Source organism: Balaenoptera physalus (genome assembly GCF_965194825.1).
Source record: "Balaenoptera physalus genome assembly, chromosome: 7".
Lineage (NCBI taxonomy): Eukaryota > Metazoa > Chordata > Mammalia > Artiodactyla > Balaenopteridae > Balaenoptera > Balaenoptera physalus.
The window spans coordinates 19,732,417-19,787,773 of record NC_138886.1 but is presented as its reverse complement, the minus strand read 5'-3'; the positions used below and the strand labels follow the sequence as shown (position 1 = coordinate 19,787,773).

Below are 55,357 nucleotides of genomic sequence, written 5' to 3'. Positions count from 1 at the left end.
TAAAATGGGCGCACAGTGGGTCACTTAGCTCAAGGATTGGCATCTAGGAGGCGCTCAGTAAATGGCAGCTGTTGTTGCTGTTTGCTGCCAAAAGGAGCATTGGAAAGAGAGTCCAGGCTCGTGCTCTTGCAGACACCAATTTGCTGTGTGTCTCATAAAAGAGGCTTGGTCAGATGGCCTCTCCTCGCAGGCCCCTCCAGTGGAAAGCTTTATGGTTCTGAGGGGGAAAGTTGGAGAGACAGAAGGCACTGAAGGGAGGTAGGCAGGCAGAGTCTGGAAATGTGCACCCAACTGGTCCCTCGGGGGAGGGCTCCACTTGGCACCAAATCTTTCACCCCACAAACTTGACTTTAGAAACCACAAGTGGATGACACACACCACAGATGTGGGCGGCTCTGGGAATGTTTTTGGGTTTTTTTGGCTTTCATTTCTTAAGATCAATATTCACTCTTCTTTATTTGCTCTCATAACGAAAATAGATTTTTTTAATGTCCCAAATATACAAATATCACTGATGCACACACATTCCAGAAAAGCTGAAGTCTGAGCTGCTACAAGGTCAGGGAGCAGGAGATGGCCTGGCCTCATGGCCATAGACAAGGACCTGGCAGGAAGCTGGCCACTGGCTCAATTCCATGGGGGTCCCAGGGGAGAGCCGGGGGTCTCGGGATGAGGTACTGAGGGGGACCATGGTGGACGGCTTTCTGGGCCCTCCGTGGGGTGTCTCCATCCCAGCAGACCCATGGGAAAGGCCTCTCAACCATGGAGAAGCTGGGTGTGTGTCATCCTGAGATATCCCAATGGCCTCAAAGTGCCCCACTGACCACTAGTCACCAGGAGAAAGGTCCCCGCCATGTCCTTCCCAGAGACACCTACTCTGGAGTGGCTGGTCACAGGTGGTGGACAAGTTTTCGCCAGAGACCCTGGCCCTGTCCCTTCTTATCTGGCCTCCTAAGAAGGATCCAAGACCAGGAAAATGCTTCAGTTTGAAAAAAAGAAATCTGTCCATCCGTATATAAAATACATATTGTTAGCCGGAGACGGACAAATGCAGGACCAGGAGCCTCCCAGAGATGGCATCCGGACAGATGGTGGCCTCAGTCCCAGCACCTCCTTCAGGGCTGGTCCCTAGGAAGTGACTTCTCTGGAGGACCAGCTGATACCCTTTCCGTTTTGGAAACATGGAGGCTGAGCAGGCAGGGCCGGTGCGGAGGGAGCCCTCCTCACGAGGGTCTGTGGGGCCTCCAGGACGACAGGGGACTGCCCACCCCTGCCCGCCGTGCGTCTCTGAGCCTTGAGCGCGGTCAGAAGAGGCAGGAGCCCCGCAGGCCGCGGGCCTGGCGCAGGTCGGCCGACAGGGAGCGGCTCATGAGCTTGGTGGTGGAGCGGACGCTCTCAGCAGCCTGGACCGCTCGGCTCAGGGCCTTGTTGAGCTCCTCCAGGTCCTCCAGGTCCAGCTGGATGGAGTGCCGGGGTCTCCCGGCCGGCCGAGAGGAGACTGCGGGGGGCCACTCGGCAGCTGCTCGGGCCGAGGGGGCTGAGGTAGGTGCTGGAGGCGCGTAGTACCTGGGGAGAGAGGCAAGGGCGTTCACTGACCACGGAGAGGGCTGGGGGCTTCTCAGCCCCAGCTTGGCCCCTACATTCTGAGTCTCAGTTTCTTCACCTCTAAAATGGGAAGAATAACCCCCGCTGAGGGATGTGTTAGAGGGGTGAAGCAAGGTAAATGGGAGTGCCTGAACCAGAACAGTCCTCAAAAAATGGTCCGTTTCATCTACCCGTTCATTGAACAAATGCTTATGGAACATATATGTGCCAGCCTCAGTGCCTGAGGTTACCATGGTGAATGAACAACACGGACCGCGCCCACTGCCTTCTTGGAGCTTCTAGTCTGAGAGCCTGGTCTCCCTGAGAGAGGCTCTGGAGCAAACCCCCTTCATCAGAGACGTAATGTATGGAGCCCTATTTGTCAGGTGTGGAGTGCTGGAGAAACGTGATAATAATAATTAGGATTCTACAGGAGTGAGAGGGTCTGGCTCCACTCATCCCCCCAAGCCTGGTCCTGCAGGAATGTACGGTGTTGTTTAAAAGTTCTGGGGAAAACCGGCTGAGGAGCCATGAGCTGAAGCACAGATTTCTCCAAGAAGTGACTACTGCATTCCTCCAAGGATGCCAAGTTTAGGGTTCAGAGAAACCGATGCTGGGCAAGAAGAGGGTGTGGCACCTGTGTTGTAGAGTAAAGTGTGTAGGAAAGAGGGGGACAAAGAAGCACGTTGCCTAAATAGAGCAGGAATGGGTTTAGGAGAACTTGGCCGGAGACATTCACTGGTGTTTTGCTTGGCACGCTGTAAACTCTGGTCTTATTCCTGACCCTTCACTTTCTAATTTGCATTATTGCACAGTGTGAAAAAAGGGCTTCGCTAGGATCTGAACAGATGTCTCTCCAAACAAGATGTACAAATGGCCAACAAGCACACGAAAAGATGCTCAACATCATTAGCCAGCAGGGAAATGCAAATCAAAACTACATGAGATGCCACTTCACACACTCCCCACCCGCTGGTTGTCCTCAGAGACACTCATTGCTAAAAGCAAAAAGATAGCAATGAGTGTCTGTGAGGATGTGGGGAGATCGGAACCCTCAAACACTGCTGGTGGGAATGTAAAATGGTGCCACTACGTTGGAAAGCAGTTTGGCAGTTCCTCAGTTAAACACAGTGCCTAGCCCGGGGCTGGCATCCTCACCCTCAGGACCCATTTGCCAGGCTCTGAGATAAGTCCTTTACCAGCACTGTCTTGTTTATTCGGTAGGTACTTTTATGCTTATTTTACAGATGAGCAAAGTGAAGCTCGGAGAAGCTAAGTGATGCAGGAAGCTCCCCAAATCCTGGCCACCCGCACGACCGTGAACAAGCTACTTCATTTTCAAGGGGTCCGTTTCTCCATAGAAAACAGCCATATTTAGCTACCTCCCAGGGTAGATCCAATAGGAAAATTCAGGTTAAAAGCTCTGTATGCCCAGTGCTCTGTAAATGTCAGCTACTGAGGACTCCCCCAGAGTCAAAGAGCTGGAGGGAGCAGTACTGGATTTAAACCCAGAGCTAATTAGCTCCCAGGAGATGCTGATACGTATCATCTGAACTGAATGAATGGGCTTCTTGAATCCAGTTCCCTCCTTTAAGGACAGACTAGCTGGTGTAACTACTGGGTTCCCACACACCCCTGCCTTCTGATAATTCTGATGACCAGCTTGGCCTGAAAGTTACCCCAAACTCCCGCTAGGGCAGAAGCTACAAAACAGAACAAACAACAACCAAGAAACGCCCCCAAACCAAAAAACTGGCTAGAAAGCCTCTGGTGCAGAGGCTATAAGGTGGCTGGCCAGCAGGTGGCAGCACAGGCCCGTTCAGCTTTCTAAGGGCTTCCTGGCCTCAGCCACTGAGCATGCTCAGTCCTGCTGATGGGCAGCTGGAGAAACTTCAGGGTGGCATCAGCCACAATTCCAGTAGCATTAGAAGCACTATGGTTACTGGTCACCTTCTATGTACTATGGGCTTGCTGCGCATCAGTTCATTTAATCCTCACCACAACCCATTTCACAGAGGGAAAAACTGAGGCACAGGAGCAATGTGACCTACCCCAGGTTATCTAGTTACTGCTGGCCTGGTCTGTCGGGCACTAAACCTCAGGGTCTTTCCCCTTCCCCACGGCCTGTCCAGGCGTGAGGACACCAACCTGGTTAGTTCTGCCCACAGGTCTGAGCCTGGAAGGATCTGGAATGGCCTCAGAAGTAGAGACCCATGGCTACCGTGGACACTCAGAGGTTTCTCCTGGGCCACCAAATTCCAGGCAAACCCTTTCCTGTCCAACGAATCAGAGGCCTGAGCATGCAGTATGGCCTCTCTTAACTGCTGGAGCGGAGGGTTCCTTGACGACCCACCCGGTCTCAGCTGAGAGGAAAGCAAGAAACCGCGCTGTAGGCAGGACTCCTCATGGAGCTGGATGGTGCCTGGGCCTCTGCTCCTGCCAAGCGCCAGCCCTGATGGAAACTCTGGCCTCTTGCTGCTCACAGACACAGGCTTCTGACAACACACCACTGAAGAGGACCCCTGACCCAGTCATTTAACAGTGAGGGAAACTGAGGCATAGAACTAGCTGATGACAGTCAGGAGAAGAAGAAAGATCTCCTAATTCCAGGGTCCAGGCCTTTTTTATCCTGCACAATCCCGTCATGTTGAAGCCACCTTTCCTCATTTTTTCCTCTTACTAATGACAATATTAACAGCAGCAGCATTTGCTGTGATGACAAAAGCTGCTGTTTATTCAGCAAAGAGCATGTGCTAGCACTGCACTACGAACCCCACAAACAGCTTCTGGGGCTCTTGCCACCTGCCTCATTTAATCCTCATACAACTGTATGTGACTGAGACTCTGACCCCATTTAACAGATGGGGAAAGTGAGGCTCAGAGAGGAAGTAGCTTTACCAAGGCCACACCACTAATAAGCGGCAGACAGGACTCCAGTACAGCTCTGACTCTAAAACCTGGACCATTTCCGCCTCAACTGCTGTGCTTTTTCTGTCTTGACCGATGGTACATCCAAATCCATGTAAAAAGTGATTGCTCCTCTGGCCGTGGACCTGACCAGTATGCCTCTAAACTGTCAAGGCCAGTTTGGGAACAAGGAAAGTCTGAGAAACTTGGGAACAAGTTGTTCCTTGGGAACAAGGAAAGTCTGAGAAACTGTCTCAGCCAGGAGGAGCCTGGGAGATGTGACAACTAAATGCATGTGGAAACTTGTGGGGCGGCGGGGGAGAATCCTGGAACAGAAAAAGGACTTCAGGTAAAAACTAAGAAACCTGAATGAACTATGGACTTTAGTTAATAACAATGTATTAATAATGGTTCACTAACTGCACTATACCATATCAAGGTGAGATGTTTATAACAGAAGACACTATGTTTGGGGGGTTGTATAGGAGACCTCTCTGTGTTATCTGTTCCATTTCTCTATAAATCTAAAACTGTTCTAAAAATAAAGCCTAGTTTTTGAAAAAGTATTACTTGCTCCCTGAGAAGTCTCATAAGGAGATGGAAGATGGTTAAGGTCCTAGGTCCCCCTGAGGCTGTAAGAGGTCAGGGCCCTCTGCCAGCCTCCTTCACTGCTGGGTCCCCAGGGCCAAGCACTCTCACTGGTGCCCAGGGAGCATTCAGGGTTTGTTGAGTCACTACATGAGTGTTGGCGGGGGGGAAACACAGGACTACTCAGTGCCCGAGTTCTCAGCTACCCAACTCAGGTCTGCATGCTAATTATTAAGTGATTCAGACAGAAAGGCTAGGAGGGTTGGAACGGAAGGTTCTTACACAGTGGCTGATGGATAAGGCATGAGGGGAACCGAGGAGACGTAGGCAAAGGCAGGAGGGGCTGGTGCTGAGGGCGCGGCAGCCAGATACCACAGTGCAGGAGGCGGCCCGGGTGGCGACCCTGCCCGCTTGCTCCTTTGTTTGGGGCTGGAGGTAGAAGATGCGTTTCTCCTGGTGGCGGCCATTTCTGGTGCTGTCGGGGAGGGACACCAGAGAGACACAGTCTCACCACTTGGGAAGATCTAACAGAGAACAGAGGGTCCTCCCAGCCCCACCAGCCCCATTAGAGCTGGACACGGGACCGGCCATGCCGGGAGTGCCTCGTTTTGGGGAAGCCAACTCTCATCCAATTTGCTCCATCCCAGACTGCGCAAGCTGCCACCCCGGCTAAATGCCCCCTCCCAGGGGCCCACACAGGAATCCAGGGGAGCTGGGGGAAGAGACGGAGCATCTGTCCCTACCAGAGCTGGCTGAGTCTGGGCCCTCCCCCTTGGAGGAGGACCCAACTCGACCACACAGGGGACATCGCTGGGTCTCAGTGTGAGATGGTCCCAGTGGGTCCTTGGTGCCAGCATCACCTGGAAGAGGAGGCAGAGACGTCAGGAGAGGATTATGTCTAAGTCACTAGGCCCCCACAAGCCTACTGCAGCACTGAGCTTCCCTCAGGGACCACTGCATAGGAGACAAGCGGCCTCCACTGGGTGACAGCAATATTGATGGTAACCATGACATTGAGAGGCATCTCCTGAGCCAGGCCCTCTGCTCAGGGTCTTCATGCATTAGTTGATCAAATCCAACAAGCCACTGGTCTAGCTACCATCATCACTCTCCCATTTTACAGATGGGGAAACTGAGGCTCCAAAAGGTTGAATAATTTGCCAAGTCTCAGAGCTGGGAAGCAGTGGTCCTCTGTCTGATCTCAAGCCTGGTTCTCCCGACTGGAGCCCTTGTACCTATGGTCATCCTCCACAGTGACACAGGCCCATTCTCCAGGTGGGACCAGCCCACAACGGCCCCTGGGCACCAGGGCGAGTCAGTGGAGGCCTAGTGAGCAGGAGGAGAGTGGGCATCCTGGTTACTTCCTGTACAAAAGGATTACTTCCTGTACAAATCCTCAACACCACAACCGGGAGAATTCCAGGGTCCATCTGCTTCTCCTTCAGGCCTCAGCTCAGCATCACTCCCTCTGGGGAGTCCCACCACCCACCAGGCTGAGTTATGTGCTCCCTAGCCCCACCCTGTGCTCCCCCATCCCAGTTCTGACCATTCTGTTTTGTCTGCTTAGCTGAGAGTTTGTTAGGGACAAGGCCCAGGGCCCAGTATGGGAAGGTGCTGAATAAATGAATGAGTGGTAGGCTTGTTGGGACTCTAGCAAAGGCGCAGCAATATAGTGGTGAAGAGCCAGGGCTTTAGAGTCACAAAGACCTGGGTTCAAATCCTGGCTCTACCACTTGTAAGCTGTGTGTCCTTGGGCAAGTTACTTAACTTCTCTGAGCCTCAGTTTCTTCACTCATATAATGGACATAGTAATAAAATGTGCAAAACCTACTTCATAGGGTTGTGAGGATTACTGTTTGTACAACCCTTAGCATGTTGCCCTGTATATAGTAACGGCTTAATAAATGACAGCTCCATCATTATCATCATTATTGCTTGAAAGGGCCTCAGAGACCATCTCCAAACCTTTCATTATGGATGTGGAGCCTGAGGCTCAGAGATGTTAAGGAACTTGCCTAATGTCACATAGCGTGTCAGTGGCAGAACTGGGACTAGAACATGGTGTCCATATTCTCAGGCTACTTCTCTCCCCACTGCTCTTCCACTAAACTCTTGGGTTTGGGGGAAAGGGTGAGGAGTGGAGGGAGGACAGAGGGGAGATAAGACAATCAATGCTGCCAGCACCCCTGCTGCTTGCACCCCTCCCCGCATCAGGACCTTCCGGAATCACGTTCATGGCTTCTCTACGTCAAGGTGAAGGAGAGTGGCTTCAGGCAAAGCACCTGGAGGAATAGATGTGAGGGCAGGACTCCCTGGGAGGGCTAAAAAGACCAGAAAAAAAATCTCTTTCCCTTGTCTGTATCTTGACCCGCGCAGAGCTCAGGGTGGCCCATGTCTGGCCCAACTGCACCCCCAAGGCCAAAGGCAAGAAGCTGCAGCCTCATAGCCTTGGCCGCTTCTCCAGGTACCATCCCCTACCTGGATCCTCTGTCCTAGCGGGTCGGCAGTGGGGACAGGAGACTGGGCCACTGCTTCTTGGGACAGTCTTGGGGGTCAGAACATGATACTCCTGGCCTGGGGAAGAAACCAGAACAGTCAGTGTCAGCAGGGCGTGGATGCAGAATTGGGGACGATTTAGAATAAGGATATCTCTCCTCTTCCTCCAAATGGTTTAACAGTCTCCCTCTCAATCTTTTTCTCATGCACACACACACACGTGCACACACGTGATATATGTGCATAAATATGTAGCTATATAAGTGTGCATGTACATACACACATTTACATAAAAACACATTTATTTGTCTGTTTATTGTAAGCTCTCTCCAGACTCCTGTTTCATCTCAGATCCTATTTAGGGACCAGCTGCCTAGTTCTTGATATACAGAAGCAACCAACAAACGCAAGCTCAGTCAGGATTGGAAAGCAGGCCAGGAAGACATGATAAGCAATGACAAAGTGTGATGCTATACCCCCATACCCCGGCTTGCTGGTTAGGATTAGAATGGCTTGGGCATGGAGTCAGTGGTGTTTTCTCTGTGCTCCAAGCAGCTGGAAAATAGGCATAGTCATACTGTGGGTTTCATAGGCTTGTTGGGAGGACTGAATGGGGTCATATCTGTGGGGTATCCTGCCCCGTGCCTGGCAGATGTCAAGTGCTCAAGGTTATCGGAAGGTTGGGTCTTGGGTCTGCACCCAGCCCTGCCATCCTCTGCCTCGTCCATCCCTGAGTCTCAAATAAGACCTTCAGAATGTTGCCTGATTAATTACTTTTTCTGTCTCCTCTGCCGTGCAGGGTCCCCACTTTATACTCTGTGTGTGTTGCACTGGGGCCCCTGGACTCGCTGCTGCTTTCACTTCTAACCCTCGGCTTCTATCTGCTCTGTTGGGAGACATTTATCTCATTTCCTGCCTTCTCTGCATCACTCAGCCTTCCGTATCTGAGGTTAACAGCCCTCCCTCCCAGTGAGGTATGGGTGAGAGCCACGTCTATAATTTACTTACTATAATTCACACATTTACTATAATTGCTTATTTGTTACTGGTCTTCTCTGCTATGCAGTCAGATTCATGAAAGTAGGAGCCGTATCCGTATTTGTTTTAATGTTAAGCACTCTGAAATCCTACTATGTGTCACCTCAAGCCTTACTATGTGCCGGGTACCCAGTCCGTGAGACACGGGGCCCCCTGGGGAATCAGAACCTTAAGGCAGTCCAGGAGGGATTCCGTGTTCACCTTGTCACCCAGGTCCTGCAAACATCAAGCTCTCCCTAAACCGCTTCATGAATGACCAACTGAACGGGCTTCCCCAGAACCAAGCATGAGCCCTGACAAAGGGGAGGTCTCAGAAACTGTTGGCTGAATGAATGAATAAACAAACGCACCCAGATTCAAAGAGACAATACTCCCTGATGTTTTTGTATCACACAACTCATAAAAAAATGATAGTATTTCAATGGCCCACTGGCTAAATGGAAGAGCCTTCTCAGGACAGAGACCACCCTGGGGACCATACCCACCCAGCGCCCCCTCCTGGCCCACCTGTGTATTGGCCCCGGAAGGTGACCCTGTCTGGCCGACCGGTGCTACCCACTCCTCTCCTTCTATCCCGAGCTGCCTGTGGATTGTCCTCGGTGGTCTTGCCCCTCTCAGAGAACAGCCTGGGGGAGTTTGGCTCGGATTCGGAACCTGAGGTGGAAAGAGGGGCATCAGAGGGGGAGGGGGTGGGGGGGGTCACATAGTTTAGGGAGTGGGTAGATCACGAGCTCAGGCTCTGGGGCAGGCTTAGATTTTAAACCCAGCTCTGCCCCTTAGTAATCACAGCTGACACATCCGGATCCCTGACCTTGTGCTAAGTGCTTGGCGTGCTTCATGTCACGTACCCTCACGGCAACCCCAGGAGCAGACGCTATTATCACTGCAATGTTAGCTGTCCGTTTAACTGTGCAGGGCAGGTAAACAACCTGGCCAAGGCCACACAGCTAGAAAGGAGTGAGCTGGGGCCACCGATTCCAGAGCCATATTCCTTCAGGCAAGTCCCTTGTGCTTCCGGGCTTTGGTGTCCTGATCTGCAGAACGTAGATAATACGACCCATCTTGCAGTGAAGATTAAGCAAGATGATACACATACACAAAGCCCTTACGGAAACCGCAGCTCATAGTACGTGCATAGCATACTGTTCCTGTCATTAGAAGTACATGGTATTTCAGAGCACTACAACTACCTAAAAAAGACACCCGAAACCTTCTCCAAGTTTCCTCTAGGGCTGTTGCTGTGGTCCCTGACCACTTAGCCAGCATGCCCAGACTGTGGCCTCCAAAAATCAGTCCAGGCGGGTGGTCACTTACTCAGGGACAATCGAGGCACCTCCCGAGGCACCAAGGAGGACCTGGCTTGCCTCCTTCCTGTGGGGACTGCTTGCTCTGCACCCCCAGGCTCACCAGACAATCTCTCTGTGGATTTACTAGCAAAAGGGAGAGAGAGAGAGATGATGTCACTGGATGAGGTTTCATGCAGCCTTTAAAGATGATCAGTGAGAAGCCCAACCCAGAGAAACGCTTATAACATAAGGAAAGAGGAGAATACGAAAGTCAAAACCAAAGACTCTGGAGTCAGACTCATAGAAAATGGCTCTGAGCCTCTCCGCCCCTCAGTTTCCTCATCTGTCAAATGGGGATAATAGGAGCAATGACTTCAGAGGGTGGTTGGAAGGACTGATGAGACAACATCCATTAAAAGACGTTAACGTAGTGCCCTCCAATAGAAATACTTGGAAGTTAGTTAGTTGAAGATGATTTTATAAGTCATCATAAGTGAATAGCTGCTGAGTGAGTGGGTGAGAGGGTGAGCGTCCTGAAAATGTTCTAGCTCTTCACTTGGGTGGTGAGTTCAGGGATATTCACTGTATCATGCTTTATTATTAACACATATGTTTAATATATTCTTCTATGTATCAAATATCACATGGTTAAAAAAAAAATGTAAGAGTGAATGAATGAGTGAATAAGCGAGAGAGGGGTGTGGTTGTGCCTGAGTCCACATGTCTGGGGAGAGCCAGAGGTCGGCCAACTCTACCTTCTGCAGCTCCCACCAGGGCACAAGGGCGGGAGTTTGGGGTTCACCCACCTGCCATAATGGGAGCCCCAAGTGGCTGAGGAATCAGCTGGCTGGGCCCGGGCCCGGGCGGGGTGGTCGAAGTTGGACGCTGGGCGCTTCGGGCTGCCCTGGGGGTGCTGGTGCAGGCTGTCCTCCAGCCGGAGACGGAGCCGGGATACCTCTTCTTGCAGCTCACGGATGGCCTGGCTGGGGTCGGGGGGTGGGACAGGAGAAAGAACAGATGCACAGTGAACACAGCTGCAGCCGCCGCCAGAGTGCTGCCTGGATGTCAGGTCTTTGTCCTTTTCCAGCAGGCACCGTCCAACTCTGCTGTCAGTGGATTCTCGAACTTCCCCGTGTGTCCGCTTTTCTTGCTACATATCGTGACACCCCTCTGAGTTCATGTCCCTCCCTGCACATTTGGTGAGCAAAGCAGAACCTTCTTTGAGGTTTACCCAACCTAGCATGCAGGGCCTCTGAGTAACTATTCTGAAACACAGGTGACCAATTCTCAAGATAGAGATGAGGATGCAGAGTAGAGAGGGCATTGGCTCAAGGTGCAGGTTAAAATTTCAATTCTGACCTGCCTCAGCCCCCGGGCTGCCCTCCCCTTCCCCAACCTCAGTCTGTAGAAACCCTAACTATCTGTCCAGGCCTGGTTCCTTCCCGCCCTTGCTCAGCACTCCCTCCTGGGTTCCCCCAAACATTTCCTACGTTGTTCAAGCCCAGCTCCCTGCTCCTGGCGGAAGATGCTTGTTTATCTGTCTCCCCAACCAGACAGTGAGCCCCTGGCAGGCAAGGAGCGGGCTTGCCCATCTCACAACCCCTGAGGCCTCATAGATGCTCAGAGAATGTCACTGAGCTGGCCTCCAGGCTCCAAGAGGGAGCAGAGTAAAGGTGTGTGTGTGGAGAAGGGACAAAGAGACACACGGTGCTTCCCATCACCAACTGAACGTGAGCAGGCTGGAAGCTGCAGGGGTGCCACATGCAAGGCTGCTGTCATCCTGGGGAAGCCCCCAAACACAGCCCAACCTGTGACCGGCGAGGTATCTCATGAGCCACTAGCATCTTGGGAGTAAATCCTGTTTGCATTTCTCCCCGATCGGTCCCTGAATCTCTAGGGTCTCATTCTGAGGGTGTCGCTGGCACTGCAGCAGCCAACTCCACCCAGACACTGCTACACACAAACCCCCCTACACACGGGGCATCAGGGTGCGGGCTGGGCACGGCCGTCCTCCAGGCTGATGCAGGCTCTACATCTACTGTTCGGACCAGCGTCCGGGCTGAGGGCTCCCCTCAGGGTTAGTTCTTGCCTGGTGGCCCCTGGACTCTTGGGGGAGTGTCTCCTGGTGCCACCTTCAGCAGACATCAGCTCTCAGATGGGTGCACGGAGGAGGCGGGAGACCTCTCTCTGGCTATGGCCTGGCGCTGTGTGCGTCTAAGGGCAGTTGGTTCCCCTGGCAATTCCCAGGGCAACGCTTGTTGGGGTTTCCAAGGCAAACCATGAGGGTGGCGGCTGCAGGAGAGTGATAACTCCTGTCACCAGTTAACCCATGAAAGGCAGGGCGGAGGCCCCGTGCTGGGTGCAGGACTGGGGCGGCTCTGGCTCCCTGTCCAGGCCAAAGGCCGCTGAACGAGAGCCTGGGGTTTGGAATACCCCCTTAGGCGTCACTTGTCCTCTCTGGCTTGTTTCTATCAGGATCTCGGTCTTCCTGACCTAATCCTTTAGTGACTGAGTGCCAGCTGGCACTTAAAAGTCATCTTTCCCTGCAATTTTACTCCCCCTTCCTAGGTTCCCCACCTCCGCATCAGCATCCAACTGGTTGGCCAGCCAGCAATCTGAGTCATTCTAAACCTTTCTCTTTCCCTGAACACCCCAAAAGTTAACCAACTCCCAAGTCCTGTGGGCCCAATGGCTAATTATCTCTTTTCAAATGCACCTCCCTTCCCTCCCCGCTGGCCCCATAACCTCTCTCTTGGGTGCGGCAGCCTTTTCATCAATCCCCTGGCCTCTATTCTCACCCTCACAGTGGTCAGAGAATTCTTCCTAAACCGTAAACCCAACCACACCTCTCCCTGGCTTAAAGCCTCCCTCATTGTCCTTAGATGAGACTTTCTACATTCATGAATATTCAGTGAGCACCTTTTCTGAGCAGAGCCATCATCCAAACTTCTAACCAAGTGTGTTTGAGGCCCTCTGAGATCTCCCCCAGGTCTCCCTGTCTTCCTCTCTGCTTTTGTTGTTTAACACCCCACCTCATACTTGAGGATCTGGCTATAGTAAGCATTTGGTGCCTAAAAGGTGGCAGGCACTCTCTCACCTCTAGGCCTTTGCACATGTTGTTCCCTCTGCTGGGATATTCTGCCCTCTCTCTTCCTTCCGGTCTCAGCTGAGATACCACTTCCTCCAGGAAGCCCTCCCTGAAGCCTCTGACCGGGGTAGATGCCCCTTCTCTGTGCTCCCACAGTCCTTCAGCCCTGTGCCATCCCACTGGGGGTGCAACCACCTGCTTCTTGGTCCATCCTACAAGATGGTGAGCCTTACGAGCTCAAGGACTGTCTTGCCCATTATTGTATTCCCAGGGGCTGGCATACTGTAGGTAAATAAGCCTCTCATTCCCTTGCAGATATCAGAGGAGACTGCAGGAGTGAACTTACTAAACTCAGGCCTGGAAGCCAACACCCCAACCCAACAAAGGCCTGTGATTGATTATTGGCCAAAAGCTACTCAGAAGAGAAGTAAGAGGACTGACTAACCTCTTTTCCCATTTCTGTTTAATGAAGCGAGGAGAAAACTTTCTCAGTAGAAAAACTGCACTTGGATTAAAAAGAAAAAATTGAAAAAACTGTCCCTTCCCATTTCATACAATGAATGTGTAAACTGCAGAAAACACACCCCTGGGAAGTGCAGACCTGTCCTGGAAGGGAAATGTTGGGAGACAGGCAGAGGGGTCTTAGCACCAGCAAGGTGAACCTCTAGGTCATTTCCCACCGGCTGGAGAAGTGTCCTCAGAATCTAGATCAATGACGTCCCACAGGAGCAGCCCTGAGCTGGGAGGCAGGATGCCTGGGTCCGTCTGGCCTCAGCACAGCCGCCACTGGATGGAGACCCTAGAAAGCCCGTGCTTCCCGTGGGCACCACCCTCCTGTCTCTATGATGAGCTTGAATCCGCGGCGCCCAAGTATGCAACTTACTCTCGCCCCGTCCTGGTGCGGAGGAAGGTGGAGGTGGTCTCTGCGGGCCCATGGGGTGGAGCGGCTGCTGCAGGGGCCAGGGTCGGGGGTGGGCTGATTGTCGCGCCGTGGGGGAGCTGCTCAGAAAGCTGCTTTCGCCCCTTGAACTCTGAGCCAGGGACCACTAGGGAGGCAGAAAGGGGCCAGAGTGAGTTCACACAGACAGGACCCTTGAAGTGAGAACCTGTGCGGGTGGAAGGGTGGTGGGGGTGACGAGATGGGGCCCGGCTGAGGTCACGAATGAAGCTCCTCTTGAGGTCGATGACCCTCAAAACAGGAAGAAGGTGTGGTTTTTGCTGGGAGCAAAGCGGGCCTGCAGAGCTGTTTATAACTAGATTTCCCTCCGCCATCCACCATTTCGGCATCAGATCTAAGTCTCCAGGGCCTTCCCCCTGCAAAGAGCCCCCTGCTCCTCCACGAGGGCGCCCAGACCCTGTGCATCACCAGGTTGCTCTGGGACTGGCTTCGGAGGCTCCACCTCCCTCTGAAATTAGTCACACCTTTGCCTGTGTGCATGTTTCTTGGGGGAGCATTCAAAACTTTAACTAGCCTCTCAAAGGGATGGGTGACCAGAGGTTACAAACCACTCATCTGGCCCACGCATTAAAACAATGAGCCCTTGGAAGACTAATCTGCAATATATAAAGGAACAAACTATTGATTCATGGAACAATCTAGATGAATCTCCAGAAAAGTATGCTGAGTGAAAAAGAAGCCAATCCCAAAAGGCTACATATTATACGATTCCATTTCTATAACATTCTTGAAATGACAAAATTACAGAAATGGAGAACAGATTAGTGGTTACCAGGAGTTAAGGAGGGGGTGATTGTGTCTATAAAAGGGCAACATGAGGGACCCTGAGACGGTGGAAATGTTCTGTGTCTTGACTGAATCCATGTCAATATCTGGTTGTGACATTGCTCTATGGTTTTGCAAGATATTATTATTGGGAAAAACTGGGGGAAGGATCTCTGTGTATTATTTCCTACAACTGCATGTGACTCTTTAATTAATTAAACTTTTAACTAAAGTTTAATTTAAAAATTTTAAATGGTGAACCTTAAGAGGCAAAGCTAATCTGAGAACAGTGGTTACCTTTGGGAGGTGTGGGAGTGACTGGGGAGGGCTTGAGGGGGGTCTGGGCTTCTAATCGTGTTGAGTTTCTTGGTCTGTGGTCACTTCGGGAAAATTCATCAATTTATATTCTTTCCTGTATGTTTTATTTCAATAAAAAGTTCACATGCATTTTTTAAAGGTAAAAAATGAAATCACGGATTTTATAGACACAGTGTTCATGACACGGTGTTTAGTGAAAAAAAGGAGGTTATTGGGACTTCCCTGGTGGTCCAGTGGTAAAGAATCCACCTTCCAGTGCAGGGACGTGGGTTCGAGCCCTGGTTGGGGAACTAAGATCCCACATGCCACAGGGCAACTAAGCCTGCGCGCCACAACTACTGAGTTCGTGCGCCTCAATGAGACAGCCCGCGTGCCGCCAACTACAGAGCTCACGCACTCTGGAACCCGCGTGCCACAACTAGAGAGAGAAAACCCGCACGTCACAACTAGAGAGAAGCCTACGCCGCAATGAAGACGCTGTGTGCTGCAACTAAGATCCGATGCAGCCAAAAAGAAAAAAAAAAAAAGGAGGTTATTAAATATTCATGTATAATATCCCATTTCCGTTTTAAGTATTTATAAATAAACACACACACATTGACAAAGAAAACAGCTCACAGGTTCTACACCAAAATGTCAGCAGTGATGGTTTTTAGCTTATTATTTTTTCTTTTGTTCCCTTTTGTCCATCTTACCAGCAATTTCAAATTTTCCTACAATGAACCTGTATGATATTTTGCATCTAAAGGGTAATGCAAGTTTTCTTATTGATTTGATTTTTTTAACCCATGCAATCCAGCCACCCACAGGTTCTGGCCAACCCAGATGCATCCACTCACCCATCTCAGCCGCCAGTGCCCGCTCCAGGCAGAAGCTGGGTGCCCTCTGCCCGAGAGGACTGTCCTGGCCAGGTGGGGGCCTCTGGGCTCGGCTCCTGGGTATGATGGGCTCAGAGGCTCTTCTGGGTACCGGAAGACCCCTGGTCTGGCGGTGGGAGGTTGCATCTCGGGGCACAGACGGAGTGAAAGACTGGGCTAATGTCCCTCGGGTGCTGGGAGACCATGGAGGGAGAGACACGTTGAGGTCACACAGAAGGAGGCCACAGCCGCCAAGACCCTCCACATGCTAAACCGTGAACTCCTGACCTTTGGGACTTGGCACCCCTGGCAGTACAGTATTTCTGAGGATGCACCCCCATTATACGTGCATTTTCTTTATAAACTGCAGAACTGTACATCTGCCTACTCACACAAAATTGTAAAGCTCAACTTAGTTTTTAGATAATATACAAAGAAATAAAATTTGTAATCCTTCCTTCCCAGGCAGCCCTGGGTAGCCCGAGGGGCCTGCATCCAGCTTTGGAGACTATCACTCTATCTGGTGGCTCTGTCATGTCACCCTCCCTACAGACCTTATCCATTCACCATTTCATCATCCATTTGCTCAACAAATATTTATTTCCCAGTCTGTCGATGATTGGTGGAGTGACACTGGGCAAGTCACTTTCCCTTTCTGAACCTTAGTTCCCCTCTATCAATAAGATGGGGGAAATGAACCATCCTTGGGGGGATGAAGTGTGGGCTCTGAGAACGCCCAGGCCATCTGTCCCCGTTCTGAGCTCACAGGCACTTTGATTCTCAGGCTATCTCAGGTGTATGACACTGATGGGGTCCCGAGGATACCTGATCTGGCAGAGCCGGTGCTCTGGGGTCTGAGTGAGGGGCGACACTCTGCTGGTTTCTGAGCCCACAAAGCCACTGTCTGTCTCAGGGGATGCCATCCAGGGCTCCTGAAAGAAACAGTGTCCCTTTAAATCTGAGAAGTGTGCTTGAGGCACACTGGGAAACCCTTCCCAAGTCCTGGCCTGGGCCTTACATTCCAGAGGCTCACAGACAGGCAGGCTGGCCCAGCTCCCAACAGCCGGGCGCAGGGTGTGAGGGTCCTGCAGCACGACACCCAGCCAACCTCAGGGACTCCACGCCCTGAGAAGACCCTGAGCAAGTCCCGCTTCCCTGAGGAGTGGGAGCCAGGGCCCTTGGGAGAGATACTGAGAGATATCCTGAGTTGAGAATAGAAAGAGGAGGAGAAACGTCCCGTGGCGGGAATGGGATTCTCATGTCCACACGGCTTCCGGGCTGGGCCTGGAACACCATGGTCCTACCTGACTGCAGAAATGCCCGGGCCTGATGAATTGGGAAAATAAACTTGATCAAATATGCACACCTCCGACACACTGCATCTAATGCAAGGTGCAAACATGGCCAACAGAGAGACACGGGTGCCTGCCCTCAATGAGTTCATGGTCGAGTACAGACTCCTTACCATGGGCTCATTAGGACTACAGGGGTGTGTGTGTGTGTGTGTGTGTGTGTGTGTGTGTGTGTGCGCGCGCGCGCGCGCGCGTGTGCGTGTGTGTGTGCGCGCGCGCGTGTGTGTGCGTGCGTGTGTGTGCGTGCGCGTGTGTGTGTGCGTGCGGTGTGTGCGTGTGTGTGTGTGCGTGCGTGCGTGTGTGTGGTGTGTGTGTGCGTGTGTGTGTGCGTGCGTGCGTGTGTGTGTGTGTGCGTGCGTGTGTGTGCGCGCGCGCGCGTGTGTGCATGCGTGCGTGCGTGTGCGTGTGTGTGCGTGCGTGTGTGTGTGTGTGCGCGCGTGTGTGTGTGTGTGTGCGTGTGTGTGTGTGTGTGTGTACACATGCATACGTATGTGCTTTTCTATGGGAGGATCCACCACATAAGTCACATTCCACAGTGATCTGTGATTCCTGCAAATCACAAGCTCTCCGAGGAGAAAGAGGAGCTCCTGGCAGAGGGACGGGGGTGTGGGGAGCTACGGCATAAGCCCTGAATGGTGGGCAGGATTGTGAGTGGCAGGGGCGGGAGCAGCAGGCATTCTGAGCAAAGGCCTGGAGGCAGGAGGCTCCAGGAGATGCAGGGAATGGCCCTGAGGCTCTGAGCCCATGCCCCGTGCAGACGCATACCTCCAGGTGCGGCCCGCCAGCTTGGCACAGAGACTTCGGTGGAAGGCGCTCAGAGATGCCACTTCCCTCTAGGCTGGTCAGACTGCTCTGGTGGGACTCCGCAGACTTGGTGCCCTGAGTTGGGGGGGGCCTGCTTGGGCCTGAAGGAGCTGCCTCAGCTTTGTCCAGGCCCTGCAGGTGCCTGTCTCTGGCCACAGATGCGTGGAAGTCTGCTGGCTTCACAGATGCCATCTGCTCCACGGTTTCCCTGGCAGGGAAGGAGAGGCACACTGGCCCTGAGCCCTGGCATGGGCTGGGCAGCCCTGTCCCGGTAGCCACACAGTCTAGGGCACAAGCTCTGGAGTCAGGAACCCCTGTGTGCCCACCCTGGTTCTGCCACCCTCTCACTGTGTGACCTTGGGCAAGGCACCTCCCCTCTCTGAACCTCACTTTTCTCAACTGTAAAATGGGGATGCCTACAAAACCCACCCTATACACTGCAGCAGAAATAGTGTGGAAAGAGATGCGCTAAAGCATCCTTTCCCGGGCTTCTGGAATTGCCTTCCATCTTCGCTCTTCCAGCCATTTCAACTTCAATCTACTCAAAAAGACTTTATGTCACTGTTATAAACAGAAGACCAGTATTTCGTGTTACAAATAGAAACTAACTTTGCAAATAAATACAAGGAACATGAAAACAATATTATCATAGTCTAGATAGATCCTGTTGCTTAGTGAAGGCTCTGGGCCTGAGGCCTGCTTGTTTTCTCTCTCTCTTTCTTTTTAAAGGAAGATCAAGAGAGGCACTGAAGACATAATAGTCCTGAGATTTCTCCTTGATGTACATAGAATGTCTGAGACTGAGAAGGAGAGTAATGTTATTTAATGCTGCATCTGTCCTACCAGAAACCTTGTCCCACAACACCCAAAATCATTTCAAATGCTATCAATGGTATATGTTGCACGTTTTAGAGAGACACTGAGCTACATGTCAGGAAGGCCGTTTCTAAACTGTAAGGGGCTGTCTAGCTCACTATGACAATTTCCACCCCTGCGGTTTCTGAGCTGGTGTGGGACAAGCGGGGAAGGCTCACTGACATACTCGAGGGGGCCCCCGTGACTTCTCTCAGCCTGTGCTGGGGGCTGTCTGGTGGGGAGCCTGGTGGCCGCTGCTTTTCCTGGAGCTGAAGCCGGCCCCTCGACTTCCAGGGTGTGGCCCTGCCCCTTCCCCTCCTCCTCCTCCAGCCTCAGGGCTTCTGGGAGAGACTTCACACTGAGGTACCTGCAGAAGAACACAGAGGAGAGTGACTTCTGCCCAGCAGGGCCAGCAAGATCCCACCACTGGACCCACCACCCTGGCCTCACTGCTGGTGGGCACTCACCGCTCTAGGAGGCCGTGGAAATCCTGCTCCACCCGCAGCTCCTTGTGCCTGAGTGGGGTTGGGAGGCCCAGCGGCCTGTCCTCTACTTCATTGCCGGTAGCGCTCAGATCCAAGTTCACGTGCAATGGGTGGGGGCCAATGTTGATGGCGTCGAGCTGGGGCCAGAAGGGAGGAGGGGCAGAGATTCAGCAGACACCTAAGACCACTTTTTAAGGACCCACCTTATGCCAGGCTCATGCTGGGTGCCAAAGAGTAAGAAATAGGTTAGGTTCACTAACCTATCATCATCCTTTCATGTGTGCAAAAGTAGGGACTGGATCATGTGATCTTTGATACTGACTGCCATTGATTGAGCCCCTGCTACGTGCCAGGCACTGTACAGACATCACTTCACAACAATCCCACCAGTACCTAGGTTATTACAACCCATTTTACAGACAGGTAACTGAGGCTCAAATGATTTGCCTAAAGTCACACAGAAGTGAGGGACAGAGCCTAGATTTGAACCCAGATTTCCATTCCAACATGGACACCCAGACCCTCAAAACACCATCACCATGGGAGCAGGGGAGCCCCTCAAGATGATGCACTGGAGATGATTGTCTCTCATGGGGTTGTGACGTGGGCTAGAGAGAATTCTACAAAGCCCCTTCCGTGTACAGCCCTTCTCTAGTGTCGCCACCTCTGTGAATAGTCCCCAAATCCACCCAGGACTAAAAGCTAGAAGCCTGGAGGTCATCGTTTGCTCCTTTCCTCTCATCACCAATCCAAGTCCAGTCAAATCTACCTTCTAAACCTCTCTCAAGTCCATGCACGTCTCTCCATCTGCCCCGCCACCTCCCCGCTTCTGACCTACCTGCAAATCCTCTGGTATCTTCTCCTGCTGAAAAACCCAGCAGAGTTTAAGACCATCCCCTTGATGTGACCCACACACCTACATTCTGAGGCCCCTGCCTGCCTCCCCAGCCTCCTCCCCTCCCCTGCCTGTCTCCCCTGCCTCTTAGACAATTGCCCCCCTCAGGGTCCATACTCTAACCACAGGGCCTTTGCACAGGCTGTTTTTCCCTGCCAGATGGCTTTTCTGCACCTAGTAATTCCTACTCACCCTCAGATCTCATTTAAACATTACTTCCTCAAGGAAAGTTTCTCTGACCCCCTAAACTCAGATATGTTACCCTGTTATCTACTCTCGTAGAACCTCATAATTCTCCTTCAGAGCACTGATCAAAATTATAGTTAAGTAACTGGGTAACTAGTTCAACTAGACAGAAAATTCCATGAGGGTACAGGCCACCTATTATTTCAGTTGTTTTCTACTGAATTCCCACCATGTGTCATGAGTCTTGGCATACAAACTTCTCAGATATGTCATGAAGAAGTTAATGAATGGAGAAAACAGTGAATGAAGGAACAGTCCAATACGGCTGGGCAAATAGGTACCTCAGGGCAGAGGGTCTGGATGGCTGGCGTGGGGGCTTGTTCCAAAGGAGAGGGCAGGCCCGTTGGCTGGTTGGGGGAGGGCATGGCTGGGGAGCTGTCCAGAGCCGAGTCTGACCCGGCTGGCTCAGGCTCCTGCTGGCTCTGGTCTATGTGGCCCTTCAGCTCATCCAGGCGAACTCCCAGCTGGAATATCTCTGCCTCCAGCTCCCTGGAACGAGGAAACATCAGGCAGGTCTGGGAGGCTGTGCTTCAGAGCAGAGGCCCCAGAGGTGCCCATGGAGAGTGCATCTGACATCATAATTTAGATTATGTGGAGAGTAAAATCAACAAGGTGAAAGTGGACGCCACTGGGAATAAGGAGGCCTCAGCCTGAGTCCCCTTCTGCCTCCATCTGGCTGCAGGAGCTTGAGTAAATCCCTTCCCCCTCTGGCCTCAGTTTCCCCATTGTCCAATGAGGGGTTTTAACTATTATCTCCAAGGTCACTTCTCATTGAAGGGAGTTCAAAAAGGACACAAATCTCAGCCTTCAAGTATCCCCCATCTGGACATGTTGTTAATTGGGATAGGATTTCTCCCTGTTCCCCTAGTGTGTGAATTATGAGGACAAACTGTCCCCCTCCTGGTGGGAACCCAGGGCCTGACGCATCTGTCCTTGGAGGCCTCTCTCCCCAGCATGTACCTGCCGGGATCAAATCTCCCAGGCGTCCCCGTGGAGCCGGCAAGCTGCTGGGCCACGTGCTGCTCCCTGCAGGCCTTTAGATACTCCTCCTCCAGGGCCGCGTGGGCAGCCTTTAGCTGCTGGAAGACCTGAAACCAGACAGGCCAGGAAGACTTGAGTGCCCAGCCCCCGTGGGCTCCATCCTTGCAGACATAGTGGACGAGACAGCTCTTTGGGGGAGCAGAGGGGCATGGGACTCTGGGACTGTGGAGGCCTCCGGGCCCTGGAATATCTGGAAGGCTGGGGTTGGTACCCTCTGGAGCCTGCTCGCTCTGGTCAATCTCCCTGCCATCAGATTGGTATGGCAGAGGCACGGCTTAGAGCACTGGCACTGGCCCCAGAGGGTACCAGTCCTTCCTGGGTAGACCTACAAGAACCCAATGTTCCATGATGGTCATAGCGTCAAATATGCTATCACTATATCCCCATAAGGACCTAGTACTTGAGAGACCTTAGATCCTCATCCTTGATTCTCAAAACAGTAGATTTTGGAACATTAGTCATTCTTTTCCCAAATCCTTATAGACTATCACAACAGATGGTATTATCATCACCATCATACTGTTGATAATGGTAACTAACATTTATGGAGCATTGAGGCTCTGTCTAAAGCCCTTTGCATTATTCATTTAATCCTCAACATAACCCTAATGAGAGGGGCAATTTATCATCTTCATTTAAACAGGATGAAACTACGGCACAGAGAGATTACTTAAGTCAGTGAAGGTCACACAGTGAGTGAGCAAGTTGTAGAGTCGGGATATGAACCCAGGCCCTCTAGCTCCAGAGCTCATGGTCCCAACGATTATGCTAGGTCCCCACAGTAAACATGACAGTAGCTAACTCATGGGAGGTTAAAACTATGGGAGGTGGGCTCATTACCCCTCGCTTTTTATCATCCTCATCTCACTCATCCTATGCTGATGATAGACTGAGGCCAAGGACAACCTACAGTCTAGCCCGCAGTCAAGCTTTATCTTCCAACAGCTCTCAGTCTCCCTGCATATGGGGGAATCAGGAGATGGGGGAAGAAAAAGAATGGTTTTGATTTTCAAGGTCCTTGATCATCCACTCAGTGAGATAATACAATCCATATCACATTTTGTAATTGGAGAATGTGTGTAACATCTATATAATAACATAATACTTAGTAACATAATATTAACAGTAAAAACTATCAAACCAAGTGTGTTGCATTTGCCCTGCTCACCCTCCCTCAGCTCCTCTCCCCACCCTGCTCTGCGCCTTGAGCATCAGCTGGGCTCCTGACCTGCTGGTTTCCCCTGGGGCCTGTGTAGGGGAGGCATCTATTAGAGGTCACAGGGTGGGAGGAAAGAGACCTGGGAGGGAACTGCTCCGGGCAGGTGCTAGTCCCTGGGCTTCCCTGTCCCTGGTCGGGCTCCCTGAGGCTGCTGCCCACACCCCAGCCAATAGTCCCTTCACTGATCCCTAAACCCGCAGCTCTGAGAGCTCCATCTGTTCCTTCTTGGGACCCTGGCTGATGCATCAGAAATCTAAATTTTATATATGACCACAGTTATCTAGAAATACCAGAGCCCGGAAGGAAATAAGCCAATAATGGTTAGATTAGGGGTTTCTTTCCCTTTTCCCCCCAGTTTTCAAATTTTAGCAATTACTTTTATAATAAGGAAAATTATAAAAAGAAAAGGCCTTTTCCTGGTTGCCGACAGGCAATATAATCCGTGGGAAGCTGTGCAGGGCAACGATTAAGACCCTTGACTTGGGAATCAGACAGGCCTGGGTCTGGGCTGTGCCGTCTACTGGCTGTGTGGCCTTCCAGCTGCCCCTCTGGGCTTCAGTTCAGCCCAGTTAAATGGGGGTGATGACTGTAACTGCCTTGCCGGGTTTTTATGATGATAAAATGAAATAATGTTCATCAAGGGCTTACCACAGTGCCTGGCACACCAGCATCTTTGCTTAATAAATGGTGACTGTTGTGATATAATGATCATTATCATGGAAAGCTAATCAGGGGCTGTTTGTTCTAAAAGGAGACACAATGTCTGGGATTCTCTGGTCTGTCTTGCAGCAAACGAGGCTTCAGAGCCTGTGCCATGGGAGACAGAGCAGCTGTCTGGCAGCTCCAAGGGCATCTCTTGAAGTGGGCAGTACCTTGAGTTGGTCCTGGGGTGTCAGCTGTCCTGCTTGCAGCAGTTCTACAAAGGACTCCACCTGGGAATTGGAAAGGGAAGGAAACACGCTCCATTAATCCAGACTCAGAAGGTGAGTCCTACAGACTCCCACACTTAGCCACAGTCACACTTTGGTGCGGAGAGCTGGGTCCTGCCTTGGGATGTGGGTTTTCTGACAAGCACGGAGAAGCGGGTGCCAGAAAAGCTCCACCACTGGCCTTGGCCATGGCAGCCTTGGGAAAAATCAAAGTGGAACCTCCAGGAATTTATCGACAGCAAAGCGCACTTACTCCTGTGCATGAAACCTACGGCAGCATGGTGGGCGTGGGGCAACAGGAAACAGTCTGAATGCCTATCTGTGGCACGGTATGCAGCCATCCAGGAGATGAAGGCACATGTGTGTGTTCTCATGTGTAAATGCCTCCAAGACCTACTTTTCAGCATCAAATCAAGGTACAGGACAGTGCTTATGGTAGGCTACCATCTGTATAAGATACGGAGAGAACAAAGAAGGAAAAATACAAACACAGTTGCTTATGTATTATAAACTATCTCTAGAAGGTATATTATAAACTATCTCTAGAAGGATGCAAGAGACTAAAATATTAATTGCTTCTAGGGAGGAGAACTGGGTGGTGGGCGGGTACAAAGATGGGAGGAAGGTTTTCTACTATATGTATCCTCTGAACTTGGAACAAAGTGAATTTATTGCCTACCCAGAAATATTCAAATGTGGGACACTAAAAAAGTCAAGGTACATTATAGTGTACATACTCATGTGACCATTTCTATAAATGCATGTGTGTGCATTAAACATTTTGCATGAAGCAGAAGGGCAAGAGTGGAAGAAAAGATTTCACTGAATATATTCTTTGTCCTGTGTGAGGCTCTTTACCATGGGTATCTATTACTGTCACAAAAATTTTTTTAATTAGGAAAAAAAAGGCAAAGACAATTTGGAGATTTCTAGCAATTCTAGGAAAGCTCTAGATCAGTGCCAAAATATAATATAGAAATTTACCTAATATAATTACATTATATAATTTATATAACATAAAATAGAAATGTCATGCAAGCTGCATATGTAATTTAAAACTTTCCAGGAGCCATACTAAAAATGTGAAAAGGCACAAGTGAATTAATTTTAATAATACATTTTCTAAACCTAAAATATTATTTTGACATGTAATCAATGTAAAAAAATATATTGAAAATTTTATATTCTTTTTGTTGCACAAAGTCTTTGAAATCCAGTATGTGTTTTACACTTACAGAACGTCTCAATTTGGAGTGGCCACATGTCAAGTACTCACTAGCCACCTGACCAGCGGCTCCTGTATGGACAGGGCAGCCTGAATCATTAGGGGTCAGCTGGTGCCCCAGATTTTGCTCAGTGTGGTGACCTTGGCTCTGCTTTACTTTACAGCACACAGGACAAGGAGAAACATCTCTCCAGTTACAGGACCCAGAATGGCGGTGATAAAAAGGAATAAAGTTCATGCTGCTACAACATGGATGAGCCTTGAAAACATTATGCTAAGTGAAAGAAGCCAGACACGAAAGGACAAATGCTACATGAATCCAGTTATAGGAAATGTCCAAAATAGGTAAACCCAAAGAGACAGAAAGTAGATGAGCAGCTGCCAGGGGCTGGGGGGAAGGGGAATGGGGAGTGACTGCTTAATGCATACGCAGTTTCTTAGTGGGTGATGAAACTGTTCTAAAGTTGATTGTGTTGATGGCTGCACAACTGTGAATATGCTAAAAGCCACTGAAGCATTAACTTTAAATGACTGAATTGTATGTTATGTGAATTATGTCTCAATAAAGATGTTACAGAAAAGAAAGAAGGAAAGGAAGGAAGGAAGGGAAGAAAGAATGGTGGTGTTTCTTTGAAAGAATTTGTTTTATGGACATGGTGACGTAACTATCGCATTTCCCTTTCTGCATTGACAACTAGGAAGCTCAAAACCAAATGTGAATCTGATAAAGCATTCAGGGTCCAGCAGAACATTTTGTTTATTCACTTCTCCCTAAGTTCATTTTATTTTTTTCCTATCCTTACTTCCCCTTTGCCCCAGTTTCCTCACTTCCGTTTTCAGAATGTGGTTACAATGCATGTATTTTCTAAGCTGCTTTAAAGTACTTTTGGAATAAGGCCAAGTGTATAGTTATAAACAGACCTGCAAACAATTCATAGTTATTTGGATGAAAATATAAAGGCCCCTTGAGAAGTGACTGAGGATTGATTTCCATAACGAAAGGAACTAAGGAAGTGAGGTGATCTATGCTAAAGAGGAGAAGGTAGAGTAGAGGCTCCATAACCCTTCCAGAATCCTGAAAAAGCAGAGAGTCTCCCCCAGAAGTGAAACCGGAGATAGTTTCAAGCACAATTAGAGAGAGTTTGATGAAACACACTGGCAAAAAGGGTGTTAAATCTAGCACTGGGTGACAAGGAGGAGGCTGGAGCCAGGAGGTCTCTAAAACCAGGGTCAGGGGGGCTCTGTTTCCAAGTTAACTCCAGCAGGGGAATAATGAGCGAGCCTCGCAGATAGCCCCTCATCCAAGCGGGCAGAGGCTCTGCTTTCTCCAGGTGAGTTCCATCTCTCGTGGGCAAAGCTGTGGTTCCACTCACCTTGGCCAGGAACCGACTGGCCCGAGAAGTCAGCTCCTGGGCCTGCTCCGCTGAGGGCTGGTCCTGGGCGATGTCCGGGTTCTCCGGAAGCCACCCTAGGGCGGGTGTGCTGGGGGGCGAGGAGGGGTTCAGGTCTCCTTCAGCTGATGGCCATCCTGGAACATACAACCACTAAATGCTGGGGCCAAGAGCAGTCCTTCCTGGGGCTGAGAGACTGTTGCTGAACCTCAAATCCACCACCTCCATCCTCGAATGACAGCTCAGCCATCTCACAATCGTGCCGTCTTCACATCGACCTGAGGAAGGGGCCTGGGCAGTGCTGTCCCCATTTATAGGAGAGAACAAGGTGTGGATCAGCCCCGGATCACACAGCTAGAGCCAAGCCAGGCCTCTGGGTTTCCAGTCAATAGTGTGGGCTCCAACTCAGAAAGATGCGGGTTCAAATCCCGACCCTCCCCCATAGCAGTGTGACCTTCTACATGTCCTCACCTCTCTGAGCCTTGGTCTCCTTGACTGTCAGTGGGGTAACAACAGTGGGGACCTCACCAGGTGAGGGCTCTACAGGGACGATGCTCTTTGTCATACAACTCGTCCGAGATCACACAGCTGCTAGGTGGCAGAGCTAGGGCTTCGCCCAGGCTGCTCTGGCTCAAAGCAGACACTTTCTACATCTCCATTTGACCTCTTCAAGTCACAGGGCCTAGAGAGGGGCCTCACCTCCCTCCCTCCCCTGGCCTGAAGCCAGTGCCACCCCAGGGTGAACCAAGTGTCCCTAGAGTAGGGTCACAACAGAGGAGCCCTTCAGCCACATCTCCTCTCCCAGACTCACCTGAAGCCTCAGAGGCCTGCAGGCCCTTGGCGGGGCCCGGCCACCGCTCTACAGAGTGGGGCTGTGGGATGGTGAAGGACAAGACCTTGGTCCCCTGGGGCATCGTCCCCGTGTGGATGCTGTGGCTGGGCTGGGGCGGGTCCAAGTACAGGTTCACCTTTAAGGGAGGAGAGGCACAGCAGAGCCAAGGGTTGGGGCAAACCCACCCAAAAGGCCTCACCTTCATTCATGCCATCATTCAGGCGCTCAACAAACATGCCTTTGTATAATAAATAATACCTTTTAGTGGAACACTTGGGTGGGGGCCAAACACTGGGCCAAGGGCTTACATATCCTTTCATTCTCTCTTTATGGCAGTCCTGAGAGGAAGGGACCATATGCCCATCTTACAGAAGAGGGAACTGAGACTCAGAGAGGTTGAGTCACTTACTCAAAATCTCCAGCTGAAAAATCCTTGGGCTGGGATTATAACTTTGCTTTGACCCCAAAGTCTATGGTTTTCCATATTAATAATTTTATTAATAATATTTGTTATAATATATCATAATAATATTGTAATCAATATAATATTTAACATAGAACAAGTATAATTATATTATATTAATATAATAATTAATATTTGTTATTAATAAAAATATTTCCAATACTTTACATTGATAATAACAGCAATTAATGACTGTTTGAATGAATGAGTCAATCAACAAGTAAAGGAATTATCTCTCAGTTGTAGCAGATCTCCATCATTTGAGGATGGCTTTCATATGGTAAATAGTCTAGTGTTTGGGAGAGAAGTAGAGAGTCAGGGAGATGGCCAAGGAAGGCCTTCTGAAGTTAAAGACCCAAGCGGTTTAAAGCAGGGGTTGGCAACTATGGTCTGTTTTAGTGAACAAGGTTTTAGTGAACACAGCCATGCTCGCTTGCTTTTGTATCGTCTGTGGTTGCTTTCATCCTATAACAGCCGAGATGAGTTGTTACCATGGAGAATATATGGCCCGCAAAGCTGAAAATATTCACTATCTGGCCCTCTACAGACAAAGTTTGCTGATCTCTGGCTTAGCATGTGAGCCCTGCAGTGCCTGGGTTCACACTGAGGCTCTACCACCACCCTCCTCTGAGTGCTAGAGCAGCTGACTGAACTCACCTGTCTGTGCACAAAGTGAGTGCTCATTCAATAGCAGCCACCACCCTCACATTCATCACCGTCGATATTATAACTATTACCATCACCATCATCACCACTATCACCATCATCACCACCATCACCATCACCATCATCATCACCATTGTCATGTATGTGGCCATCACGGAGGCAGGTCCCTAAAAAAGCTACTCTCCTAGGGTCCCCTGGTCCTCATGACGTCAGGCAGCTTATCTTACTGCCCTCTGCTACCCTAAGGTCAGGAGTGGGCAGTTCAGGGTGGGCTCCCAGGCCCACAGAAGGCAGCCTCTCCCTGCTTAAGCTGCTCTTCACGTTCTGGCCGTGGCAGAAAAATCTACTCCAAAGTGAGGGACAATGGCTCAGCCGTGGCTGGGCCACCCTGCTGCCTCCCCCCTCTTTCAGGCCCAGCCTCTGATGAGAACAAAGCTGGATTTTAATAATCCCCTTGGCCATCTGCTCAGGCCCGCCTGTGGGGACTTGCCCACCAGCACCCCTCTCCTCCCAAGGTGACCCAAATCTGCGGGAGGCCCGGCCCTCCTGAGTTCCCCCCTGCCCCACCCCACCCATCGGCCAGCCTCAGCCCGGGCCCACCAAAGGCCCAACCTGGGGGAGCGACAGGAACAAACTGCTCTCAGCACCTCTGTTTGCACAGAGGGACCAAAGGCCCGCACAGAGGCCCGGGGAGCTGGGGTGAGTGTGGGTTTGCCGAGCTGCTCAGGCTTGTCCCTCCTGGACCCGTCTCTGGACACAGGCAGGACCCACCCCCAGGGCCCCTGTTTAAACCAGGGTGTCCCACGGTGCTCCCTGAGGCTGGATTGGCTCCCTCAGGGGCGTTAAGCAGGGAAGGGTGGACGAGTGCGGGAAACACTGGGTTAAATAACTGACTAATCTCAGCACAGATGGGTTCCTCACAGCCTTTAAAATGCTAATGGACTTTTATGAATGGGGCGGGGAGTGGAGAGACGAGGAAATGCTTCCGCAACTCCTCCAAACACACAAACCTCCCTCGAGCCTCTCCTCCCTCCCCCAACCCCATCCTTACGCTTCCCTCCCCCTCCCCCCTTCCACTCCCACCCTCACCTCCACCAGGTGGCCATCAGAACACACACTTTAGGAAAGGCAGTTTTATGTCATCCTCCCTGATTCTTTCTGGGGTAATTTCCGGTCTCAGCCCCTCCAGATCCCCCTACAGCTGAGGTGGGGGAGAGCAGCTGGAGGGAGGTGCCAACACAGCTGCGAATGCAGGACACCCCCATCAACTCTGGCCCTAAGCTAGTCACCGGGCAGTGACTCCTGACCAGCCCTGGCTCCCTGCCCGCACCCCAGATGGGATCCAGTAGTGCCCCCCGACCCGGCCCTGGAACTCCCTGGTCAGCCTCCCCAGTGGCAGAGCTCACAATCATTTAGTCTGGCTCTGTTAAACATAAAAAAAAAAAAAAAAAAAAAAAAGTGGGCTGTGGGCTATTGGGCTCAAAGCCCAGCTCTGACACCTACTTGTTGAATGATCTTGGGCAAATTCCTTAACCTCTGTGCCTCAGTTTCCCCCATGGTAAATGACTGAGGACAGTGGTCTGTAAATATGTATTACTATTGATATTATCACTGTAACATCAGCATTCTGCCTTGTCATGCCTCTGCCACATACCCATTGCCAGGGCCCGAGCTGGGCACACCCAGGCACGGGGAAAATAGTGCCCACTCTGGAACCAGGCAAACATAGTTTAATCCCTTACAAGCCGTGGGATGTTGAGCAAACCACTCCACCTGGCTGAGCCTCAGTTTCCTCCTGTGAAGAGGATCAAATGAGATGACTCTGGCAGTGTACTCAGCCTGGGGCCTGGCACCTTTTTACTGCTCAGCAAATGCCAGTCTCCTTCCCCTGGTCCCCACCCACTGCTGCTGCCCTAGAGCCAGGCCTGGCCTGGGGGTCTAGGGTCACATCCCCAGCCTGGGGTCCAGCCCTCCCCCTGGGGGCTCTGAGCAGAGTGCAGCGGGCCCCCGGGGTGGTGACATCAGCCAGCTCAGCCTGGGGGAGCAGTACCGCTTCCGTCTCTGCGAACTGGGCTCCCTGGCACGGGCTCTGAGTGGGAAGCTGCTCTGGGGGTTCCCGAACCTTCGGGGGTAGAGTCTGCAGAGCTCCGGACACAGTGAGAAGCCCGGCTGGAATCTCGGCTCCCTCAGGCTCTGTGGAGCCCGGCAAGGCCCCTCCCCACTCAGGCCCCACGTCCTCCTCAGCCCTGCCTGTACTGCGTCCCAGGGCGCGGAGAGGATCGTCCTGCTTCCAGAAGAGTCCAGCTTACCTGTGCTCACCCTTCTCTTGAGGAGAACCCTCAGGCCAAGGAGTCATTTTTCCAGAAAGCAAGACCAGGTGAGCTAGTGCTGAACCGTTCCTGGCCTCTCCAACCTTTCCTCCTCTGCCCCCTCACACACGCAGGGGTCTGGGGCACCAGCCAGGCCGGTGTAGGTGCACGTGGTGAGTCCCCACTGGGACAGGGGAGCGTCCAGGAGACGCACACAGCTGTGCCCGCATGGTGTCCCCCTGCCTGGCACACATGGGCACCCAGTGAACACCTTCACATTAATACTGTTAATCATCATAAGATTCCCTAACTCTTACGAAGTACTTGCCAGGTGCCAGGTACATACTTTCCATACATGAACTCATTCCTTTAAATAAGTAAAGGGGGAAGGAAGGAAAGGAGGGAGGGAGGAGATATTCCCAGCGTCTGACCCTGACCTTGACCTTTGGCAACCTATGCCCCTCCTGGGGTCCTGATTCTCCAATCTGTGAGATAGGGGAGCTGAGGATTTGGACCCCATGACCAGTTCCTTTCTCCTCGGACCTTCTAGGAGCCTGCGGCCATGAAAATGTGGTTTCCCTGGAGAGGATGCCTCACCAAGCCCTCTACTACCCCCATCCCTTCGGCCCCTGAAACTGGCTCAGAGAGGTGGAAGAAGCCTTAAGACATGGGGTGGGGGGAGGAAGGGGAGTCCGTTGGCTCCTAGGAGGCCCGATTAACCCCCTTTTACAGTTGTGCCCAAGGAGGCCAGGATGGAAAGGACCTGCCTGTGTCAGGAGGTGGGTATGGGGACGCAGAAGTCCTGCTCCTAGAACAGGGCCCCTTCGTTTCCTCTTCGTGGCTGCCTCGGCGACATTTCACAAAAGAAGTGTCGCTAGATGGTGGAGAGCAGCGGCCTGGCAGGGGGAGGGGTCTCGGAGCGTGATGGGGACAGCCCGGGTGTGGGGGGGTCGTGAGTGAGGAGGCAAGTGAGAGGGAGGGTCTGCATCTCTGCACCCCAGCTCCCACCCCTCCTCCATCAGGCAAGAGGCGGGGAGAGGTAAGCAGGAAACCAGGAGGGGCTGTGAGAGTCCCACTTCCTGCCTCACCTCAGAAAAGGGGAAGGTCCCAAATGCAGAATTCACAGCTTCCCCTAGACGGGGTGGAGGCTGGGCAGGATGAGGGTGGTGGATTTCCACGCCCCCCCTCCCCCTGTCCCACACTAGACATTCAGTGAGGAGAGAAGCTGTGGGTGAGAAAATGGGGGAGGAGAAAGGCAAAGGTGTGATCTGGCAAGTATCAGCCTCAGGGGTTGAGCAGAAATTCTGAGCTACTCCCTTGGGGCTTGAGAGCCCAAGTAACTTCCTTAAGGTCACACAGCTAGTCAGTAATGCAACCAGGAGTTGTGCCCAGGTGGTCTCACTCCAGAGCTCATCTAGAAGGAGAGAGCTTCTGGTGAAAATTCTTGGGCACCCTGGATTCCAGTATTCAAGGACTCAAAGTTCATCAACAGTAAAGGAGATTGAGCCTGGAGAGGGCAAGGTCACTGCCCCAGGTCACAGAGTGACCTTGTGGTAGAACAAGGAAGGACCGGGTTCCCCTATCCCCAGGGTCTCCCGAGCGCCCCCCTCCGCCCCACCGGGCCCAGTACCTTGGCTCCGAGGCGCAGCTGGTCGATGGTGTTCTCAGCCTCAGCGTACTTGGTGAGGAGCTTGTGGTAGTCCTCCTGCAGGAGATGGGGGTGGGCAATGAGGTCACGCACCAGGCCCCTCACTGTGAGACCCCTCGCAGGGGACCCATCCCCCAAAGGGGACCTCTGGGTGCCTCGGAGTGAAAGAGCTCTGTAGTGGTAGTTCAGCAGAACCCTTCAGGCTCACGTGCAATACTGACCCCCACGGCCAAATTCTGGGGAGTCGGAGGTGGCAGGACAACTCCTCCACCATCCCTTCTACACCCCTGACAGTGAGTCAGGGATGAGGGCCTTTGGGCTGGTTCGCCTCGATGCATAACCATAGCAACTTGCTTATTTGTCCGAATTCCCTGCCCTGATCTGTCTTCCCCACTGCTCTGTTCCCAGGAATTAAGTAATATGTGTTTAATAAGTATTTTTTAATGGCTGATTGAATCATCTAAGGGTCCGGTAGTAGAAAAGTAGAAGACTTGAAAATCACAGTTGCCTTTACTCAGAGTCACTATTTGCCATAAACAAAACTGAAGAGCTTCTTAAAACAAGTCATTACAGGGGAAAAGCAAGAACAAGTGTCACTGGTCGCCTTTGAAGGAGGCCAGGGAACTGACGCATTGTTCTGAACACTGGTAATCAGAAGGGCAGAATCAAGCGTTTCTCCTGTCTTTCCCACGTGAACGAGGCCTTGGTAACCAAATAGTTGATGAGGGCAAGTTTCACTTTATAGAAGATTTCCCGCAAATAAATGCAGAAGGAATGCTAGCATTAGGACACTACCACTCTGTCACCCCCAATGAAAGCCTGGATCAAGGCAACAACCATCAGGGGTCCTTAACACCACAAATGAGAGACCAGCAGGCCGTTTACACCTCCTGAAGGCGCCACCTATGATGGGCTCTTGCCAAAAAAAATCCCTACTGGCACAGAGCTCATGATCTGGGGGGAAATAAACAGACGACAACAACTCGAAAACGCCTCTGCCTCTAACTGGGCCAAACACAGGACACAGAGAAGACAAGGGGACACATGAAGAAATATCAGAGAGTGTATCAGCAAACCGCAGAGTGTGGGAGACTCTACAGGACAGAAACCGGTTTCCTTAACAAATAAATTACAAGGAAGAAGGAGATCTGACCAAGAATGCAAACAGAAAGGCAGGGTGGGGAGGCGGTGCGCAGAGACTTGAAAAGGCACATCGACCGCATACAATATCTGAGCCGTGTTTGGATCCCGATTCGAACAAACCAAAATAAACAAGCCATTTATGAGACAGAGTGGGAGACGTGAACGCTGACTGGACGTTGGTTGATATTAAGGAAATGGTGTTAAGTTTTAGGTATGCTGAGAGTATGGTTATCTTTAAGAGAGATTCCTTACCTTTAGACATACACACTAAAATATGTGGGGGTAAATGATTTGAAGCCTGAAATTTGCTTCAGAATACTCCAGTAGGGTGAGAGGAGGAACAGGTGAGGCCATAGATGAAAAAGGTTGCCAGGGGCTGGACGATGGGTCCATGGGGGTTCGTTATACTATTTTCTCTCTTGTATATGTTTTGAGTTTTTCATAGCAGGAGTTAAAAACAAACAAACACGGCCTACCCTTGCAGCCTGAGTGCAATCACTGCTTTTTTGAGCCAAGGGCTTGGGACTGTCCCCATTGCAGGGGACCCCTGACCAAGCCCCAAGGCCCCCCACCCCGACCAGCCTCCAACCCAGACCAACAGGTGCCTTGGTGTAGAAATCAGTCGGGCTTACCTGGAGCTGATGGACCAGCTTGGTGGCTTGTTCAGGCGTCTGAAATTCTCGGGGTACCCTGGTGGTGGGGTGAGTAGGAGGGGGGTCCTCTCCCGGGCAGACTTCTCCGCTGCTTGACAGCAACTCCCGTACAATCTCGGCAGGTGACTTGAAGATCAGTGGCCTGGCAGGGCCCTCAGGCAGCCTGCTGTGGTTCCTGGCTTTGGGGGGGCGGTAACTCTCATCTTTGGGGAACTTCACCCGGGGTCCCACCTTGGAGAAATCAGGGAGCGGGTAGTTCAGCCGCCCCTGGCCATACTTGGGGGCATCAGAAGATGAGTGACCAGCCAGAGTGGCTCCCGGCCTGGGCGGCGGCCTGTCCTGTCGAGCTGGCCTAGGTGGAGGCTTCAGGGGGCTGATGGAGCCGGTGAATCGGGAAGGGAGCGGCTTAGGTGATATCCGTGTCCGCTTCCAGGATTGGTCCCCGGGCTGAGGGCACGAGAGGCTGGTGGTTTCTCTCCTCCATCTATCTGCAGGACACTGGACGCTCTGGGCTGGAGGGGCTGAGGGCTCCTGGAATTCCGTGGCCGTCGCCAGGGTAACGCTTCCTCCAGTTCTATCGTTCGGGTTTAGGAGGTGGTGACTGGAGCTCTGGGGTGAAGTTTCTGCCAGGGCAGCGGGCGCGGGGCCATCAGTCTCTCCCTCCCAGGTAGAATCCAGGCTGCCACTGGGGGGGTTGAGGCTCACAGTTCCACTGCTCCATGACCTGGCAGAGCTGAAGTCAACAGTTGGGTTGACCTCAGAATGTTCTGGAAGTTTGTCTCCACTGGCTTGTTCGTCAGAAGCCACCCAGCCTGTGGGCTGACCCCAGCCCAGAGCCATGGGGCTGGTGTCCCCATTGCCCCCCGAGCTGAGATCAGTCTCATACCCCAACCTTGGGGAGCTCTCTCCAGCTTCCTGGACCTCAGGGCCTCCCACGGCCTCATCTGCCTCCTCTTCAGTCATGTCCAGTTGAGGATCCTGCTGGGGGGGCCAGCTGAGTGGCAAGTTGGAACTCTCTGGGCTGTCCACATCCTCTGCTTCAAACTCTGGAAAGACAGGTCATTGCTTAGTATAGGCCAGGTCTGGACTCGCTGTGTCACATTACCTAGGCCATCTCACCCCTCTGGGCTTTCATTTCCTCATCACATGGTGACGGCAAGAAGCCCAGCGATCCCCCCATAGGGCCGAATACTTTTCGAACATCTCCTCTAGTTGTCTCAAAGGTCCTCCAAACTCAATCCTCAAACCTGGTTGTCCCCCTAGCGTTTCCTGTCTCAGCAAATGGAAACATCATCCCACCCAACGGCACAAGCCAGAAACCTGGGAGGCATCTTTGCCATCTCCCTCCCCCTATCCCCCACAATCCAATCTGTCACCTGGTCCTGTCCCGATGACCTCCTATGGTGCTCTCAAACTCACCTGCTGCTCTAGAGTCCAGAACCAGCAGGTTTGCCCAAGTCTACATCCTCTCTTGCCTGGACCACTGCAGCAGCCACCTAATCATCTCAATCCTCACTCTTATTCTCCACATGAAAACTCTTCACTGTCTTCCTGTTGTTCCCAGGAGAGAGCTGAACCTTTAATATGGTCCTAAGGTCCCTGTCTCCACCCCCCATTAGCTCTCCTGCTCCATCTCTTTCCATGGTTCCCCTCAGTCTCTCCCTGCTCTAGCCATGCCACATCCTCTCCTACCACAGGGCCTTTGTACATGCTGATCCCTCTGCTAGGGTCCTCTCTCCCTCCCTTTGTCTAGTTAACTCCTATTTGTCCTTCGTACATTAACTCAACCTTGACCGCATCAAGGAAGTCTTCTCTGATCTCTCTAACTTAGGTCAAAAGCTCTCTTTTATAGGCTTTCATATGACTGAATACTTCTACTTTGAAATATTTATTACAGCTGCAGTTTTCCATTTATTTATGTGATTCTTTCATTAATATTTTCCTCCCCCACTACACCGTAGGCTTCATGTGGGCAAGGATGCTCTCTGTTTTTATTTATTATTGTATTTGCAGAGGAGGTGCTCAATATTTGTTGACTGAAAAGAAAGAAGGAGGACAATAAGGCATGCAAAGCTCCGAGAAAATGGATAGTTGTTATAATTATTAGATAGTAAGTGCTCAAGAAATATCCATTCATCCATCCCACTCACCCATCCACCCACTCACCCATCCAACACCCACTCACGCATTGATCCAACCATCCATCCTTTCAATCGTCCATCCATCCATCCACTCACCCACCCATCACCCACTCACCTACCTATCCATCCAGCTATCACTAATCCATCCATCTGTCCATCCACCTATCTGCCTATCCACCTACCCATTCATCCATCCACCTGTGCATCATCCGTGCAGTCAGCGCTTATGGAGCACCTCCTCTGTCCTAGACCCTGTGTCAGCCTCTGGCACAGATCCAAAGTTTCATGAGATACAGTCTGGGTACCACCAAGCACAGACTCTCTGCTCTGGCCAGATGCACCTTTGTCATAATCCTTATATCACTCTTTGCTTCCCCATGCTCTTTCCCCTACCCTTGGCACCTCTACATCTTTCATCTCCTTAAAATCTCCTTCAGTGAGTCTCTCCTGTTTACAGCAGCGTACTTGAAGCCCAGAGAGGTTAAGTAACGTGCCAAAGATCATGCAGTGGTTCAGAGCAGTCCTGGACTTAGAAACAAGGTCCCAGTTATGCAGTCAAGTTAGTCTCTGCTGATGGGGGTCACGCAGTGGGATGAAGAGATCGGGCTTTGGAACCGGGCAGACCTGGCTTCAATCCTGGCTCTTCTGATGCCTCATAGGGCACCATGAACAAGTAGCTGACCTCTGTGGCAACCTTTACTCTACCTGGAGGCTATTCTCTCCTACCTGGAAGAAGGTGGTGAGGAAAGGTGGAGATATGGCTTGCGCCCTGCCCAGCCCTTTGCCTGGCACACAGTAAGGGCACAGGACATGGCAGCAGCTGTTACATTACAGCAGGGGGTTACCATGTGACCTCAGGAAGAGACGCCTCTGCCCTTTCATCCCAGTGCATCCCCGTCACCATTCCCTAAGGAGAGCTCGGAAAAGGCTCCTGAGTGTGTAGCTGTGGGCAAACCCCACTTTAAACAGATCTGGCATGAGGAACTTGGGGTCACTGCACAATCTACTATCAGCCTGACGGCTTCTCTGACATCTACGGGGGCCCGCCTGATTCCAGAATCCTAAAACAGGGGTGTTTCATTCATATTCGAATGCAATAATCACTATGTAATCAAGCTCAAAGGTATTATTACTCCCATTTCACAGATGGGGAAACCAAGATTCAGAGAGGAGAAGGGACTTGTTGAGCCAAGCTGGGAATTTAGTCTCAGTTGTTCTTGATGCAAAGAAAACAGTTATTTTAGAAAACAAGGGAAGCCATCATTCTCGTTGCTAAATGGGATTTTAAAAAATCGTAGAAATGGGCAGAACCCCTGGACCAAGCAATTTAAAATATCAAGGTTATTATCAAATTAAGTGTGCAAAGATATACTAATGACATATCTCTGCATTATTTATAATAGCAAAAACTGAGAAACTACCTAAATGCCCAGCAGTAAGAGGACCGGCCCAACAAATTACAGAATATCCACACCACAGAATTCTTACGCAGACATTAGAAATGACTTGTGGAAGAATATTTGATAAACTGGGAAAGCGTTCATGTCTATTAAGTTACAAAAAAGCAAGTTACAATAAAGTTTGTAGAATACTGTTCCATATTCATACTACATTTATATATACATATATATATATATACACACACACACACACACACACACACACACACACACACATGAAAGAGAGCAGCTATCTGGATAATAAGTAATTTTTAGTTTTTTCTCCTTTGGCTTATATTTTCTGATTTTTCTGCAATGAACAGTATTGTTTATATAATTTAAATCTTAAAAAAATTTTAAATTGTAGGCTTCGTAGATTTTAACTTAAAAAATTTTTGAAACTCTCTCTATTCCTGCCTCCTGCCAGAAGGGGCGAATGTTTCGGGGACACCACTGTGGGATTGCAGGGGAGTTGGTCTCACCCTCTTCTGCAGACTCTCCTGATTCAGGATCTGGGCGCCCATCAGGCTGTGAGTCCGGGCCCCACTCCAGTGGCTGCAGGCACTGCTGGGCCAGGCGGAAGTCCTCCAGGAGCTCAGGGCTGGTGGCACTGGGAAAGGGCGCCTCTTCTACCAAGCTGCATGCGCCACTCCCATCAGCATCCTTTCCCTTTTCAGCCCAGGCCCAGCGCCTCCGCCGGGGCCCTTTTCCCAGGCCTGACTCGGCCCAGTGGACCTCCGTCCCGGAGCTGGCCATTGGGCCTGGCCTGAGTTTCACCTGGGCCCCTTCATCTTCAGGAGACGGAGCTGCCCCTACGGGCACCAGAGTTCCCGCCAGCTCCTCTCAGCACCAGCCATCCTGCCTGTGGCCTGTCGGGGACACAATCAAATGGAGAGGCATTAATCCTTGAATCCCCTCCTTTCTTCAGAAGCAGAAATTACCAGCAGGAACTCTGGAGTCAGAAGCCCTGGTTCAGCTCCTGGCTCCACCCCTTTGAAGCTGCATGACCTTGGCCAAATCACTCCACCTTGGATTTCTTCATCAGTAAAACTGGGGTAATAATTCCTCTCTCTCTCAAGAGTTTTATAAAATTACCTGAGATATGGGATGAGGAGGCCAGCGGCCGGCACACAGCAGGTGTCCCATGTGTGCTGGTGCCCGTTACCATGTGCCAGGCTCCACACGTGGGTGTCGGGGTACAGGCCCTGCTCACGTGAGAACTGAGGGCCCAGGAGGAAGCAGACAAACAACCGGCAACTAGAGATCAAAGTGAGAGCGATGGGAAAGCACGGGGAGGGGCCCTGGGGGTCCAGCGCAGGCCCAGGAAGTCAGGATAGGTCCCATTTAGAGGCCACGCCCTCTGGGAACCTTCCTGACCTGCTCTTGGGTAAGATTTCAGATCGTGAGTGGGGGACCGGTGAAAAGAGCATTCCAGTATCCAAAATAATTGAAAACAGGTACTCAAACGAATACGTGTACACGCACTTCCCTAGCAGCACTATTTGCAATCGCCAAAAGGTGGAAACGACCCAGATGTCTATCAGTGGATGGATGGACAAACAAGTTGTGGTCTATCCACACAGCGGAATATCATCCAGCCACTAAAAGGAGTGAAGCACTGACACGTGCTACAAGGATGAATCTCAAAAACGTGATGCTAAGTGAAAGAAACCAGACACAAAAGGTCACATACTGTATGATTCTATCTGTACGGAATATCCACAATAGGTAAATCCATAGAGACAGAAAGCTGACTAGTGCTTTAGCTGGGGGAGTGGGGAGACGGGAGTGACTGCTTGAATGGGCACAGGCGTCCTTTTGGGGTGATGAAAATGTTTTGGAACTAGATAGAGGTGGTGCTTGCACAACTTTATAAGTATACTAAATGTCACTGAATTGTTCATTTTAAAATGGTTAAATTTTATGTTATATGAATTTCATCTCAATTAAAAAAAAAATTTCAGGCAGGGGTTCCATCAAGTACCAAGCCCTGGAGGCAGGAGGGGGCGACATGTAAGTGGTTTCCCGATGGCTGTGCTAGTGGGGGCAGGAGCTGGGGCTCTGACTGCAGAGAGTGTGGGCATGCAGACCACGGGAGAGCACGTCGAGGTGCACTTAGAAGTTTCTCTCTGGCTGCCTGGGGAGAATGAACCAGAGGGAGAGCCTGGTTGCACAGGGACCTGTGGCACAGGAAGGATGGCTGCAGAAGGGCTCCTCCCTGCCTGCCTTCTGTCCTCTCCTCCTTTCCCTCTCTCCCTTCTCTCCCTCTCATCTCCTCTCCCCTCCCGCTATGGCCAACACCCCCAAGCGCTTCCTCTGAGCCCTGGAAACACAAGGCTGACAGAGCAGCGGCATGGTCCCACCCAAGGAGCTCATGCAAAGCACCCACTCTACGGGCAGGAAAACTGAGGCCCAGAGAGCAGAGGGTCCTTGGCTGAAGCCGCACATGGGTCGGGACAAGGCTGGCATGAGAGGTTACCTTGCAGCTCAGGTCCCGGCTCTTCCCTCCGTGCCGTGGAGACAATGAGAATAACTCCAGGCCTCCCAGGACAGACACGCCCTGTGTTTGTCCCTGCAGCCTCGTGTGCGACTGGGTCTTGGTCAGAGCCTTGGTTCATACCATTGGGAAAAGTCAGCAGGCAACTATTTCTGGATAGAGAGTCCCCCAGGGATTGGCTGCCACCTTCTCAAGGGCTGGGGTAGGAACGGGGACTAACATTGTCCCCACTCTGGTCTCAGGGGCCTCACCCTCTTCCCCCGACACAATCTTCCTCCCTCCTCCCTGAATTTCCCCCAGATCACCCTGTAAGCCTCCGCATGACCCCCGCCACGTATGCTGGGCCCTCACTGTGCCACCCAGGCTAGAAGCTTTACTGCCTGTTCTCAATCTGCCCTCACCCCAAACAGGTAAGTAGGTCATAGGAAAACTATTCTTCAAATGAGAAAACTGAAACTTAGCATGGAATAGTTACTTGACCAAGATCACCCAGCTGGTTAGTGACAGCAAGATTTGGAACTGTCGATTTTGGCCCAGTGAGTGGTCTCCAGTGTTTTTTTTTTTTTTTTAATCACACAACTCATCATTAAAAATATATTTGCTCATATACCTAACATGTATTTCTTATAACATCACCTGCATGCATTCTCACACGAATATATTACGTGTTAGAAAAAATATATCTAAAATTGAATTTTTAAAAAGATCTAATAGAAAATAAATATTTTAAAAGCAAGTTCTAATGCTTGCTTTCCACACCCTCTCGGGGCGCCTGTACCCCTCTTGGAAATCCCTGCCAACTTGAGTGCTCTTAAGAATGCTCTAAGAATGCAGATCCCTAAGGTCAACCTGAAGGGACGGGGCCCAGGAGTCCGCATTTTAAACCGGCGCCCCAGGCAAGGCCCACCCTTTGACCTTGACTAGGCCTTCCGGACCCTGCCACGATGGCAGGTGTGGAAGGTGCTAAAAGCCTTTGCTTTTCTCTTTCTGAAACCTCCGCCAAGGAAGTGGCTGGGGGAGGCGTGTGGGTTTTTTTGACTTCTAAAGGGCTTTTTTCTAGCCGTGCCACAGAGCAGCCCGTCCAATCACAGAGGCCTCGGGTGCACAAAGAGGAACATCCTGTCTCCTGGGATGACTCAGTCATTGCAGAAATCTCACTGTGACCAGGGAAAGCCACTGGTTGGAGGCAGCTGCGGTCACTGGCTGGAGTTTTGCACATGTTCCCCAGGTCCCCAAACTTGTGAGCCTCTCATGAGCAAAAGCTCTGCATTTTGCGCACGCCACAGCCCGGGGTGCCATGGAGTCCAGGACCAGTCGGTCAGCCAGTCAGTCAACAAACACACACGAGTGCCAAGCACGCGCTGACCTCACGCTGGGGTGAGGACGCCTGCTCACTGGGCTGCTGTGAAAGAGAAGCAGGCAGGGTGTCTGGAGACCAGCTTCTAGCCCTGGTGCTGCTCCACCGTGAACTGCTGGGCTTAGGTTTTCCTCACTGTAAGATGGAGAAAATGCCACCTGCTCTTGCAACCATGGGGAGCGGCGCCCTGTTAGGGTGGGCTGGGAGGTAGGGGAAGGGGCTAAGTGAACTTTGAGGTTCCTGGTTGACTTGTTGGCTTCTGAGGACCACAGACTCCAAACAGTTAACCCCCTCCTCCTCCCTGAGGTCCCATTTCAGAGTAACAAAGATATATATTGAGCACCCAGTGGGTGCAAATTAAGAAAACCTATGATCTCCTACTGTGTGCCAAGCACCACACAAGACTTGAGGAATAAAGACCTGAGTAAAAGTGTTCCAAAATTTCAGATGGGGGGTGGTACAGAAGGATTACTGTCGAAGGAAGCATTGAGCTGGGCCTGAGAGACAAAGAGGATTTGGGGGAGAAGAATGAGGAAGGGCATTCCAGGCAGAGGGAACAGCACAGGCAAAGGCACAGAGGTCTGAAATATGAACAGAACTAGACAGAGAGCTATGGCAGGGGTCCCTGAATAGCGGCCAAAGACAGGGTGGTTCTAGACAGCCTTCTCGAGGGCACAGGGCTGCTCCCGAGGGGCAGTGGGGTTGGGTGAAGGCCCAGTGGGGTTGGGAGGCTGAGCCCAGGAGAGCCCCGTGAGCACTAAGCCCCCTCAAGGGCTGGGCTGTCCCCGTGGGACTGCTTTCTCCAGGGCTCAGGGGCCCTGCCAGCCCTGGAGAAACTAGCCCCCCAAGGAGGCACCACCCACTCCCCGTCCTTTTGTACATCTCCTCCCTCCATCCACACCACCTCTGCCGCTGGCTCTCTCGAGGGTCTGCGAGACCCTTGTGGTCTCTTTGTCCCCTTCCCGAGTGGCTCAGCCTCCCCCAGGGGGCTTCTCTGCCCCCAGGTCCAAAAGTGGAGACCCTTCCCTTTATGGCTCAATCCCCAGGTTCTCCTCTGCCAACTTCAGCAACGCAGCCCACCTCTGCTTCCTCATGCCCTCCCAAGCCCCTCACTCTCCAGCCAGAGCTCTCCGAGGCACCACCCCCCTTGCTCCCACCCAGTCCCTGACATCTCCCAGATGTGGAAACTGAGCCGCAGAGAGGTGGCCGCCTTTCACAAGACCTCGCAGCCCGGAAGTGTGGCCAGGGATTGAAATCCAGGGCTTGTGACTCCGAAACCAAGTCCATCAGACTTGGTGGGGCAGCGAGAGGAAGGGGAAGGAAGACCCCCTTACCAAGTGGCTGGGCCCCTCCAGAAAGGCTGGGCTTTTGAGCTCAGAGCCCCATACTCGGCAGCCCTCCCTGAGCAGCTGGCAGGGCACAGACCTACTGTTCTCAAGGGGTTCCCGCCAGCCGTGTAGAAACCAGTTCCCGCCAACCGTGTAGCACAGCCACTTCCCCCTCTGGACGTACCCTGCCCCCAGCTCTCTCGGCGGCAGCAGAGCCCGAGGAGAAAGAGGAAAGATGCCCCTTGCTGCTGCGGACTCTTGTCCCGCCAGCCTGAAGGGCCGGGCTGGGTCTGCCGGCCCATCCCTGGCTCCTCTCCTTGTCCTTACTCGGCAGAAGGGGCCACTCTTTAGTGGGGACCCCCTGCTGCCTCCTGGCTGCTCCTCACCCGTGCATCATGTCTGAAGCCCCTTAGCAGCCCCTGGGGCTAACTCGCCACGTGCAGATGAGGACACCCCGGGCACAGAGAGGGACCAGCACTTGCCCAAGTTCACAGAGATCAGAATCAGAGCTTTGGCTGGGATCCAGCATGCTGAGGCTTGAGGAAATGCCCCCCCAAAATCCACCCTTGCCCTGGGCGCCGGGCTCCCCTAAGCCAGAGAGAAGTAATACAGCTGCCACAGCTGCAACTTCCTGGCTGGGCTGGTCCAGCCGCCCGGACTGTCCCAGAGAGCCTGTGACTGGCCCGTCCAGGGGGAAGGCGGCTCCCCCAACCCCCGCCCTCCTCGGCTCCCTCACCTCTCTCGGGCTCCGCCACCATCCTGCTGGCCCAAGCTCAGGGGACCTGCATGTGGAGTCTTTGTTCCAAACCTGGGGAGCCCCCTGCCTCCATGGCGCCCTGGCCCGCCTCCAGGCCGCTCTGCCAGCCCCAGTCGCTGCTCACAGACTAGCATCGCTCCCCACCTCTCCCCGCCCCTGCTGCGGCTGAGGCCGCCTCGCCTCGGCAGGAAGCGCCCAGCCTGATTTCCTACAAGTGTTTGTCAGAAGGAGGGGGTTTGTCTGCGTGCAGAGTGAGAGGCAGCAGAAGGAGCTTAACCCCTTGCAGGCCCTCTGCAGGTCGGCACCGCTCAGGAGAGGACTCACAGAAGCTTCCAGTGTCAGAACTTGGGACCATCTCAGCCAAAGTACAGATCGGGGACAATAAAGCCCAGAGAAGGTCAGAGGCTTGGCCAAGGTCACACAGCATGCTGAGCCTGGAAGGAGGTCTCCAGCAGCCTCAACCCTTTGAGGGTCTTCTCCGTAGCCCCCACCATCCAGGGCATGAACTTGATCAAGGATCCCTCTCTCACTAGGGCAGTGCCCGTCTGTACAATGGGAGCCCAGACTGGATGCTTGCTTGGCACCCTTCCAGCTCTGACTCTCTGTCCTGTCTGCCAATATGCGACTAAACACCTCAGGGAGGCTGCAGTGATTCCTGCCATCCCACCCACTGTCCTCGCCCCAAACTGGGCCTGTAATTAGAGTGGGATTTTCCAGGCAGCATGGAGGTGGGGAATTGGCTGATTGAACTGAATTTCAATGGCAGGGCACAAGACAGGCCAAGCCCTGGCTCCACTCTAGTGGAGACGCAGACAATAAACAAACATGGAGAGAAACAGAGTGGGTGAGATGGGCTGCTTTTGGTAATACTGATGCCTAGGTTCACCCAGACTCATAGACTCAGTCTTCGGGCATCAGTGATTTTTTTTTTTCTTTCGGCCCCGCCATACGGCATGAGGGATCTTAGTTCCCCGACCAGGGATCGAACCTGTGCCCCCTGCATTGGGAGCACGGAGTCTTAACCACTGGACCACAAGGGAAGTCCCCATCAGCGATTTTAAAGTGTCCCAGGTGACTGGGATGTGTGGCCCTGATAGACAATCTGTGGGTCAGAGAGTAACGGGTTAGGGCAAAGAGTTTGGGGATGGCCAGGAAGATCTCTGTGAGAAGGTGGCATTCAAACAAGGCACCAGAAGGAAGAGATGGGCAGGAACAAGCCACAAGAAGGGCTGAAGGCAGAGTATTCTGGAAGGGCAAGTGCAAAGGGCAAGGTGGGAACCAGTGGGGCTTTCCCTGAGAACAGCAAGTGTGTGTGCCCCGAGCAGAGCGAGCCAAGACAGAGAGGCAGGAGCAGGGCGGAGGGGTGTCCCGTCCCTGCACGTTGTGGCTCCCGACTCTGGCCCCGCCCAGGATCCAGGGATTCTGATTCAGGAAACAAAAAGAAAAAGGAGAAAATTTGGCCTCTATATTGTCCAAAAAGCCCTCCAGGTAATTCTGGTGAGCAGCCAGATTTGGGAACCACCCGTGTAGGAGAAAAAAATGCATTTTACAGTCAATGCAGACCTGGGTTCAAATCCCAGCCCCACCTCTTGCTAACTCTGCGACGTTTGAGGCTTCACCTCTCCAAGCCTCAGTTTCTTCATTTCTATAACAGGGATAAGAAGAGTAGCCACCCCACAGCACTGCTGCCAAGACCCAATGAGGTAACACTTACAAAGTGCAGAGCCGGGGGTCTGGAACACGAACTAATGAATGAATGAATGAATGAATACTCCCAAGATCAGTTTGTGAGTATCTGGCAAAGCTAGAACCGGCGGCCCTCATCCCAGTTATCCCCCATCCCCTTCCCTGCCTTTTACCCTCATCTGGGTGGTGGGACTCTACCCGTAGCCCAGCCAAACGTGCAACAGAGCCAGACCCTAATGAGGCCCCTCCCTGCCAGTTCTGGTGACCATGTGGGCCATTGTGTGAGGGGCGGGCTCCCCTGACACCCCGTCACTCACTCACCCTCCCTCCCTGGCCATTAACCCAGGCAGCACTGCCATCAACGCCAGGTGGCTGCTGATGCCAGGCACGCCCCATGGCCCCTGGATAACCCCGAACCCAACTTAGCGGCAGCTGCCAAACCCCAAGGGAAACAGCCTCCTGTGCACGCTGTTCCATCTCCTTGACACCCACTTCTTACCAACCCTCCTCCCTGCCTTGGCTTGTGTGGTGCCCCCTGCCGGCACACCATCTCCACCCACGGTCAAATTCTATCAATACTTAACCAAATTGAGCTCATTCATTATATTGCTACCCTCAAACCCACCCTTCCCCATGCAGCTTGGCCCATCTTTCACTCAAGTGCACAAGCCAGAACCGGCCGTCATCCTGGATACTCCCCTCTCCCTTACATCCCAAAACCAATCCATCATCAACTCCTATTGATTTTATTTCCTAAATCTCACCAGAATCCATCCCATCTCTGCATCCCCACGTGGCCTTCTGCAACGGCCTCTCCTGGAAAGCTCTTAGGTCCCTCCAATCCATTCCTCACCCTGCACCAAGGGTTCTTTCCAAAATGGAAGTGTCCAAACAGCCCTTCTGTGCTTAAAACACTCTGCTAGTTGCCCACTGCTCTGAGAAAGAAGATGAAACTCCACACCCTGGCCGCCGCTCTAGTCTCTTCGCCCTCAGCGTGCTCGAGCAATACGGGGCTCCTTGGTGTCCCTGGGACAAATACCTGGTACTCGCCCTCATCACCCAACCCCAACTCTTCTCCCTGGTAACTTGCAGGCAGCTTGCAGATCCCAGCCCCACGTGCCCTCCTCAGGGACTTGCCATTTGGAATTAGATGTTAGGTCTGTCTGCCTGACCACTGGAGCTCTGTGAAGTGTCCCATTACATCCCCGTGCCCAGCACAGGCCCTGGCACACAGGAGAAGCAGAGTGAACACATGCTGGATGATCTACTGAATCTAGTCAGTCGCCCCAGCCTGGCTTGCAGACCTCACATCAATCCAGTGAGGGTGATGTGACATCCCCATTTTACAGGTAGGTACACAGAGGCCCCGAGAGCTGCAGCAACTTGCCCATAGTCACAAAGCTGGTGAGTGCTGCTGTAGATTCAGACACAAAAAGACCCGAGTCTTTAACGACCATGCTTGGTGCTCACACCGTGTAGCCTGTGGAGATTATTAATAACCTGGGCACCAGAAAATCGGGAGTGGAGTTTATTACCAACAAATTGCAATTCACTAAGCCAATGTTCTAACTTTATAAGGAGGCTCTGGTTCCTCACAGAGCCTTTCAGTTTTCTAAAGTGCTTTCTCATCCTTCATAGCACTAGATGCTTGAGAATCACTTTGGGAAGGAGGCAGGACAGGGGTATGATTCCATTGTACAGGTCAGCAAACTGAGGCCCAGAGATGGGGAAGAGATTAGTTCCTGGTCACCCAGGAGAAACAAAAGAGCAAACAAAACACCTTGGCCCCTACTGCCAGGGCTTGAGTACTTCCATCAGAAGCATGCCTGGAGCGCTGCGGCTGCACAAGCCTGCCAGTCCTCACCACAGGAGCCCAGTAAGCCCTTGGCCATTTGCTCCCCCAGCCCCTGGGTCATGATGCTCTAACACCGTGGTGGCCATTTCTCACCCACTTTCCCACTGCCCACCCTCCCTGCTCCCTCCCTCCACAGTCATTCTTAAGCCCCACCTAAGTGGGGAAGGTGAATCTCTTTCTTAAAGTCTTCCCGCGCCTCCCAGGACACAGTCCAGGACCGCCTCCCAGGACACAGTCCAGGACCGCCTCCCAGGACACAGTCCAGGACCGGGATGGGCATTGCTTGCTGATGTTATGAGCCCTGGACAGCCACTCCTTCACATGATGTCCTGAGGTCCAGGGGGTACAGTGGAGCCACCAGGCTTCTCAGCCAACCTGGGGGAAACCAGGGGCTGGCGACTTCAGGATTCATGGGGGCTGAAGGCTGTTATTTCACCCTCTGCCCCTCCTTGAGCTCCTGATATCTCCCTTTCCTGGGGAAGAAATGAAAACCCATCCCAAGGTCACCCACTCCTTCCTGCCCAGGTTGCTGAATTTACCCCCACAGTTAAAATCCACAGGGATGTGGGGGTGAGGAAGCAGGGGAGGATTTCAGGAGTGAACCCAGAAGAACCTACAGAAGCCTGGCTTGGGAAGTGGAGACCCAAGTTCCAGCCTGAGTGATGCTGGACAAAAGCTTTTCCCTCTCGTAGCTTTGGAGCCTTGAGGCTTAATGAGATTCTCTCTGAGGTTATCAGAAGTGACCTTCTAGCATAAAATCTCCTGGGTTCTTGATTCCACTTGCCTACACAGGCAGAAACACTGTGCTGATGGGAGGCTGCAGGGAGCAGGTGTTCAGGGCACATGGGCTTCGTGAAAAATCAGAGGCCTCCAGGTTCTCTCTTGAAAGCTGTGTGGCCTTAGGCAAGTCACTTAACCTCTCTGAACTCCAGATTCCTCATCTGTAAAATGGGGCTTTACAGGATCCTTGGTCAATGAGGCTATGTACCTAAAGCCCTGGCCAGTGCCCAATTGGCACAGAGCTCATGAATAAATGACTTTGGCTATATTCATGAAATGCCCATATGGCCTGTTCCCTGCAGGACTGAGTTTAATTTTCCTGGCTCTCCTAATATCAGCCACAGCTCAAGCTTTGAGTCCTTTACACAAAAGAGGACGGCCAGCCCTCCCAACCAGGTGGAGAGAAATGCTGGCATATCCCAGTGATTCTTCTCCCTGTGGCCCCCAAACCAGGTCTGGGGGTCACTGACCCAGCTAGAAACTGTGTTTCCACCTTGAATCGTTAAGGATGGGAGGAAACAGGCCTTCCTCAGCCAGCTGAAACATCGGTTATGAGAAGGGTGTGGTCATATTGAGGAAAACACACTCATGCTCACACACTCGCACACACACACACTCACACTCTCAAATTTATGTTCCATGGAAAGAATCAAACAAAAAAAACGTGCATGTGATGGGAACGCATTGCTAACAGCAAAACTTTATTGCGTGCCTATTATGTAAAGGCCCTTCCATGGATTAGAAGCTCATTATTTAATCCTCATACCAATCCAAGGAGGTAGGAATTATTATGCCCATTTCACAGCAGAGTAAGATGGGTTTGAATCAGGCTGTCTGAAACCAGACACTACAATCTTAATCACTTTGCGACTGAATCTTACAGTAGGTGGAAAGGTTGGAAACAACCTCGATGTCCAATAACAGAGGATCATTAAAATAAATGATGATATTTCCACTCAAAGGAATATTATGCAGTGATTAACAGTCATACTGTAGAAGACAATAAAGTGATGTAAAAAATTGTGATATGTTAAGTGAACAAGCCAGTTATAAAATAATGTGTATCCAGTGTGAGTCCGTTAAAGAAAAACACAGTAAAATGTGGAGAAAGAGAAGGGAAAGAGGAAGGGAAAAAGAGAGAGAGTTCCTCCAAAATGTTTACAATAATTATTATTAGGTAGAAAACTAAGGCAAGTTTACTCTTTTTCCTTATGTGTGTTTTCTAAAAATAACAGTTGTTTTAAAAATAAGAGGGCTTCCCTGGTGGCGCAGTGGTTGAGAATCTGCCTGCTAATGCAGGGGACACGGGTTCGAGCCCTGGTCTGGGAAGATCCCACATGCCGCGGAGCAACTAGGCCCGTGAGCCACAACTACTGAGCCTGCGTGTCTGGAGCCTGTGCTCCACAACAAGAGAGGCCGCGACAGTGAGAGGCCCGTGCACCGCGATGAAGAGTGGCCCCCGCTTGCCACAACTAGAGAAAGCCCTCGCACAGAAACGAAGACCCAACACAGCCAAAAATAAATAAATAAATAAAAATAAAAATAAAAAATAAGAGGAAAATGAACATTTACTATTCTTAAAAGAACAAAGCAAAACAAACAAAAGCCACTGCTGCACGTCTGTGCAGGGTTTCATTCTGATGAGACCTTGGGCCTGGCCCTCCTCGGTTTCCCGCCTATGAAAGTTGGGAAGAGTGGTTGGGCTCTTTGAGGGCCTTGGCAGCTCTGACATTCTGTGACATTCTGTATCCCCATCCCACAACTTCTCTCTTCCTCTTTTTAGACTCTGACACCATGTGCTTTTTCACACGGCATATATAGCCATTATACAACATGTAGGATTATGTGAAGATCACAAAAAAGGAAAGGTAGCAATCCCTGCCTTAGCCACTCTTAACATCTTGGGACATGGCATGTGTGATCTGATTGGAGCCTCATAATCGGGCATTTAACAGATGAGAAAAGGCTCAGAGAGGTTACACAACTTGCCCAAAGTCACACAGCACATTAGGGGCAGAGTTGGATCTGCACCCACAAGTAAAGCATTACCCTCCGAATGAATCCCTGATTGAGGGGTGGGGGGCTGAGTGCAGCCTCCTGAACCCTGAGGTCCCTCCCGGTCCTTGGTCCTTGGCTGTGGTCCCAAGACTGAGAAGACTCACAGCTGGGCATCCAACTCTGGCTTTGCTCACTGGTCCCTCCCCCACAATAGGCTCAGCTTGGAGTGGGGGGTGGGAGGAATGCTGGCAAGGATCCAGGGGGCTGGTACAAGACCACCACTGAGAGCAGGGGGGTCTCTCTCTGCAGCCGAACTGGAGTTTGGCTGACACTTGGCAAGGAAGATCAGAGCCAATATGGGACTGTAGGCTGGAATGCAGGAGGGACTGAGAAAGCAAAAATGTGAGGGTTTGGGGGCAGAGAGGCCTGGGTCCAAATCTGGTGGTTCTGACCTTAGATATGTTTCCTAACATATGTTCTATATCCTCATCTACAGCCTGAGGGTAACACTGTCCTCAGGGACATGCTTGTAAAGTAATGGGATAGTGTTTGCCAGTCTTAGCACACAGGAGGTGCTCAGAAAACCAGGGGTGCTGTTAGTCTCCTCCTGGCTCCCCTGATCAACCGGGGCCTCTTCCCGGCCACCATGCCCCCAACTCATCCTCCAATCCCTTCAGGACATGCTGCTGGATAAATCTTAGAGCATCATTCTGACCAAGCCTTTCCCTGCTTAAAGACCATCAAATTGGGCTCTTGTCACTTTCAGGTTAAAGGCTAGACATTTTGGCCTGGAATTCAACAACCTGTTCCCAAGTCAGAAGGCTGCTGCCCTACACAACTCACACCACAGATTAGGAGCCTCATCTCATAAAAGTTTCCTTCCAAAATCCCACACTTCAGGGGAGCTGTAGTGGGGTGCAGGCCTTTTGGCCTGGCTCCCCTTGGTCTTCCTGTACCACCAGGAACCCTCCAACTTCTGGCTGCCATGCAGAGCAAGGCTCGTCTTCCATCACCCAACACCCTTCACATGCAGCTCTCTTATTAGAAAAAAGAAAGAGAGAAGAAAGAAAGAGAGAGAGAGGGAGAGAAAGAAAGGAAGGAAGGAAGAAAGGTAGGAAGGGAGAAAGGAAGAAAAAGAAAAAGCTCTGAATGTGGCATTTACTAATTTCTATAATGTAAGTACCCTTATTATGGTCAGTTTCAAGCTACCAACACAATATCACTGAACACAGCCCTGGGAAGAGATGCACACAATCAGCTCTCACCAGATGACACACCCTGCAAATCCCAAAGTAATAACCGACTAATCCCAGTGAAGAGCTGTGTGACCTCAGATGAGTGACTTAACCTCTCTGAATCTCCAGCTTCTCACTTGTAAAATGAAAACAACAATAGCACCCATCTTATGGCAATGATGTGAACACTAGGTGATCAACAACAATGTACTGAGTACCTACTATGTGTAGGGCTCTGTACTAGGCACGGGGAGGGTGACTGGGGACAAGATGGACAAGAGCTCCTGCCCTCCCAGACCTCACTCGATGCAGTAAAACCGCTGGCATAGTGGCTGGAATATAGCATTCCATAACCATTAGCTATTATTATCAACGGTATTATTGTTGTTATGCCTTCCTTTCTGTGGGCCTCAGTTTCCTCATCTCCAAACTTAAAATGTAGCCTAAAAACTTTCTATGATGCCACCTCACTTGAGCCTTAAAGTGGCATCACCATTCCCATTTTACAGAGGGGAAAACTGAGGCACTCAGAACTGAAGCCAGGCTGAGGATTCAATCCAAGTTCTTCTAACTCTCAGTCTCCAGATCTGTCCCACCTCCTGGACTGAGGAAACATAAAAAGGACCTGAAATTCAGCTGGCGACTCAGCTGGATGCTTAAAAAATAGTCTTTCTTCTCCACTTCATGGGGGTAAATTGAAATGTCCTTTGTGTGCACCAGTTTCCAAAACACCCTCTCAGCATGACAGCCACAGTGCCGGGACCATTCCCAGTCTCTCTGGAAACCCTGGCACTTCTGGCGGACTCTGCAGGCTGATGAGAGCTGATGAAACCCCCTTGCAAGAAACAACCCAAATCACATGTTTCAAATGCAAACCACTGGACTTTGGGTCTTTGCCTAAAGTCCTCACATGGGCACCTTCTCCCTCTTTCTGAAGAACTGAGGCCGCCCTTGGGAATAAACCCAAATAATCCTCCAAAGACCATGGGGTCCATCCCCTATTGGTAAGTAAGCCAGACGTAGGCCCCATCAAATGGATAGGTAGAAATTCTGTTTCTTGACAAAACAAAACCAACAGCCAAAAAATAAAACCCACCAACTCCAAAGGAGGCGCCTCGAAATTTCGCTTTGGAAGTCCCTATATGTATCTAACCTCAGTCCTTCATGCTTCAGTTTCAGTCATTTCCTTTCCTTCTGTTCTAGAGGGCAGAAACAATGTCTCTTTTCACTGCAGCCAATCTCAGCTTCTCTTCTCAGCTCCAAAACAGCCCAGGTTTGTTATCAGCAATTTTCCTTTCCAACTTTCTTACTGAGAAGCAGAAGCTTTCCAAACGTAGGTAATGATCCACTCCAACCTGTCATTTCTTTCAACAAAAGCCAGGGAAAGGAACAGGGAAGAGTCTTGTCCAAAGTCGCGCAGCAAGAAGGCTCTGGCTCTGCCTGTGCCAGACCCATCACACAGGGGAGAGGCCAGCTCGGCGGCCGCCCCGCTGCGCGCCCCTGGGCAAGTCTCAGACCCTCTTTGGGCCTTAGTCTCCCCATCTTCGTACCAAGAGAGGCTGGCCTTATTCCTGCAGTTCGTTCCAGTTCCTACCACTGTCGGAGCTGCCCACCCTCATGCTGGCCCTTGCTCTACCTCCGTACCCCTGCCAAAAAGAGGAAAAGAAACTTGCGTTAGGCGTCCGGGGAGGGCGCGCGGCTCCGAGTTGTCAGGCTGCGCAGGTTGTTGCCGGGTGAGCGAATATCACACAAATCCCAGGACAGAGAAGTCCCACCTCCCCGGTAACCACAGCTACCCGGGCCACACCTCCAACCCAAACACAGCCCGAGGCCCAGCCAAGGACCACCTCCGGATTCCCTCGGGACCCCTCCCCTCCCGGTGACCAGCCCCAGCTGGAAAGAGAGAGAAGAGACAGACAGACAGAGAGAGAGAGAGAGAGCGAGAGAGAGAAAGCAAACTCCCCCATTGCGCGGAGGTGGAAACTGAGGCCAGAGGGTAGAGACTGCGCAACCCGTAGGCCGGCGGCGTTTGGACTCGGATCCTGATAGCCCGTCCAGGGCTCCCTCCTATTCCCGGGGCGGCGATCCGTCTCCTTCCCGTGCTCAGGGGTTTCCACGTGGGAGAGGCCGAAAGCTGCGCAGTCCCTGCGGATCGGAGCCCACCCATGCTGTCCACTCTCCCTCCCCATTCCGCCGACGGAGAAACTGAGACCCTGCGAGAGGCCAGAACCCGCCCCAGACCCACCGCGAACCCCTCCCCGCGTCTCACCTGCTGGCCGCCACGGCGCGCGGGTGGTTTCCCGGAGTTGAGCGGCAAACAAAGGCCTCCAATCCGGGCGCGGGGCGGGGCGGCGATATTTTGCATAATCCCGGAGGCCGGCCTGTGACGGCCAGGGCGAGGCCCTGGGAGGCGGGGCCTCTGGAAGCTCCACCAATCGCAGAAAGGCGACAGCCCACGTCCCGCCCCGAGGGGTTCGGACGTAGATCCAGGCTCCAGGACTGAAAATCTCAAATCTGGGAGATTGCGTGTCCTTCTGGAACGCGCCCAGTGGCAGACGGGAGGCCTGGAGTTAAGACATTTGTGCAGGGTCGCACAGAGCCACAATGAGTGAGAAACCATAAACTTTGATAGCCAAAACTACTGCTTCATAGCAGTAGTAATAAACTTTTCTGGAGCACTTACATGTCAGGCACTGTTGTAAACTCTTACTATGCTCGATCGTCTCGTAAAAGGTAAGTGGGTATTATCACTACCCGCCAAGTGTATTCTACTCAAAACCATCATTAGACAAGTGGGCAAACGCAGGCCTGGAGAGAGATGAGAACTTGCCCTAGGTCCTGCAGTGAGAACAGCACAGAAATAATCCATTGTTCAGTGAAAGCGCACCGTGAAGGGTGGCAGTGTAAGGCGTCAAACTGGCCTAGGCTCTCGCCCTAGTTCTGCCAGCGGCTGCCACTGAACTTCAGGTAAATGGGATTCTTAACTCTCACCTCACAGGATTGCTGAGGGGAGTAAATAAATATGCATAGCACCAGGCCTATAAGAAATAAATCAATGACACTAATTTAAAGGGCTCCTGGACCAATCTTATTTCACAGAGGGGAGGGGGTGGAATAGGCCCAAAGACAGGAAGTGACTTGCCCAAGGTCTGGCATCCAGCTGTGTTGCAGCCCAGTTCTCTTTCCTCGTGGCAGAAAGCTCTTCCCAGTTCCCCAGGTTACCACTGGGTCCCTACACACCCACACCCTCTCCAGCGTTTATTGTTTGTAGATTTTTAAAAATAAATTTATTTATTTATTTGTTTTTATTTTTGGCTGTGTTGGGTCTTCGTTGCTGTGTGCAGGCTTTCTCTAGTTGCGGTGAGCTGGGGCTACTCTTCCTTGCAGTGCACAGGCTTCTCATTGTCGTGGCTTCTCTGCTTGTTGCAGAGCACGGGCTCTAGGTGCGCGGGCTTCAGTAGTTGTGGCACGTGGGCTCAGTAGCTCCGTGGCATGTGGGATCTTCCCGGCCCAGGGCTTGAACCCGTGTCCCTTGCATTGGTAGGCAGGTTCTTAACCACTGTGCCACCAGGGAAGCCCTATCTGTAGATTTTTGATGATGGCCATTCTGACCAGTGTGTGGTGATACCTCATTGTAGTTTTGGTTTGCATTTCTCTAATAATTAGTGATGCTGGGCATCTTTTCATGTGCCTCTTGGCCATCTGTATGTCCTCTTTGGTGAAATGTCTATTTAGGTCTTCCCCCCATTTTTTTAATGGGTTGTTTGTTTTTTTGATATTGAGCTCCATGAGCTGTTTGTATATTTTGGAGATTGATCCTTTGTCTGTTGCTTCATTTGCAAAAAGGAATGAAATTGGGTCATTTGTAGAGATGTGGATGGACCTAGAGTCTGTCATACAGAGTGAAGTAAACCAGAAAGAGAAAAACAAATATCGTATATTAACACATATATGTGGAATCTAGAAAAATGGTACAGATGAACCTATTTGTAGGGCAGGAATAGAGACACAGACGTAGAGAACGGACATGTGGACACGTGGGGGGGAAGGGGAGGGTGGGACGAATTGGGAGATTAGGTTTGACATAAATACACTACCGTGTGTAAAATAGATAGCTAGTGGGAACTTGCTGTATAGCACAGGGAGCTCAGCTTGGTGCTCTGTGATGACCTAGATTGGGGGGAGGTGGGGGAAAGAGGTCCAAGAGGGAGGGGATATATGTATACATATAGCTGATTCACTT

The 55,357-nt window shown here is 51.6% G+C and overlaps 1 protein-coding gene across 2 annotated transcripts; it reads right to left on the bottom strand.

The window, feature by feature from the left end:
- Window positions 1-467: 467 nt before the first annotated feature.
- Window positions 468-52,930, bottom strand: AKNA (AT-hook transcription factor). Of its 2 annotated transcripts, XM_082470409.1 has the most exons (22): window positions 52,788-52,930; window positions 38,104-38,490; window positions 34,021-35,087; window positions 32,228-32,302; window positions 27,139-27,295; window positions 26,310-26,464; window positions 23,655-23,714; window positions 21,483-21,610; window positions 20,804-21,011; window positions 19,364-19,518; window positions 19,084-19,263; window positions 18,003-18,249; window positions 16,711-16,817; window positions 15,868-16,079; window positions 13,871-14,033; window positions 10,706-10,882; window positions 9,928-10,043; window positions 9,121-9,267; window positions 7,558-7,653; window positions 5,823-5,939; window positions 5,362-5,554; window positions 468-1,566 (listed from the first exon to the last, which is right to left on the bottom strand). In XM_082470409.1, the coding sequence occupies exons 2-22, from the start codon at window positions 38,375-38,377 to the stop codon at window positions 1,305-1,307; spliced, it is 4,296 nt and encodes a 1,431-aa protein (XP_082326535.1). In that variant the 5' UTR covers window positions 38,378-38,490; window positions 52,788-52,930; the 3' UTR covers window positions 468-1,304. The 2 variants fall into 2 exon arrangements, with proteins under 2 accessions (XP_082326535.1, XP_082326536.1); XM_082470410.1 differs by lacking the exons at window positions 5,362-5,554; window positions 52,788-52,930 and adding an exon at window positions 43,540-47,283 and having other exon boundaries at window positions 1,286-1,566.
- Window positions 52,931-55,357: the final 2,427 nt, after the last annotated feature.

Bases quoted from the DNA above. Each gene is read 5' to 3' on its own strand.
- AKNA (XM_082470409.1), bottom strand. From the start codon at position 38,377: ATGGCCAGCTCCGGGACGGAGGTCCACTGGGCCGAGTCAGGCCTGGGA. The intron at 21,611-23,654 runs GTACTGCCCACT...GTCTGGTTTCAG, and splicing joins CACCCCAGGACCAACTCAAG to GTCTTCCAGCAGCTAAAGGC. The intron at 10,883-13,870 runs GTAAGTTGCATA...CCCCGACCCCAG, and splicing joins CGCACCAGGACGGGGCGAGA to CCAGGCCATCCGTGAGCTGC.